We start from the raw sequence: 72,089 nt of genomic DNA, 5'->3' as shown, positions 1-72,089 counted from the left end.
CACCCCACCCCCTAGGGCCGTTCCATCTCTTCATCCGATACGCTGTGTCAGGACGTCAGGTAATCGCGCCCTCCTGCTCTCCTCCGCCCCCCCCCCCCCCTTCGCGTTTCGATGAGGTGTTGATTAGATTGCGATCAGTTCTGGCCAGCCGTCCTCCGGGAGAACACGGACTCGGGTTACCGTCAAAGTGGCCTTCTCACTTTTCACGTCATCCACCCTTTTCACTCGTCCTGTCCCGACCACCCTCCCCACCCCCCCACCCCCCCAGCCGTCCTCCATCCTACGGCTTTGTTCAGGTGACCCATCTTTGTGACCCAAGACAAGAGAGTCAGATTACCCTCGTTCCCTCCTCCTTCCCGTCATTCTCCGCATCGACTCTTTCGGGGGTTTTATTTCTTTCTTTATTTATTTATTTTTTACGGAAGCCCGCAAGGTGCCATTTCACACCCATCAAACCTACGAGGGTTTTAGGAGGTCCACAGGAAGAACCAACAAGCCTGGACCGAGTCCTGAATGGAGTGAGACGTGCTGAATGCAGTAGTTTGCGGTCTGCAGCGAAACCTTGAACCTTTTCTGTGTTAAAATCCCCTCAGATGTATGACCTCATTTATAAGAAACCCCCTCTCTCCTCTCCGAGATGATTCAGTAGTCAGCATGTAGAAAAGTGAAAGCTCCGCAGTAATACCACTTCCCCTTTTATGAGAAGCCGTCCCAGATAGGCAGCAGTTTATTTCCCAGGATATAAACGTATTCAATACAAAATATACTTTTCTGAGATATCGTGGCTCTCGTATGAACTTTTTATCTTCTATACCGTTCACAAACAGTAGGAAGGAGTTGAAAGCGGCTTACGTGAAGAATCTCAGTCTTCTTAAAATGTCCAGATTGACTTCGATTTTCATTCTTTGCGGACTTAAATAATCTCTTTTAAATAAAACATTAAATAAAAGTATCATTGCACTCATTTTTGCATCACTGCTATTATTATTATTATTATTATTATTATTATTATTATTATTGTTTAAATTCATCCCACGACTTAAAAATTAGCCCATGTATACTAGCAAATATTACAAGACCACATGTTTCTGAATGTAGATCATTTTTCTGTCAGGAGTTCCACAAAGTTATGAACCACAAACACGTTCGTTAAGGCGTTGTTCGTGGTCGTTCAAGTGTTAGTGGCGTGTTTACTTAAGTTAATTTTACGGTGTGTTGATGCAGAAGCCCACATAGGTTTGCTCACAAATATTGTCTTAAAGAAAAGATCTTATATATATATATATATATATAAAATATATATATATATATATGAGGAGATTGCAGACACATATACATGTACGTATATCCCTGATATCTTAGAATATTTATCATGATAATGATATTATATCATCATTGCGCACTAATCCCAATGAAATCCAGGTTATAAAACTATAACATATAGAAATTGTTCAGGGGGTGAGTCTATGTTTGGGGGCTTTTTCTTTCTTTCTTTCTTTCCCTTTTACCACGTTCTTTGATTTTGGGGTTGTGTTGTTGAGGCTAGAAGTGCAGGAAGCATCTGTACGTCTTTCTGTTGACGCTATTTTGTGCCACCACAAAATATTTTAATATAAGAAAACAAGAGCCGGGTGTAATTTCATAGGAAGCCACAGCATTGTTTTTCAGTTACTCAAACCCATACGTGTGTGTGTGTGTGTGTGTGTGTGTGTGTTAATCCTCTGTCAGGTGCTGCGTGACTTTATCTGATGTCCTACATACAGTGCAGCTAATCTGCAACATCTCTGCGTAATCTGTACTCAATTCTGCTTACTTAGACTTCAGCTGCCGCAGTTTCCACGTGCACCAGCGAGAACCAGCCGAAATACCCCGTGCGCTATTCTCCTGCAAGCGCACAGTGCGGTACTACGGCCAGGAGGCGGGATTACATTCCCACATCGGGATGTTTGAAGGCTTTACTACGGTGTATATACAGTACGGATCGTGATATCGATTATGTAGGTTTGGAAACGAACTGCAAGCAAAACAGACTTTCAACCCAACTTTGCTCAGGTTAACTATTCATGATTTATGTTGCGCCTGTAAACAAGAGGCTTGAGGTTTTTTTGCCGCATCGGACGTACCTCGGAATTAAAAAGCGTAACGAGTTTCAGTGTTCCAGCTTTAACCAGCGAATATGTCTGTGTTTATCGAGCTTACAGCTAATTTTTGTATATTCACTAGAACTCATTTTAAAGGTTAAAGAAGTGCCTCGGTGCTACGAGCGGCCATGTCGACTCGACATCATGTGCTGAACTCGGGGTCGAAGACACCCCACAAGGTTGGGGTTGGAGGTTGGGAATTTACAAGCGACGACCTCTAGTTCGAATACTAGAGGCATCTGACGCAGGGACAGGACAGTTAATGCGTCCGGAAAAAAATAAGTCGGCGATGAAAACAGTGTTTAAAGAAGCCGTGTTTGTCAGTTCACTGATCGGACCAGACGGGGTAAATAAAAGGAAAAACCCTCCCCTTTTTGAGCTGAAGTCTCAAGCCCCTAGCGCTAGTCTCTGGCCTGATGAGCTTCCTTACTAGCTAAATAATTTACACAAATGCTTGTGATTGGATAAACCACAACCGGAGTGGTGGGTTGTTTTTTTGTTTGTTTTTTTTTGGTTTACGTTTAGAAAGTATTGGAGTCGATAAACCACTCCTCTGAAATATTCTGCCGAGTCGTATATTTGAATGCATTTGAACCGTACGGACTCCCGCCTTAAACAGATTCTCTCAATTATACGTTTGTTTAATATCTACGGAAATAAATCCATACCTAAGCTACGAATTTACCTGAAAACAGTTGTCCATTTTACAGATTTGAAACTTCTAATGATCTGCTCTCAGCGATTGGGAGATTGGAATTGCTCTTTGGGAGAAAAAAAAAAAAAAAAGTTTTCAGAAACTCGTCTCGATGAAGTCTTTTACATAATCGTTCACAGCGGAAATGTTTCCAATACGAGTGTAATAATAACACATCTCGTCTGTGGGTAAAAACCCACATCCTGGCATCTAGAACACAAATGTTATACGATCACGCTGCTCCAACGATGATAAAGTGAGGCCTCGTGTCTGCTTTTGGTTTAACATAACAGCCAACTTATAGATATTTCCCAGCGTTCTTCTCTCTCTAGCACTTCTCAACGAATTTTAACGATCAGTGTCGCGAAGCAGCTTTACAGCTTTACATCTAGATCGATTCATTAACAAAAAGGTGCTTTAACAAGAGCGGGGGGGAACCGCGGACGTCATGAGACAAGTGATGGACGTAAGATGTAATAAAAGCGTCAGGGTCATACTGTTATAGGAAAATAATCAACGACAGAATGGAGCGATGAAGCACTATTACACACTGTTAAACACTATTACCCGCTCAAAGTTGATTATTTTCCTAAAACGGCAGATCCCAAAGGGTTTTATTTCTCTAACGCTACTGTAGTATGCAAACGGCTTGGCATGAGGCATTTGAGCGTTTCACTCCGAGGTTCACATTTATAGCAGTGGTGTCGCATGATCGTCAGCGTTGTGTGTTTCCTGTGACGGAATGGAATTCGTAATAATTTTCGTGAGTGTGAGGAGAGTGAGTATGAGGAGAGTGTGAGTGAGTGAGGAGATCGAGGGCGAGTGAGTGAGTGAGTGAGGGTGAGAATGGGTGAGAGAGTGAGGAGAGAGTTTGTGACTGAGTGAGGTGAGTGAGTAAGAGCAGCTGGAATGATATATATTAGTCCTGCTGGTGGAGCGAGAGGAAAATGAGGAGAGGTGTTTATCCGAGTGGATTATGGGTATACGACGAGGACAGAAATAACAGTGATGTGATACAGTACTAAAACATATAGCTGAATCTGTGCAGCGTCACAGTAGAGGCCTGCGTTCATCTGACCGAATGTGAAAGCAACAACATTTTCATCAAAACATCCAAAGAATGTCCTTTTTACTGAATACGTGCCCTCGAAGGTGTCAGACTTTTACATCAGGACGGGTTTTTTTTACTAAATTATCTCTCTATCCCTCCCTCCCTTCTCTCTCTCTCTATCTCTCTCTCTCTCTCACTCCCTCCCTTCTCTCTCTCTCACTCCCTCCCTTCTCTCTCTCTATCTCATTCTCTCTCCCTTCTATGTCTCTCTCTCTCTCTCTCTCTCTCTCTCTCTATCTCTCTCTCCCTCCCTTTTCTCTCTCTCTCTCTCTCCCTTCTCCCTCCCTTCTCTCTCTATCGCTCTTTCTCTCTCTCTCCCTTTCCCTCTCCCTCCCTCCCTTCTCTCTCTCTCTCGCAGGACGCTTGCTCGCTGAAACCTCACACCACAGTGGCAGCGTTGCACGCTCGCTGAAAAATTCATTCCCCCGGTCACCTCATCAGTCACTCCCGGCGCTTTAATTATTTAAGGAATGTCACTAATGTGAAATCAGCGATATTTAATTTACCACGCCGGCGTCAGGGACGGGCTCTGAGCCCCGCGGACTTATTATAGCAGCCTGTACAGGCGGGCAGCTGCCTGCTCCAATTAGATCGGTGTTCAGGGTGATAGCACTGTATTTCACTTTACCTCTGGTTTCTATCTTTGTCGTGGTTTCATAAACGTGGGGTGAACAGCTGCGCGCCCATCATCGAGCTCGTCCTGCCCCCGAGTAGCGCTCCATCTGAGCAGCAGCTATAAAAGCTATAAATGTCTTACATTGTACCAGTGTTTTCTATAAATGGCCAGGCCATGTGATGGGTGACATGTCACACAGTTTTATACACTTTACTGTTCCTTTCCAGGTCTCGGTAGTCGTATCTGAAATCCTCTCCTCTTCCCTTTCCCCCTACTGAGCGATTTCGTCCTCCTACAGGGCCCCAACTGCAAGGTTTCCCACCAGCACGACCTCTGACCCCTGCCGCCATTAATCTCTCCGCCTCTGATCGGCCAGTCCCTGTGGGAAAATCAAAGGGGCAGGGCATGACGGGACAGGGGTAGCCTGCAGCCAATTAGAGCAGTCTTCAGAGCAGCCGTGCACAGCCATTAGCAGAGGTAGAGTGTTAGTGCGATGCCTGGGGTCTCTCATGTCACGTGCATTTGCTGTGCATTCGTGTCGAAGCTTAGGCTTAAACCTTACCATTTGGTGACGGAATAAACGTGCAGCTCGGCGTGTCTCCATTACACTGCTCAGTTTATCTCGCGATGATATGATCGCAATATCATGATACATAATACCTCGGTCATTTCTCTGAGTGACTTCTGGTTAATTAACATGATATTTAATTATTTGACCTTATGGTTGTTGTTTTTTTGTTTTTTTTTAAACAATACGGCTTTTTTTTTCCTTTCTGGATTTGTTGGCGTGTAATAGCAAAATCCTGATAGATATCGTGCATCATGAAAGTGCCTTAAGATGATATTTTTTTTTACTCGATTCTGATTGGTCAGAAAGCGATGATTCGTTTTCTATAACAGCAGCTCTGGTTGTAGCGCAGCTGCAAAGCACAGGTTTATCGTCTAATACGTTACCGTTTCTACAGTAAGGAAACGAACGCAGGGACTTGTACGGCACAGCATCTTCAGGACACAAGATGAAGGTGTTTGTTTGTTTGTTTGTTTGTTTGTTTGTCATATTAAGGTCAAGAAAAAGAAAAAAGACAGGCTGATGAGGTGATAACAGAAACGATCTCATTCCGTGGACACGCCTTCAAACTGTCGACATTTTATGTAACATATGTGTGGAGAACAGGTTCATGGAGCTAAACGCTCGGGGTGGGGTTTATCTGTCAATAGTTTATAATAAAGATGATGATGATGTCCCTTTGTTCGTCCTCTGCCTTTGTGTGTCAAGCAAGGACGTGTGTGTGTGTGTGTGTGTGTGTGAAAACACAGTTTCCTGCTGACCCTCACTCTAATTTGATTGTCAATACCCCGTAGCTGACATCTGACCCCTTGTGCTTGATGTAGGGTCCATGGCTAGAACGTCATTAAAGATGTGTGTGTGAGAGAGAGAGAGAGAGAGAGAGAGAGAGAGAGAACAGCTGCTTCTGTGATGATGATGATGATGATGATGAGGGGAAATGCACACTGCACTACAGACACACACACTCACACCGCTCGACACCACACTTGTATTGTAAAAGGTTAGCGCTATGCTAATCCACCTCCACTGTATCTGTAGCTATGAACAAAACGTAGCATTAGGCACACGTGTGTTTATATGAACACACACACACACACACACACACACACACACGCACAGATGAGTGCTGTAGCGTTATAAGAGTAATTTTGCACATTTTCTTCCCTATTAAACCATTTTTTGACACGACCGTTCTTCAGAGGACGCAAAGACATGAATCTTACTACAAAGACTTCCCGGTCCTCTGAAGACATGCGGAGGAGGAGGCGGGGTTTAAAAATCAAATTGAGTCTATACAGATATCAATGGTATCAATAGAAAGGATTTTCAACATTGCAATATAGCATGTTTATTATTAATAAATGTAAGTGAAGTAAATAAACATGCGTTATATTACTAAATATGAGTAAATACTGCGTTTCAGCCGTACGTCTAAGAAAAGATCTGTTTAACAAAAGAAGAAAAAATAAAGTGATTTAGACCAGCCTACACACAATACTATTATGTGGCACATCGCTTCATGCTGATATGTTTAAAATTAAGATTTTCTTATTTATTTATTTATTTATTTATTTATTTATTTGCACCTTTTCGCATGTTCTGCAGGTGCATTGTCTGGATATTGTGATTCGTGGTGTCGTGTACCAGTTATACCAGATTTCTCCCTACTCTCTATAGTGCTATGTATAGAGCTTATTATGCCGGTGTATTTATGAGTACTTGTATAAGTCTAGTCTGGCAGAGACTGGTGTATCTGCTGCGTGAGGTAGTACGTGCTGTAGTGATGCTTAATTAGGACCGCTTTCCAGAGTGTTGCTTCTCACCGTCGGCACGTTGTTTGATGTTCGAGTTGTTTACCTTTTCACAGGACGTTCACAGGGACGTTTTTTCCCGTGTAGCTTGGTTGAGCATTTTGTCTAGACTGTGTGATGTGCCCTGTCTTGTATCTGATGACTCAGAATAGCAATATAGTATGAGGAAATATTAATAAACACGCACACACTTAAATAAAAGCCGTGAGTAAGTGAAGACGTTAGTCAGGTCGGCTCTAAGCTTCTCGGATGATCACGCTGCTGTTGGAGAGGCGTTAATGGCTCATCTGTGTAAGGGTGGGACGTACCCAAGGGCTGTGGGATTAGATTAGATTTAGTATTACACCACACACACACACACACACACACACACACACAAATGACCACACCTACATGCCTTAAAAAGACAGAGAGAGAGGGCGTGTGTGTGTGTGTGTGTGTGTGTATTTATTTATTTACCATTCACAATCCTTCAAATAATGCCCATTATAGCTCTCTGTCTCTCCATGTGTTGCCTCCCTGTGGCCCTGATATTAGTGGAGCTACTCACTTCTTGTTTATTCCGTGGCTCTGTGCATGTTTGTGGGGAAGGTGGGAGTGTGTGTGTGTGTGTGTGTGTGTGTGTGTGTGTGTGTGTGTTGCAGCTTCTACCTTTCACCTCCACTCCTACCCAACCCCCTCACCATGTGGCCTAGACAAGACCACTGTGTTGCTAGCAAAAGGCTAGCGTATGTTTGCGCTTGTGTTTGTGAAGGTCGTGTTTAAGGTCAGGCTGGCGTGGTTAAATATGTATCTTCTGCTCTTCGCCCTCTCAGAGCTTTAGAAATCCACTTAACAGGGGACATAGAGCACTAAAAGGCTTTACTCAACACACAAAACACACAGCTCATGTGTAGAGGAATTACGTGAAGTGTATGGAATGAGGACATGGAGTAGAAATAAGCTGATATGATATATTTATCTTTTCTAAACCTTTGTAGTTAATCAATACAGGAGACAAAATTCAGACAAATATACAAGACAAAATTCCGACAATACACGAGACAAAATTCCGACAATATACGAGACAAAATTCCGACAAAACACCAGACAGACTTCCGACAATATACCAGACAAAACACCAGACAAAATTCAGACAAAATACGAGACAAAATTCCATCAATACATGAGACACCATTCCAACAAAACACGAGATCACATTCCGACAATATACCAGACAAAATTCCGTCAATACTCGAGACAAAATTCCGACAATATACGAGACAAAATTCCAACAAAACACCAGACAGAGTTCCGACAATATACCAGACAAAACACCAGACAATATTCCGACAAAATACGAGACAAAATTCCATCAATACATGAGACACCATTCCAACAAAACACGAGATCACATTCCGACAATATACCAGACAACATTCCGTCAATACTCGAGACAAAATTTTGAAAAAACATGAGACGACATTCCGTCAAAACACGAGACAAAATTCCGACAGTATACGAGAAAAAATTCAAACAAAACGCGAGACAAAATTCAAACAAAACACGAGACAATATTCCGACAAAATACGAGACAAAGTTCCATTAATACATGAGACATTCCGACAAACCACGAGATCACATTCCGACAAAACACGAGATCACATTCCGACAATATACCAGACAACATTCCGTCAAAACAAGAGACGACATTCCATCAAAACACGAGACAAAATTCCATTAATACATGAGACAACATTCCGACAAAACACGAGATCACATTCCGACAATATACCAGACAAAATTCCGTCAATATTTGAGACAAAATTTCGACAAAACACGAGACAACATTTCAGGCACAAAACCAGAAGGAACTGTTGAGACTTGTCATGCTTTCCTTACGCTGCTTTCTAACGGAGACAGACTTCTCAGAAACCCGTTACTGAGATCTCACCGGACTTTATGATCTGTAACTGAGGAATGTTGAAGTGTGTGGTGTGGATGTGTGCAGGAACCCCGGTGAACCGGATCCCCATCATGGCCAAGCAGGTGCTGGACCTGTACATGCTCTACAAGCTGGTGACGGAGAAAGGAGGCCTGGTGGAGGTCATCAACAAGAAGATCTGGAGAGAGATCACCAAGGGCCTCAACTTACCCACCTCCATCACCAGCGCCGCCTTTACACTCCGTACACAGTGAGAACAAAACACACACACACACACACACACACACACACACGACAGCTTCAGATTGCCTCACCTTCTCTCACTCTCCTCTTTTCATTTCCCTCCAACAATGTCCTGCTATCGGAGCGCTGTTCTGACACGATGGATTTATTGATTTGATCAGGGTCAGAGTTCACATTGGACGTAGGATCGAAGTACTGATATATATATATATGTGTGTGTGTGTGTGTGTGTGTGTGTGTGTGTGTGTGTGTGTGTGTATTATAATGAGCCCAGTTCTGTTCAGATGAATTCAATTCTTAATTTGCATCTAAAGTGAAAAATTTTAATTTAAATTGAAGTCTGATCATCAAAAACTCCGGACACTGGACGGCATTAATATTACGCAACACTTAAACGGCGCACCTGATGCCCTCGTGTTCACGCTTCGCAGTGGACTCGTTTATTTCAGCTACACGCACTCTAGAAACGTCCCTGAGCATGTGTGTAAGACCTGCCACGTACAGTGCTCTGTTTTGTCTCGCACTAGACTCTGTCCTACATTTAACCTCTACATAACGCAAAACTCTTCAAAGCTCAGGAGCCTTCTTCACACCTACAAACCACGACTCTGATATCCACACACACACACACACACACACACACACCAGCACAGTTAGAGCTGCATCATTTATTCAGGTGGTCTGCAGCACTCTGTAATACAGCAGAATCAGGAAAAAAAGGAAAAGCACGTACAGGTGCATCTCAAAAAAATTGAGTATCGTGGAAAAGTTCTTTTTTTTCCCCATAATTTAATTCAAAAAGTGGAACTTTCATATATTCTAGATTCATTACATATAAAGTGAAATATTTCAAGCCTTTTTTTTGTTGTTGTTGTTTTAATCTCGATGATTACTGAATCACTGTGGCGTGGTATGGAGGCCATCAGTCTGTGACACTGCTGAGGTGTTCTGGAAGCCCAGGAGAGTGAGACAGGTTTGGTTGGAGAGTGAGATAGGCCAGTGAGTCGGGTCAGGTTGGAGAGTGAGACAGGTCAGTGAGTCGGGTCAGGTTGGAGAGTGAGACGGGTCAGTGAGTCGGGTCAGGTTGGAGAGTGAGACAGGTCTGTGAGTCTGGTCAGGTTGGAGAGTGAGACGGATCTGTGAGTCGGGTCAGGTTGGAGAGTGAGACGGGTCAGGTCGGAGAGTGAGTCGGGTCAGGTCGGAGAGTGAGACAGGTTAGTGAGACGGGTCAGGTTGGAGAGTGAATTGGGTCAGGTTGGAGAGCGAGACGGGTCAGTGAGTCGGGTCAGGTTGGAGAGTGAATCGGGTCAGGTTGGAGAGTGAGACGGGTCAGTGAGTCGGGTCAGGTTGGAGAGTGAGACGGGTCAGGTTGGAGAGTGAGACAGGTTAGTGAGACGGGTCAGGTTGGAGAGTGAATCGGGTCAGGTTGGAGAGTGGGACGGGTCAGGTTGGAGAGTGGGACGGGTCAGTGAGTCGGGTCAGGTTGGAGAGTGAGACAGGTCAGGTTGGAGAGTGAGACGGGTCAGTGAGTCGGGTCAGGTTGGAGAGTGAATCGGGTCAGGTTGGAGAGTGAGACCGGTCAGTGAGACGGGTCAGGTTGGAGAGTGAGACGGGTCAGTGAGTCGGGTCAGGTTGGAGAGTGAGACGGGCCAGGTTGGAGAGTGAGACAGGTCCGGGAGTAAAGTGGAGCTGCTGATTTGAATCATGGCAGTGATTTGATTGAGGCCAGTGAGTTAAGTTGAATTAGTGAGTTAGTAAAGTCAGTGAATCAAATTCAGTAGCTCAGTGAATCAGGCCACTGAGTCGAGTTCTCAAATTACAACTTGAACCCTGGATTTTAGAGTGAACTTAATGGCTCTGAAAATCATTCTGGCAATTTTACAAGTGACATTTAATCAATCACCAAACCATAAAATATCTCACCAATGAGTCCCTCATTCATCAGCTGTCCTAGGTAATGGATCTGTACAAACTCTGGTGTTTATTCAGTGCAGTGCTGAGCGATCGGCGTTGTAATGACCCTGTGTTTGTTTGCTTTATCTTTTATTAGGTATATGAAGTACCTGTACCCGTACGAGTGTGCACGCAAAAGCCTGAGCTCTCCCAGTGAGCTCCAGGCCGCCATCGACAGCAACCGGCGAGAAGGGCGTCGCCCCAGCTACAGCAGCAGTCTGTTCCGCTTTAGCTCTTCCCCTAGCTCCGCCCCTCACATTCTCTCTCCTCCCAAAATGCACCTGGCTGCTTTGGGTGCCGGAGCTGCAGCAGCACTGAACGGCCTGCAGGGGGCATCAGTAAACTCACTCAAGGCTCTGGGTAAGAGGACTGAGGAAAGACGGAAACACATTTAATAAGATCAGAGACCTAAAAAAAAAAAAAAAAAAAAAGGGCATGTGATATTATTTTTTATCATAATCACGTCTCTGTTTTTTTATCTCTCTCTCTTTTAGAAGACGCCGCCCCGTCTCTGCTGGCGGCTCGCGCCCCGGCCATGGCTCTGGCCCTGGGGCCACAGCAAGTGGCAGGACTGGCTCGGGCGGCCACACTGGAGCAGCTGAGGGAAAAGCTGGAGACCGGTACAGGACTCGGAGTCTCCGAGGGGCCGGAAAGGAAGATGGCGCGTCTAGCCGAGGAGCAGCAGAGACTCATGCAGCAGGCACTTCAACACAACCTGCTAGCCATGGCATCCAACATGCCCATGAACCTGCGCATGGGTCTGACACCAAGAGGTCAGTATTGTATTTCCTCAGCAGGATTATATCTTTATAAGGGGAAGGTTTTTAAAGGGAGTTATTAAGCAGGTATAACGCATGGAGAAGTACAGCAGCGTGAGGCGGTAGGAATAATGAACATTTGCGGTACTAAGTTACAGTGTAGGTAAAATACTTGCTATATGCTATATAGGCCAGTGCATACAGGGGTTACTTGTTCATATACACAAATAAATGGTGGTTAGTTCAAACCTTCAACATATAAATAAAGCTAATAAAATGATCTTCTTTCTGATTTAATTTTTTATGGGTAAATTGACAGAAAGCTCTCCGAAGTGTTATAATTATTACGGTAAATAATAAATAGATGCATAGTTGTTGTTGTTTTTTTTTTTTTTTGTACATCAAAGTTATGTTAAGAATTTCAATGACTATAATAGTTATAAATTGATGATGAAAAGTGATATCCCGAATGAAGTAATATTCTATGTTGAGGGGTTTCGGTGCTGTTTAAAATCTATGGAAACATTGCAGTACATATTTAACCCTCTACTGCATGAATTATTACATTTGCATTTAAAAAAAAAAAAATACAAGTTTTTATGGATTTTTTTATGATTTAAATTACTTCAGGAAAAACTATTAGTGTAAACTATTATTATTGTTGTTATGTCAGAGTTAAAGCGCACCTATTATGGATTTGTAACGTGCCTAATTTTGTTTTAACGGTCTCGTACAATAGATTTACACGCATCCGAGGACAAAAAACACTTTAACGTGCTCATAATTTAAACTGCAGTATTACCTTTTTCCCCCCGGTGTCACAAACGACTCGTTCAATGATCCGTTCTAAATGATTCGTTCTAAACTCCTCCTTTCAGAGAGCATACTCTGCTCTGATTGGTCAGACGTCCCAGTCTGTTCTGATTGGTCTACCGCTGTCAGCGTGTTTCAAAAAGGAAACGCCCACTACCGTAACGAGTTTCAGCTCCGTCTGTCAGCGAGCAGCCGATGAAGACCAGAGGCGGGGTTTATTGTTATAAACCTACGTAGGTTAGTACAGGAAGTAAAGTCTGGAATCGCTAACGACTCGATTCAGCTGTTCAGAATCGATTCCTTCTTTTAGGAGTCGATAACTCCGTTTGTCGTGCGCTTTGATTTTTGAAACTTTGCAGACGATTTACATTCACAAACGGCGACATATATAACACACTGCATGAAAGGGAATATTTGAAAATACACAATAGGTGCACTTTAAAGCTCCCTTTTTTAAGTTACATAGGAAAATTAGTTTAGTATTATTGCGTATAAAAAAAAAAAGGGAGGAAAAATTAATAATTGCCTTATGGCAAGACCATGCAGTAAAGGGTTAAATATAGTGTTAAAGACTGAAGCTCCCTCTAGGTGGCGGTAGAGTCCACAGTTAGGGGTTGTAATGTGTTGTGTTATATCGAACAGTCATGATTGAACACCCACTGCGAGTTTTCAGCAGCGGTTTCAGTTCTGCTGATTCAGGAGTACATAAAGCGTGAAACCGTGCAAACCTGGAGTTCAACCAGAACCAGAGTATCACCTAGAGCTGGGTTTGAGGATCCATTTCCTTGAAATGCCCAATTTCCTAATGACAGGTGGAGAAAGTGACTGACTGACTGAGCAAACGACATGAAGAGTAACGGTGTGGGTTTAAACAGCTTGTGTTTGTAATTCTGTTTCTGCAGAAGATAAGCACGACCTGGCCTTGAGCATTTCCTCCACAGGGTCCGCCAGCATCAGCGTATCTGTAGAGGTGAACGGCGTCGTCTACTCAGGTACACACAGCACACGTCTCTGCTTCTCATGACACACACACACACACACACACACACACACAGCCCTGAAGGTGTCCATTTATTTTGGTAATAATCCATTTTTTGATGACAACAATTGGTCCAGGCATATCTCTACACCTTTTACCGTAATAAAAAAGTATCCTCTAATAATACTGTAACAAAGAAATTATAATAAACCGCGTCAGACCGTGTTACAGTCATAACTGTTAAGCATATTTCATCACACAGTGACCTTGCAAGCACTGAGAAAAGTAAATTGAGGGGGGGGATACGACTTTTACGACAAATTGTGATCATGCTCTCAGGTATAACCGTCATAATATGAATCAGCAGAAGCTAAACACTGCCCTCTAGTGATGAAGCACAGTTATATGTGTGTATAGCACACACAGGGTCAGGCATCCAAGTTAATAACTTCAGTTTCAGTAGCCGTGTCCTCCACAACCCTACCCCACACACACACACACACACACACACACACGTCCTCTTCTTGAAACGCGCATCATCAACAAACGCGAAACTTGATAGTGCTTCTCATCTCCTGGTTTAATCCTCACTGTCTCTCCTTTCTCCCTGTCAGGAACTCTGTTTGCTCAGAAGCCTGCGTCGGTGGCTGCGTCTTCTGCAGCCAGCATGTCGTCCGTGACGCCCAGCACCACCTTCACCTTCCCCAGCCACAGCCCGTCCTCCTCCACCTCCTCTTCCTCTAAAGGTCCCAGCTCGGCCGAGCCGTCCACCAGCGGCTCACCGTAGCGGAGGACGAGGCCTCTGCCGCCCAGGCTTCAGCCTCTTCCTCCAGGCCTAGGCACGACCGCAACACGCCTCGCACGGATGTTTTAAAAAAATCAGACTGTTACACAACCAGTACCTCATTTACTTCCTGTCAGCCTTGGCTGTCTATACATGTTCAGACATATTTAATACACACACACACACACACACGTACATACACACAGACATGCACAAAATACTCATTCACAAACACTGTGCTAAATAAAACGCTAAACACAATCCGGGCATTCAGCCAAAAAATCAACTGACAGGTGTTCATTACAGAACTTGAAGATTTTTATTTAGGAGGGGGGAAAAAAATGCTATTTTGTTTGTCTTCTGATTTTTTTATTATTATTTTTTCAAATAGATTTTTTTCCTCGTCTTGTTTTTCCTCCCTCTTTTTACATATTTTTACACACCGAGCAATCTGCAACGGTTGAATATTACAATAATATCTTTTACCTCAGGAGCCGTAGGAAATACTCTAGCCGAGTGAATTTTATTCGATTTTTTTTTTTTTTTTTTAAAAGAGGGGATTTTCTCGCCCGGTCCTCGTCGTGTCTCTATACGATCACTCTCCTCTGAGCCTAAAACCTCATGACCAGCTGCCTCGTCGTTGGGCGTTAGACCCGGTTTTATACCTGAAGCGTAACTACGCGTGTGCTTGCGAAACACAGCAACGTGAGCGACGTTATTCGCACGCTCGCCTGCATACTTTATGTACTCGGGAACGATTCAAACTAACGTCCACTAGGGGGCGCGTCCCTGTCCGTCAAGTTTAAACGTGTCACGATTCCACAGCAACAGTTCTGGGACACGCGCTTCTGCATATCCTTACACTGACAAATATTTACTAATCTAATAAAAGAAAAAAATCCGTCAACCCGAATCCATTTTCAGTTCAAACAGTAACCTTAATTAAGGACTACATTTAGTGAACGCGATTAGAGAGACGGTTCTGGTTATTTGAAATCCCGTCACGTCACACTATACACACCCGCTTCTAAAACGGCGGCCGTTTTTGCACAATTTAAAAGCGCGTATAAACCCAAGGTTTGGGCTTGAGAAGACGACGACGACGACGTTGCGGTCACGGAGACGTTACGGCTTGCGAAACGAGCCGGAGCTTCGACTCGAACTTAAGACGCCCGTGAGCCGTGTGCCCACGGTGTGCGTTTACACTGACCAGCAACTCCGCTAGCAGAAAATACCTCGAACCAGTCGCTAAATATGAGGAGATGTACAGTAAACGTGCGGTGTTCTCAAGAATGAGTGCAGTATTTCTGTGTAATGCTACTCGTCATATCTCGTCCAGTCTGCGGCCTCGGGCGGGCTTTACCGCTTCGGACTGGGCCTTTAACCGTTCGTGAGCTTTTAGACGTGTCACGAACCTACCTCATCGTCATTCAGCTGTGGATTTCGGACTTCTTATTTGACTTTTGTTATGTTTTGTTTGGTAGGGCAGCACCCAGCATGACTGGTGCGAAGCTGTGATAGCTCTGAGCTCACGCATAGCTCTGATAGTCCGTACATAGCTCAGCTCGTGAATCACTCTGAAAGCTCTGATAGCTCTGAGCTCGTGCATAGCTCTGACAAATGGTCACTATATATGCTGTAGGACAATCACCGAAGATGGCGTCGGAGCGACGAGCGACCGAATCGCAGCCCAGAGCCAGACGCTCTCGAACCTGCACGCCGACGAGACGCTGGAATATATCAGAGTCCGGTTGAAATAGTGTCGAGAACCCGAGAGTCTACGTCTCGACCGTTTGTGTTTCTAGATTATTTTTTTTTTCTTGTGGTTTTCTTTCCTTGTGTGTGAAACGCTGTAAAATCAAACGCTGTCAAATATCGCATTGGTCTTTTGCCTCTCGTCGTGGGAAGGCAGCTTTCTCAGGAACTACTCTGACAGTCAGTGAAACACATCGTTCTTCTTCTTCTTTGAGAAATACCTCATGCTCTCTGATGGAGACACTAACTAACGGAGCACGGACCAGAATGCCATGAATTCCCGCCGCCCGTCTCCAAAATCGCCCAAATGTCCTCGGGGCTACCTCTCTCACGTCGTCTCGTCCTTAACGTTCTGCTTTCTCTGCATTCGTACAATCACGGTGGTGCATTCTGGATCGTTTGCACAGCTGGATACCAAAGAGCAGCTCGCTTTCTTTCTCTCTTTCTTTCTTTCCGTCTGTCTGACTGTAACCCCGAGGTACAGTACAGCGCGCCCGTTGCCTCGGTGGCTTTGACGCGCAGTGAAGTTTTCTCCAAAACTGAACTCTATGGATGCCATTTCGTACAATATCCGTAGAGGAGAGATTAATAACGGAGCCCCTCGTCTATCGACACGGTGCCGGTGCTGCTTTTTACGAGCTTTTTAAACCGGTTCGAAACCCGAACTGTAGTTAGTCTCTCGACTTCCTTAAAAGAAGGAAATCCACGTTTTAGTTCGGAAGAACGCAGGACGGCGCTCTAGCGTAGTTTTGTTCGCGCCGGCTGCAGATTCACGTCTGCGACGCTTAAACGTCCGGCGTCTTCTACCCGCTCGAGTTCTAACGTAAAGCTGTTCCTCGGAGAGCAGGATTCGACTTGTGAAGGCGCGTCGTGTAAGAAAGAAGTCGCCTCGTCTCTCGTGGGTGTGTAGCAACCACTACTTTGCGAAGCGACAGTAAGCGACACGCACATCCGACAACCCGCTGTACGACCACAGCTTCGTACTAGCGTCGTCGAGAGATTACCGAGCGAACCGCACGAGCCTCCTGACGCGTGGATGATCTCTGCTACTCGCTTTTGAAGCTTTGGTCAGAACAGTTCGACGGTACCGAGTCTAGAACCAGCACCAGGATCTTGTCGAGAGAGGAAAGGGGATGTTCGGAGCGGAGCGGAGCTGATCTGTTGGTTAATAATGCTCGGATTAAATAGTTTAGGAGATCGTTTAAGTCGAGGTCTGAAACGTATCGCTTTTATGAGGTGTGTGTGGGGTTTTTTTGTTTGTTTTGTTTTTTAAACATGAAAACACTGAAGGTGCCGAAAGATGTACACCACGTAGTGTTGTCTCACTCGCTCCGTCTGGCGAAACTCAGGAAGTACATTTTGCCAAACACCTCAAACCATCCTTCCTGAAAACTTCACCTTCCTTTAAATGCTCACCTGCTGCTTGTGAATGATCTGTGCTTCTCCATGCTGCTGATCTAAAGCATCAGATTTGTGAATCTAATATTTTGCTTCCCCCCCCCCCCCCACACACAGAGCAGTTTACAGCCGTGACGCTCGTCTCATGGGGTCCAGTGAGTCTTTTTTTTCTTCTTCTTCTTCTTCTTTTTCTTTATACAGTCAGGGAAAAGTTCGGCGCTCGAATGAACTGCTGCTGTTAGAGGACGCTGTAGTTGCCTTAATCGCTGGAGAGACCAGGACGGGTTTCAGGATTTCTCCAGAACAGAATGTCGAGGCTCTTTTCTTCAAGCTTTTGAAGAGAATCGTTTGTCGAGTCCAGCCGCACAAAATACAATCAGCGCCTCACACCGTGTCGGGCATATTTATATATTTTACATTTATGTGAACTGGTCTAACAGGTTATACATATTTGAGTAGATTTTAAAGACCTCCTGGTTTTGAGTGTGTGTGTGTGTGTGTGTGTGTGTGTGAGTGTGAGTGTGAGAGAGATCATTTGCACATTAGATGAACAGGTTATAATAGTTAAAACATTAGTCACTTTATCATCCACAATCCATCGCCGCCAGGTGTTCTGCTGATCACCAGCCTTTAGATGGTGCTCAAGTACAAGATGTATTCAGTTTACATTAAGGAAGTGTGTGTGTGTGTGTGTGAGTGTGAGAGAGAGAGAAGCTGCTCGACTGTTTTTAACACGCCCTCGTCTACTTCCACATTATGATCATATAAAAAAACAATGTCCCTAAAAGTACTTTAGTTCAATGAATCCTTTACCCAGAATGCACTGCAGTCTCAAACGTATAGGAACCGCAGTTTGACTCTTTGATACCGACGTCCTCACAGATCCCGAGCCAAATCTCTGCGAACGTCTACGTTAGCTACGGGAAATGTCCGAGGCGTGACCGTGTACTTCACGAGATGGCCGTCACGTGGTTTACGTCTCAAGACGTTTGGCTTTGGAAACAATCCGATACGTTTCGTCGATAAACGTGACCAAGAACCGAATATTTTTTTTTTTTACAGTCCGCAAACACATGACGTTAACTTCTTCACGAAACATGATTGTTTTTTTTTTTGTTGTTGCTGTTTTTGCGTCCAGTGCCTTTATCGTGATCGGAAACACTCGTCCGAGAGTTTTCTCACGTGAGAATCAGCTCGTGTCGGTGCAGAGAGCCAATCAGGTTGCAGCCTTTAAACATCGTGGAGCTTTTCGCCGCCGAGGAAAAGTGTACACGATATATATATAACAGGAACGGATCTTTACCCAGAAGGCGTCGCGGTCTCAAACGTATAGGGATGCACCAACGGACGTTTCGGCACATGAGATCGCAGAGAGCCAATCAGATTGCAGCGTCAAAGATTCTGAAGCTTGTGGCCAGAAGAGTGTACAAAAGATCTCCGAGTCTCTGTATGCAGTGACCTGAAATTTAACAGCGTACAATACTCGTACTGGTGCTCCGTACCGGATCGGCGCATCGCCGGATTCGAGATGCCGCCGATTTCCGTTTGAATCACTATAAATAAATCACAACTGCGAATCATCAAGATTTACGATGAGTCAATCTACAGTGTTGTTGCTGGCCCAGGGTTGAGTGTGTTCCTGTTGAGAAATCTTATTGCTCACTACACACACCTCGACGTTTCTGATCCATCACAGAGTCAGCGAGGGCGTGTTGAAAGCAGAAGCTACATCAGCAGCTGTGTCACCATTTCACCTCGACTCCACATCTGTCTGTGTATTATACATGCATATGCAACTGGTTTATGGAATACCTCATTTGTCTTCTTCGAGTTTCGTTTTTTTTTTCCAGGGGTTTTTTTTTTTGGTTTTTTTGCTTAAAGTTGTACAACGGTCGCTTCACAAAACTGAACAATGGTCCTTGTGCATATTTTTGTACTGTTGTTGTTGTTATGATATTATAATGCTGTTATTGATCTAATTATAATGATGATATTACTGATGTTAGGTTTTCTTCTTCCTTTTCTAATCACAACGAGATTTACGACAAGACTCACGTGAACGCTTGTAAAACTGATGTGTGCTGATTGTATTCAAAAGTGGAGCACTTTGTTCCCCCCCCCCCCCCCCCCCCAAAAAAAAAAAATTGATTTTTTTTATTTTATTTTATTTGAATAAATATTCAGGTTTGTTCACATCAGTAATATTGATATTAAATCTGTGGTTCTCAGGGCTTTCCACATCTACGATTATGATAAAGTTTTACATTATATCTTACTCTGGTGTGTGATGTGTGGGTTTTTTTTTTGTTGTTGTTGTTTGTTTTGTTTTTTTTTCTTTCATCCAGTAGAGGTGGAAGATATAGCAGAAGAAGAAAAAAAAATCACATTTTTTACCATTTATTTTAGAAATAAATGCCAGAGCAGTTGCTTTTTAAAAATTATTATTATTTAAAACGAATGAATTATTTAACTTTGGTAATGTATTACAGCAAGGTATGTATGTATTTATTTATTTGTATGTATTTATTGTATTGATTTTGTCTAGTCTTGTGGAAAGAGTGAACTCTTCCCACTTCCTGAGTGGTTTCCTTCCATAAGTGCAAGCCTGTGGTCATAGGATTGGGATCCAGGTCTTGTTTTCAGCTCTCTTCATTGTCCTAACACCACAAAATCCCACTCATGCCTCGTCACCCGGGCTAAAAAAACAGCCCCTGACCATCTTGAGCTTTAAATGTGGTGTGTATTTAATGGAAGTCTGTCTAGACAGAGAAGGAAATGATATCTGAAGGTGGGTGTGTTCTGCTATCACATCCAAATTTTCCCAACTTCAACATTGTAAACTACATGACTCTCGGTTCACAACACCCACTCGCGTATTATGTTTAATGTTTATTTCATGTGTAGTCACTCGGCAGATGGTTTTAGTCAGAAACTATTCCACGCCCAGAGCCGGGCTGTGAATTGAACCCTACCTTCCAGTCAATAGAAAGGAATGTCTGTCTCATAGACCCTTCTCATACTCTCCAGTTTTTCTAATCCATTTCATTTCAGAGTCAAATTTGCTCTACATTCATGCTAGCAAGCAACAGATGACTGTTCATTCTCTATATACAGTCCCCTACGAAACTATTGGAACGGCGAGGCCAGTTCATTTGTTTGTGCTTTACAGCAAGGACATTTGGGTTTGAAATCAGAAGACGGATATGAGACGAGAGTTTAGGATTTCAGATTTTATTTCCTGGTATTTACATCTAGACGTGTTAAACAACATAAATATAAAATCTTTTCGTATCAGACCACCCAGATTATAGGTGAGCAAAAGTATAGGAACAGATAAGTCTTGAAGTAAATGAGTTGCGTATCCGTTGCTTGCAATAGCTGCATCAAGCCTGCAACTCACTGATGCCATCAGACTGCTGCATTCTTCTTTTGTGATGCTTCTCCAGGTTTTTACCGTGGCCTGTTTCAGATTAGTTTTTTGGGGGGGGGTTCTCCATTCAGTCTCCTCTTCAGGAGGTGACATTGTGCTCAAATGGGTTAAGGTCTGGTGAAGGACTTGGCCAGTCTAAAACCTTCCACTTTTTCCCCCTGATAAAGTCCTTTGTTGAGTCTGAATTCATTCTGCTGCTATTATCATGAGTTAGATCATCAGTAAAGATTAGTGAGAATGTTCCAGAAGCAGCCATGTGAGCCCAACCCATGACGCTACCTCCAGCATGTTTCACTGATGAGCTTGTATGTTTTGGGTCATGAGCAGATCCTTTCTTTCTCCACACTTTGGTCTTTCTTTGGTAGAGGTTAACTGGTTCCAGAACTTTTGTGGCTCGTCTCTGTATTTCTTTGTGAATTCTAATCTGAATTCTTACTGCTGATGAGTGGTTTACATCTTGTGTTATGGCCTCTATATTTCTGCTCTCGAAGTCTTCTTCAAAACGGTGGATTGCGATACCTTCACCCCTGTCCTGTGGAGGTTGTTGGTGATCTCACTGCCTGTTGTTTTTGTGTTTTTCTTCACAGCTCTCACAATGTTTCTCTCACCAGCTATTGTTGTTTTCCTTGGCCGACCCTTTCGGTTTCTGTTGCTCAATACACCACTGACTTCTTTCTTTTGGCCATGCCCATTGCTTGTGCAATGCCTCGGATTGAGTTTCCCTCTTTTCTCCCATAGACAGCTCTCTGATCTTCATGTTGGTTTATCCTTTTTAACAACAAATACAGGTGAAACTCAACCCTAAAACCAAGAGTAGATGTTCAGAGATATTTATTGCTTAAATGGGTGGTCTGATATAAAAATGTGCTGTGTTCTATATCGTTGAAGACATTTACATATAAATACCAGGAAATAAAAGCTGAAATCCTAAACTCTCTTCTCATATTCATCTGTTGATCTCAAACCCAAATATCTTCAGTGTAAAGCAAAAACAATGAGCTGGCCTCGCCGTTCCAATAGTTTCAGGAGGGTCTGTCCACAGGCACAGCCACAATTTCGATAACAGAGCGATACACAGATTTTCTCAATTATCGCACCGTAAAGCAACAAACCCAAACGACTGACTCGAATGATTCATCGGACCAATCCTACAGCGTGTGCTCTCTGATGTTTCCTCACTTCCCCACTCGCAACTTCACTTCCTGTCTGCAGTCAGTTCCCAGAGAATCAGCTCTGTCAGACTGCAACATTCTGAAGCTTGTGGCCAGAAAAGTATACAAAAGGTATCAGATAGTGGGGTCATTAAGCATTATTCCTTAGATTTATATAGTGCTTTTCTAGGCACTCAAAGAGCTCTTCAACCACCACTAGTGTGTAGGACGCACCTGGATGATGCGACGGCAGCCATAGTGCGCCAGAACGCCCACAACACACCAGCTTTTAGTGAAGAGGAGAGAGTGATGTAGCCAATTCAGAGATCCTTTACAAGAAGTGTCCTGGGATTTTTAATGACCACAGAGAGTCAGGACCTCGCTTTAATGTCTCATTCGAAAGACGGTGCTGTTTTTACAGTATAGTGTCCCTGTCACTACACCGGCGCATTAGGCTTCACACAGACCACAGGGTGAGCGCCCCCTGCTGGCCTCACTAATACCACCTCCAGCAGCAACCTTACTTACTCTTCCCCAGGAGGTCTCCCATCCAGGTACTGACCAGGCTCAACCCTGCTTAGCTTCAGTGGGAAACCAGAGCGCTGCAGGGTGAACCCTTATGACATTGTCATTAAATGTGTATAGAGACATTACACCGACAAGTAAAGCTTGGAAGGAGGTAGCACCGATGGCTGCTAGCTCTAGTGAGCGAATCGCGTTAGAAGTGCACATCAGGACGGGAATTCTGTGTGACTCGACAAAACAGCGCAGGACCGGGTGATCTGAAGCCTGCTCGTGTCAAACGTTACGTCTTCTATTATTTCTACCTATTATTCTATTATTTATTTTTATTAAATACTCCACTGACAGATTACCTCAATTGTTCCTTAATAAATACTTACAATTAGAAACCCTATCTGCCAACGGAACAAGACTCAAGATCTCGAGCTTGAAACGGGGACAAATGTCTAGAAATAGGTTTCATAAACAGATAAACTTATATTTGCTTTACTGTAATTATAGAAAATAGAATAAACAATATTGTAAACGTAAGAAAATATACATTGCCTCTTAGTAAAATAGTGATTTTAATTGGTCTTAATATAAATTCTATTCTATACATGCAAACCAAAAGCGGGAAGTTAATATACGACAGGAACAAGAAGAAGGTAATAAATTACGTGACCCACGGGTGGAGAAAAAAGTGCAAATGCTCTTAATACTTCGGAGTAACTTACAACACTACAGTATGTTGCTCTGTGCATCTTAAGCATGGTTGTGTAAAACACGTCTGTCACAGTAAACATGGTTTCACACTTTGTGGTTGGGTAAAATGTGGAAACTCGTGGATGCTCGTCAGTCTCTGTGCTCGATAAACTTGAGTTCAACAAAGGCAGGATGATGTAGGATATGGGTGATGAAACGTCGGTAACTCCGGTGAACACAGGAAGATGAACAGCGGTGGGTGTGTTCTTGTCTTATTGTGTCTCTTCTGTTGTAACATTACTATTCATGGTTTGTGTGTGTGTGTTATTGCATTTAGAAAACTTTGAGAAAGGGTTCAGTTCGCTACAAAAGTCGAGGCGGTGTCTGCGTCATCTATTAGCGGGTCCGTGAGCACTGGTTTAATTCCCTCATATCAACATCTAACCAGTATTTGCTTTGTTCTATCACTATCGATATCAACCTTCGTTCTGAGAAAGGCACGACGTGAATTCAACATCCAGACAGCGCTAGCAGATCACAGAGATCAGGAACAGAAGGCACGCTAACGCTGACGTGACGCGAGTCGTTCTGGTCTCCGAGGCGGAGTTCATCAGCAGCTCCTGACGGACGATCGTCCTGTCGTAGCCGTTCTCTGAGGAGACGCATTCATAAACGCCCTCGTCCTTTTCGCTCATGCTGTCGATCATCAAAAGGCAGTCCTGTTCAGTTGAGACACACTCCCTTCTCCTGCCCTGGTGGTCCCAAACATATGATGCATGCTGGGATTCCATGGGACAACTAAGGTAGAACTTAGAGTCTCGAGGGACGCTGCTAGGAAGGTCTCTCTTGCTATTTGTCCGAGACTCACTGATTTTGGGGACATCTGCAAAGATAACAGTTGGAGGTCACGAGTTAGAAATGAGCACAAAGGTCAATATTAGAGACAAGTCTAAGCTAAAATGACAATAACTGCAACCATAGAGTAAAATGATATATTAAGTTCCTCCATAGATACGACTGAGACGTCATATGACCGAGTGTAGGACCAAAACAATCTGATGTCGGTCATCACATGATCAATCCGTCACATGACCTGACCGTCTAGTCTCCTCCAATACACTCGAGGTTAATATAATACAACCCTTATGACAGGACCGGGATTGTCAGGTCTTGGCAAAATTTCCATCCCAACTACATCCCAAAAATTTCAGCGTCGCAACACGGTGACAAACTTTCCTCTTTTCCTCAGTCTTGGTGTGGGAAACAAGTTCACCATGGTGTGCACGCATTTTTATTTGCAACACACCTTTATTGATATATATAGATTGCCATGCTTGACGACTAAAATGACTAAGCGTGAACATTATTTCATATTCGTTTCAGTTGACAGCTCATGGCTACACGGCTCATTATGGCGTTTTGTTTTTAAGTAAGACTTGAAAATAAAAAGACAGCGTATTAATCACATTTTATTGACTCTAGGCTTTGTTGACTCTAGGCTTTATTGACACGAGGCACATGATATTTGTTGAAGTCGTTTGCACAGCACATCAACAACGCCAGTGGTAAGGACTGTGTGAGCCTGCTTTATCACGAAACCTTCACTGGTTAAAAAAAAAAAAAACCACAGAAAAAAACCACATAGCCATTAATGTAGAAAGAGATACACTGCGTATATGCTAAGCTCTAGTATGGTTATAGTACATCCCCATAGAGTCTGTTTGTGTTAGGTATGGACTAAGCGGTCTGATCCAAAAGCCTATAGATTAGACCTGGGATTGACTGATGAATACAATGAGTCTTTATTGGTCACTTATACAGTAGAGCACAGTGAAATTGTTTTCTTCGCATACTCCAGCCTGTCAGGAAGTTGGGGTCAGAGATGATACAGCGCTCCCTGGAGCAGAGAGGGTTAAGGGCCTTGCTCAAGGGCCCAACAGTGGCAGCTTGGCAGCGCTGGGGCTAGAACCACCGACCTTCTGATCAATAACCCAGAGCCTCAACCGCTAGTCCACCACTGCCCTCATGTCTAAATAGGTGAATGCGCTGAAATAAATAAATAAATAAAAACCTGTGCTGAATTCTCAGAGATGCCAAATGATATTTTGCATTTAAGCTGCATCTCTAATTCCAGTTTTTATTCAAATACATTCATTAAAGGCACATAAGAGTGTTTCAGGGTGTTTTCAGACTCGGCTTGAACACTCATATCTATCACCAGGGGCGATTCTGGGCTTGTTGCTACGTTTTAATTGTGCAATTTTATGCATCACTTCTGCTGTGAGCACAATTTTTGTAAAGTAGGTACAGAACGTCCGTTTATTTCATGAGGTAAGCATGAAGCCACACACACACACACACACACACACACACACACACACATAGAGACCTACCATTTTCACATACAGAGTGATTTCCATGGGTCACATCTTGAAAGGATCTATGGAATAAGATCACAAATAATTAGTTCAGGAAAGTTCTGACTGTAGATGACGGGAAACATTTCAGCGTGTAGAACAGGACCCGAAAGTATGAATCCTCCATCATCAATGATGAAGATTAGATTTCTCAAACCTTCTACAATCTCTCTTCATTTTTCACGACACAACTCAAAACTGTATAGGGTCAGTTTCAGGATTTTATTATTATTATTATTATTATTATTATTATTATTATCATCATTATTATTATTATTACAGCACAGCGCTGTTGAATTCTCAAATCTGATTGGTCAGAAGGAACAGCAGTTCAGGCTACGAGGCAAATCTCAGGTTTATATTTACGCGCTCGTTGTAATACGTTACTGTTTCCATAGTAACGGCTCGTTCAGAGACACTTGCATGACGGAGGTAATCTAAGACTGCTAATAAACAGATTTAAAAAAAAAAAAACGTGTTATTTGCATGCATAATCGTTGGTATGAAGTTTTCTCTAAGGGGACATTTATTGAAGGCCATGGAAGGAGTCTCCAGTGTCAGTACTTTGGAACAGTCAGTAACATTTCCAGGAGTTTTTGCACTTTGCGGTTTCTCTGTAACTTGACAAGCTGCATTTATTTATTTGTGTGTGTCTTATTAAGAGAGAGAGAAAAGAGAGGCTGGTGAGGGAACGACTGCTATGACGTAAGCGAGGACAGGAACTCGTTTCATGGACATAACACATCTTTAAGTGTAACTGGAAATGGATAAAAAAAAGTATGATGTGTCATTCTTGTATCAATAAGTTTGTGTAAAATAATCAGCCTTGGGGTTGGTGACAGTAACGCCGTTGAAGTGATACTCTGAGTTATTCTAGTATAACCACAAACCACATCTAGTTTAGACAGAATTAAGCACATGAACACAGGTATGCGTATATATGTGGGCAGGTCTTATAAGTAAATATAGCCTGAGCCCATTACATTTAGGAGCATGGGTGGGTTGCAAGTGTCTGTGTGTGTGTGTGTGTGTGAGAGTGTCATGGGACATAACGACTAAGTAAGTGTGTGTGTAAGTGTGAATTCTGCACAGAGTGCAAAAGGTGTTGCATTTCACTCCGATGCGAAAGCAAAGCAATAATGAATACGTTTGTACCACCATTACTACATCTCCCACTAATCTTTCATGCCATTCTTTCCCAACATAACTTTATATAGAGGATTAAATGTATTTATTCTTTTCAAATGAATGTGACATTTAATCTCCAACGTATGAAATAAATCAGTGCTGATGTATGAATAAAAGAAGGACCCAGGGAACACGGTGATCTATGAAACACCGAAAGCGTGAGGTTAAACTGTTTACAGAGTTATTCGCTGGCCGTGTTATCTTTCACTCGCTAGGTAATCTTTTAATAATTCATTAAATTTTTTTTAATCTCGTTATGTTATCCTTCCGGGCGCACGGTCGCCTCACACCTCCAGGGTTGGGGATTCGATACCCGCCTCTGCCCTGTGTGTACGAAGTTTCCATGTTCCTCCGGTTTCCTCCCCCGGTCCAAAGACATGCATGGTAGGCTGATTGGCGTTTCCAAAGTGTCCGTAGTGTATGAATGGGTGTGTGAGTGTGTGTGTGAGTGTGCCCTGCGATGGTCTGGGGTGTACCCCACCTTATATCCCATGCTCCAAGTTCCCCGTGACCCTGTATTATAAGCGGTATAGAAAATGGATGGATGGAGGTTACCTTTCACTGACTGGGTTATCTTTCTTTCATTAGATTATCTTTCATCATTAGGTTATCTTCCATTTTTTTTCAACTTGAAAAGACGTTTACGCATGTTTAACATGCTGATTGAATGCATTTGATAAAAGCTATAGTGGACCTATGAGCCCCATCAACCTTGTGAAGCTTCCTCAAACTTTACCCGAGATTAGCCCCTCCTACTTTACACTGACAGGAAAGAAATGAAGTCCTCCAAAAATGACCTGTATTTTGTAGTTGGAAAGCACATTGTGGACCAGAAGACCAACATCAGACCACATCAGAAAGCAGGCGTTTATGCTTAAAGGGAAATTACGAGATGTACTGGGACGGTCATTTTCACACATATGAACTTTTTATTATCATATAAACTTATTCTTCGCTGAAGGAGGAGTTTTCTGAGAAGGACACGACTGTATCATCATGAGTGTCTGAGTGATGTTTGTGGTATTTCTGCGAAGTAGCATCTACATCTAGTTGTTTAACCAGCACTGGTCTGCGTGTGGTTAACGCAAGTCTTGCAATTTAAACCCAAACCTCCTCAAGCCTGCGAAGCATCCTCAGGACGTTCCGTGAACAAAGTTAAGGTTAGTTTATAGCGTCTCTTTTGACTTTATTTAAATGACATGCAATGAAATCGCTCTCGTTGGTTGGAATTCTTGCATATTTTTGCACGACATCAGGTTGCACAAGAGCACAGAGCAAACGAAGAGTAAAGAAGAGTAAACAATGAGGTCAACTTGTTCTGCTCTGTCGCCTCGAGTTCACACCTGCATCAGTGCAATATTCTCTTGTGAAACAGGAAGACGAACCACGAGATGCACAGCACTGCACTGCAAATGGTATGCAGTGGGCTCACACAAATCCCTGAAGACTAGACCCCACAATGCTGCATGCTTCCTGCACTGTGTTGCTTCTATTTGCTTAGTGTAATCTACATTTTAGCCTTGAAATCAAATTTCCAGAGCGTGAAGAAATGAATTATGTGAGTTTCAGCACGTACCCAAGTTGAGCTGAACATATCGCCAAGGACCAGCTGCAGTACGGGTCTCGGGCCATCACACAGGTCTCGCAGTGTTTCCCGTACACGCTGCAGTCCTGCAGGTCGATCCGGATCACCTCGCTGTTGGAGCTCACGTACAGCTTTTTCTGCAGGATGAACAAAAACATACCGCAGACACAGCTGAAGAAACAGTTCTGCTTTAACAGGAATACTCCGCCCGCCTTGCAGTAGGGAAAGATCGAACGCTTGAAATACATGCAATCTATTTCAAAATAATTTCGAATAAATCCCTAAAGAGAGTTTTCATTTCGTCGAACACGTTTCGTCTTTAATGAAATAATGTGCTGCATTATCGATGAAGCCGAGTCTTGGCTCGTCTAGCCTAGTCTATGGCTTCTGAATAAGACATTCCTATTGGCTATGATACTGTACGACCTACCAAAGTCAAAAGGTGTATGAGATGTCTAAATCACTCTTGACGATCTACTGTACATAAAATGCCAGAGTGAGAGTTTATCGTTTCATAGTTCCTGTAGTGCTGAGAGATGTTTCTCGGTCAGGTTAATAACAGAGTCACTTACTGTTGTACTGTCGAGCAGCATGCTGGAGATGTGTGTCCTGGTTTTAAAGGGCTCGTACTCGGCGATGATGAAGGGGTCACCATCCTGCTCCAGGACTTTATGGACCTTGCCATTGTCTAAGGAGAGAAAACAAACCAAACAAATATATATATATATATATATATATATTATTATTATATATGTATTATATATATTATTATATATAATATTATATATATATATATATATATATATATATATATATATATATAATATATATAATATTATATATATATATATATATATATATATATTATGACATACTATGACATGTTAGTACTGTTATTTTATTATAGGGCTGGACATTATGACTCTGCAGTATAATAATATCATAATACACTTTGAACTGTAAAATGTAACAGATTATTAAAAAGAAATCTGTTTAATTTTCTCTCTTCTTCCACGAGAAATGCTTCCTTTTTATTATTATTATTTTTTTTTATTTTTTTTTATAAACGCCGATCAAAAATCTCTGAATCTGTAGTCAGCCATATTGGTGATTTATTAGCAAACCCTCAGCACAACTGACACGATAAATACACGATATGTGTCACGATAGACATTTTTATTCGTACAATGGAATCAAAAATAAATATCATATTTTCAAAAGGAAAGGACGAAAATGCGGGGTGGAAAATGCAAAAAAAAAAAAAAAAGAAGCAAAGATTTACGTTTAAATAAAGTAATGATAAAGTAAATCAGCTGCCCATATCGCCCATCGTGAAGCCGTCTTCAACAGAGAGAGAGAGAAGAGAAGCTGGTGAGTGAACAATGGTTTTTACAGTTATGTAAGTGAGAACAGGAACTAATGTTTCATGATGTCACTAACGTCACTACATTACATTACTATGAATGGAAAATATTATTTCAGTGTCAGTCTAATGGATAAAAACTCGTTAGCACTGACACAAGAGGAATGAAACACTTCTGAACGTTGTCATTGGAAATGTAACAGAAACTCCAGTGGGCCACATCACACCACCCTGTAGAAAGTACTTTTTTACCCACACAGGTACTCTACGCCTACATGTGTTTTGTATTCCCCCGTCTTTGGAAATTCTGATGATTTACATCTAGTCATAAAGTGGTATTTTATTATTCAATCAGAGGTTTGAGAAGAGGCAGAGGGGGAAAAAAAACTAAAACTCCCCTCTTTGGGGGGTCTCCCGAAACCAGACTAGAGAACCAGGTGATACATGTCTAACCAACCATGGGTGTGTTAAAGGTTTCATCTGGATAAAGAACACTAATGGTCTCTTCTCTTTACCTTACACATTTCTTACATAACTCCATTCGACTACACTAGGCAGGAATCATATTCCTTGAAAGGCATGCTTTAGTATTTATCTTCATCTCTCATTAATTAGGAAACCACTGGAGTACCACTCATGGTTCATTGATTGCATGATAAGGAACATTAAAAATGGACCTGTAGAGACATCAACAAGCTTCGATTGCCTCGTAAACGAAAGAACCGAAGACGTTCGGTGTCCATAAATCCATAAACAGTACTGTTTCTGAAATAATACTATACCAGATGGGAAGGGAATTTCTCTACTCTGATTGGTCAGAAAATGTTCATTTATTTTTCGTAACAGGAGCTCTGATGGAATCACAGATTTATATTAATGTATTCGGTATCCATGATCTATTATGCGTTTATGGCAGATCAAGTGTTCTTAACAAGCATTTCTTTGTTATTGAACAAAGAAAAACGTATAATTGGATATGTATATGTCACGATCTTGCCGGCAGATGGCGCTGCGGCGGCGATGTGCACGGAGAGCCGGAGGGTGCACGCGTGCACGAACCAGAGCGAGCACATGCTCGCGAGTTACGTATGAACTATGGAGACTTTGTTTACAACGGACATGTGCGTTTGTTTCTGTTTTGTCTTCTCCTTGTTTAGTCATTGGTTGTTTTTCGAGGGTGTGTATTGACTGTTACCAGCTGTCGGTGTTTAAGGTAAATGACATCTGTTATTTAAACCCCTCGCGTTGCTGCGCACTTCACGCAGTATTAAATGGGTAAATGGGTAATGGTGCTACGCGGTAGCGTTTCCATGCCCTGCTCTGGTTTCATGTTTCATGCCTCGGTTCTAGTTAAATGTGTAAATGTGTAATTGTGTTAAGCGGTAGCGTTTCCATGTCTCGATCAAGTTTCGTGTTTCATGCCTTAGTTCTAGTTAAATGATAAACAAGTCTACGGTTATGTTAGTGCTAACTACCGTGATGCTAAGCGGTAGTGTCTTCGTGTCATGTGTTTGTTCCATGCTTTAAATCTAGTTTCATGTTTAAGACCTCGAGTATATCCCTTCCAGTTTAGACCGCGATTTCTGTTTGTTGAGCTCTGGTGTGTAAATAAAGACTTTCATCTGCAATTGCTTCCGTTTAGAGTCCGTTCGTAACAGTATATGTGGGGTTTTCTGTAAGGAGGTGTTTAACATTTATGGAAGGAGTCTCCAGTGTCAGTGCTCTGTAACAGTCAGGGGTAAAGCTGTATCTTTGCGTTTTCCACCCCAGGCTTTAAGCATTTTATTCCTTAGAAATTTCATAACAAAGTAATTAACTAGCAAAGCTTGTTCAATGACATATAACACGATATCTTGGAAATTAGTCGAGTCATACAGTCTATAACGCAAATCCATGATCTTTCATACTGCTGGTCTGTAAAGGAAAAGGTCTGACGGCACAGCAGATTCACTGGGCGATGGCGTCAGTATTAGCGTCGGCGGCATTTGTGTGGCACAACGACAAACGTATGCTTAACAACTGGATCTAAGAATGCTGGGATGTGTAATGAACGAGGACGAGAAAAATGAACTAAACACGAAGTTTTCATCCAGTAAAAAACAAACACAAGCCAATAGTTTGCGTGAGGCCGAAGAGCGGTGCTTGGAGGGTTCTTGCGGTGAGCCAGTCTGTATATCGAATTTTGAAATATTCAAATTTCGAAGATGCAAAACTGTTCTTTTGGAGAAAACGACTAAGTCCGGAGGCATCAACATTGCTTCATTTGACTGTTAAAATGAAGAGAGAACATGCAAAGATCGCCTTGCGCTTCTCATAGCTGTGTTTTTAATAATGAAATATGCTAGTTAGTTACTGGGGCCTCACAGTGCGTGACTGGATAAAACTGATCTAATGTGCTGTAGGGTTGAAATGTAATAAACAAACTGCTGGCCGCTGTCAGCGCTGTATAAACTGCATTCTTTCGCAAATATTACCTTGCAAACTAAAAGTACCTTTATTTTGTAGCTGGGTTGGTGAAGAATAGCTATGGCTTTTCATTATAGCTCTTCTTACTGTTCATATTAACAGCATGGTACGGTATGATATGTCATTTTCAGACTTACTGGACAGTCCCTCCAGGTTTTTGCAATTTCGTGATTGCAGAAATAAACGCGAAATCAACGAAACTCCGCCAGTTTCTCAGGAGCTGGCCCATTTTTTCGAAATGACCGCAGATTTTCCGCAGATTTTCCGCAGATTTCGGCCCGGACGTTTTGTGTGACGTCATCACAACGCGCATTCAGCCAAAGCCCTCTTCGGTTTATGCGCATCGAACATGAGTACAGTATTTACCGACAAAATATCACCGCGAAAGGCAATTTTTGTGCGGTTGAAAGTTCACCAGTTCAAGTAGTTTTCTGCAGAAACGCACAAAAAAAGGCGCAAATTGCAGCGCAAATTTTGGAGAGAAAAAAAATCCACAGCTCAATCAAGCATTCCTGGTCGCAACAATCACAAAAAACATTGCTGTGAAATCCTGTATGGACCGGCTGGAGCATGATAATCACTTCTCAAGGTTCATGTGATAATGAAAACTTGGTCACAGAGCAGCTATTGTGAACAAGAATGTTTTTTTTCGAAGGCCTAGGAGACAGGTTTATCTGTTGGTTGACCTTGGAGGAGCAGCTGGGGTAAAATATTCTAATAATGGGCTTCTGTATGTGTGATGTTTTGAAGCACGGGCTTCTGTATTTAGGGAGGTGAGCTGAGAACTGAACACTGACAGGATAACACCTGAATTCGTACATGTAGTTTCGATAGAACTGTTCCTCTTCTCCGAGTTTTGTGCCTGCTTGCATCTTTGTGAAGAAGAAAACCGAAAATGACTTCACAGTTCAACAGTTGGTACCATGAAGGGAACGTCTTTTGTATCTTTAGTGTGTATATTCTACCTAAAAAAATCTTTACAGGAAGTTAAGGTACATTAAAGAATATTAGTCTGAAGGCTAATGAAAGGCACACTTTTCGAGTACGTGTGTCGAGCCACACATGATTTTATGGAGACGCCAGTGATCCTGACCCTTTCTGCTCTCCGGACCTGCCCGATCCATCCTGATGCCCTACCTCTGGATGGAGCTCTCATCAACTGGAGGCTACATTCTGCCACTGCGGATGACTCCAAGAAGTGCAGCCTGGAGATTGTGAGGATGGTGCTGCTTGAAGTACCACGGAAATGGTTTTGGACCTCAATTCCACATGGACGTTCTCGCTGTGGTTGCTGGGACTACGGTTGCCGCGATGGCCTTGGGACTGCAATTACCACATGCAGTTTTACACTCGGGTCTCCTTTAGTGAACAGTGGACTAGTCCAACAAACAGACTTTATATAAAAAACATAACGAACTTCCCTTTACGTTCACACTATCCGTCATTACCCAGAAGAGGACGGGTTCTCTTCTGAGTCTGGTTCCTCTCAAGGTTTCTTCCTCATATCATCTAAGGGAGTTTTTCCTCGCCACCGTCACCACTGGCTCGCTCAATAGGGATAAATTCACACGCTTAAAATCTCTATCCTGTGTTTATATGTTTCTGTAAAGCTGCTTTGAGACAATGTCCATTGTAAAAAGCGCTTCAATTCAAATAAAATTGAATTGAATTGTACTAAACTTTTCCTTTCCCATGAAAAAATACACATTACAAAGAATGTACCCTTGATGGTACTGACTTATTGACAAGAAAAGGTTTCTGAAACTATTCTAAAAGTATACTAAAATAACTTGTACAAAAGAAACCACTTTCAGTAATTGCCTTACACTGGTCAGGGTGGTGGGTAATGCAGAGGAACACTGCATGTGAGGGATGCATGGGTTTCCTCTAGGATCTCCTGTTTCCTCCCAAGAACATCCCAGTTGGTGAACTGCCTACACTACATTGCTCCTAGTGAGTGTGTGACCGTGTGTGGTGTCCAATTCTGGGTGTTTTCCAATCTCACACCCAGTGTTCCTCTGACGGTCTCCAGGTCCATAGGCAAGACAGTCCAGCAGAGTCTCGACTTTCTGCGAAGGCTGAGAAAAGGCCATCTCCCCCTCCCCACCCTCACTACATTCTACAGAGGTACAATCGCGAGCACTGTGAGCCGCTGCATCGCTGAGTGTACTGTACCAGCAGTATATGGCTGAAATGACGATAAATTCACTTGGATTACTGATTCTGAATGAATGATTGTTTGAAACATCAGGAGCAATGAAAATCACACTTCATAGGAAAAAAATCTTTCGAGTCTGAGTTTTAATTTCCATTTATAGATTGTGACATTTGCTCTGTAAAAGGCACAGAACTAAAATAGAGCATGGCGGGTGTGAAGGTCTCCACAGCAGGTTTCCGGCAGATCAGTTACATATTTCTGCCTCAAACCAAATGTGGTATACACAGACCCTAACCCTAACCCTATTCTGCAGAATAATATGCAAGCGAAAGGACTTTAATCTTTGTGTAGACCCAAACACACCGTATAGAACAGTTTTACAATTGTAGATACCTCCAAAAAATGCATCTGAATAAATGGCGTGCTTGCTACATATTTGGGTCAATTCAATGGAAAACTACATTTCACATAATCCTTTGTTTTAGGGCGAGTTGTAATTTGTTTTCAGTGGAGCAGTCTAAGCCAATATGTTTCCTGGTTAATTACACTCGTAGCCAATCAGAGATCACCTTTTTTGGGGAGTTGCGAAAGGATTGGGAGGAGAGGTGAAGCGGACTTGGAGGGAAGGACACGCGAGAGACAGCCGGAAAAGAAAATGAAGATTTAACGCCGAGGTGACGATGTTTGTAGACTAAAGTACTGTTACAGTAGTGGCGCAAATATCATTTTGTTCAGCTAAGTAAATTCATACAGTTTGAGTTTTTTTTTTTTAGTTAAAGAATATAGGGAAAATAAATTAATTTTTTTGTTATACATATATAATGTGTTTAAATAACTTCTGGAGGAAAGGGTTAAAGTTTTCCGCATGATATTTGTGTCATGCACTGTCTGTATCAGTGTATCGTCCGTATCAACAGATAACCTACATTTCCCCCGGACGCTAAATGTGATAAAAGGCGCAGAGAACGGAATTGAAAGAAGAAGTTGCCACGCCACTACTTTTCTCAGAACTCTATTTGAATTATGGGACGTGTGTAACTCAGAACATCCTCTTCCTCTTTTTGTGAAGAAGGAAACGTGTTTTTGTATGTAAATATTTGCTGAACCTCTGTTTTAAAAGTCAGCCCATGCCTGATTTATGGTGTAAAAAAAACAACGCTACCCTAAGACATACTGCCCTCTATCAACACACAAGATGAGTAAGAGGCTAAAATTGACACTTAACGAATTCAGGATACTAGTATGAACAGTCCTATAGGCATTCCAAAACATTTGCAGCCTCTCAGTCAGAACCGAAATGGTACTATTAGTCAGTACTGCAATTGCTAAGAACAATTCGCCCCCAAGTCTCCATCATCAGGCAGATAAGAACGTCAGTTTGATACAATCGACTTTACGTTATAACTATAATGAATTCAGAAACTGATGCTCTTACTCATACGTTTCTTACTCTTACTTATGAGCTCCTACTAATACTCTTACTCATAAGTTTGTTTACACAGTTGTCATTTTTGACTATATAGTATACGGTTCCCTTCTGATGGATTGGCACGCCGTCCAGGGTGTACCCCGCCTTGTGCCCCATGTCTCCTGAGATAGGCTCCAGGTTCCCCGCGACCCTGAAGGATAAGCGGTATAGAAGATGGATGGATGGATAGTATACAGTTATAGAAGGTTAATGATTTATAATCTGGTGTCACCCAGGTGAACACGATTTCCGTTTTGGTTCCTCTTAAGGTTTCCTCCTCATGTCGTCTGAGGGAGTTTTTCCTTGCCACCTTCGATTCTGGCTTGCTCATTAGAGATAAATTGACCAACCTTGACCTTAGCGGTTCTACAAAGCGCTTTACACTGATTTTCATTCACCCATTCACACACACACTCACACACCAATGGTAACAGAGCTACCATGCAAGGGCTAACTTGCCATCAGGGGCAACTCGGGGTTCAGCGCCTTGCCCAAGGACACTTCGGCATGTGGAATCAAGTGGGCCGGGAACCCACAGCCACAAACAGTGAGTAATCATCTGTACCTGTTTTTCGTACTGTATGATAGGTTATCTGTGTGTCACCTTGTCTGACCTCCAGTATACATTTGAATTGTGATTTTTGGATGCACCCTAATTGATTTCACACCAATCAGCTGGCTATATTTTGTTAAGTAGATACCAGTGATATCAGATGTTAATGCAGCTTAGGCACCTTTGACTAGTAGACTAATAGGAGAGCTTTAATATAGCTGAGCCAGACAGGACAGCTTAGAACAGATCACAAGTGATAAAGCGTGTCGTGTGAGCAGCACGGCAATTCTGAGCTTGTAAAAGTACTGTATTGTCCACTTGGCATAAGAAATGCCAGTCAGTTGGTCCTGCAGTGTTAAGTCTGAAACTTAATGCACTTAACTAAGTTATCTTAACATTCTGAAACCTTAGTTAAAGTCACTCACTCTTTGGTTCTTAATCCTTTCTTACACCAGTGTCCCATAATGCTCTTCTTCTGCAGAAGCCTAATCTACCTCTGTTCTTAGATTGTATCGACTCATATTACGTGAGTCGTACATTTCTTGTTTACAGTCATGTTTCTGTAAGACTACTGCTTTACTGGTAAACAGAAAACTGCTCACCTAGACTCATGAGGAGGACATTATGATGACTGTTTTCTGATCTCTTGCTCTTCACTCTGTCCACCTGCAGGAGTGTGTAGTGATGGTGGTCGAACAACAGAGGGTCCCGTGCAGGCTTAATCCACTGCTTCAACTCCGGACGACGTGTCATAAACTTCAGAAAACTTGGTGATAACGTACGACTGTCTTCTACACACTGTAAAACACAGTTATAACTAATTTAAGAAGGGCGGAGAGATAAAGTTGTGGTTTATTTCTGTTTTACTGAATGGTAGTGTACCTCTCCAGGACGTGGTGAAGAAAACCTCTCAGATTCATCTTTGAATGTGTTGCTCGTGAAGACCCGAATGATGTCGGACATTTTGTAAACACACACGGCTCTCAAGTCGCTATGGGAGAGAAACAGAGGCACAAAGGTCAGCTTTATAGCCTTCACACAAACACACACAAACACACACGGTGTTTCGACCTCCATTAAATGAAGACTACAGACTGTGAGTGTCTAAGGGAACAGAAACAGCTGACGGAAACACAAGGTTCCTGACATCAGAAAGCACTTTTAACTTCCACATGAGTAGTAAATGGAAATATGCCCGAATTAGCACTAAACCCAAATAAGACACTTCTGACCAATTCCTCATACAGAAATTACTAGCGGTTAATTATTAGCGTCATCACAAAGCATGTCATGGAATAATAGCTGGAGTAGCTTGAATAACTGATGTAAAAAATAAACCAGACACTGTGGTAAAAAATAAACCAGACACTGTGTGCTGTTGACTCAACTCCTACACATGACATGTCTATTCATAATTCAATGTGTGCATAGTGTGTAACTTTGCCAAAGTTTATAACTATTTATCATCTGTCTGTCACTGACTGAAACTGGTAGTGTAGGGTTTGGTTTGAGCAAACAATCAATCAATCAATCAATCAATCAATATTACACATTTACAAAACATATCAAAATCTGTAAGGTCTGTCCTCCATCTTGAACATTAATCATTGTCTATATATGCGCAGGAATTTTCACCAATATTATTAGTGTACATAAGCTAACGTGGCAGGATTTCTGTGAGGATTTTTTAATTGTATCCATAAGTGTTAATGGATAATGCTAGCTAGGTAACACGAGACAACTTAACGCTAGCGAAAACCAGCTAACGTCAGCTAACATGCAACTAGCTATAGCGGAGTCGTCATGAGTTATCATAACACTAGCTATAGCTGCCTTATTAGCTCACAGCTAACAGTAACTAGCTAGCTACCATGAGCTAACTCAACAGGCGTTTGACGAGTGATATTCATAAGTGCTAACACTAGCTATACATAGCTATCAGGAGATGACCCGAGAGGAACTGGTAATGTCATCTTTTGCTCACAAAATCTCATTTACAACGACAAAAATTCTGCAATTTAGACCTCGTCGAAAGCTGTAAGACAGCAGAGCGCAAACAGCACTAATATTCTACCATCTCTGAGGATATAAATGGTATTAGATGTTCACTGCTAGCGCTACCTAGCTACTTATTACGAGCTAAATCAAAAGGCTTTAAAGAGGATTGCTAAGTGATATACATAACGCTAACCTGAGAGGATTTTTAAGTCATATGTTGAGCTAGCTAAGCTTGTTAACTAAGTAGTGTTTAACTACCTCATTTAACTCATATTTAATACCTTATTTCTTATTATATTTATTTTATAGAGCGATAGCAGGTAACTAGGAAACTAGCTAGCTATTTAACTGGTTATGTTTAGCTACTCAAATGACACTCTCTTTATGTAACCAAATATGTAATGCTATTCAGATTTATTTCATTCCAGCCCCCCCCCAATTAGCTAGCTAGCTATGCTCTCATACTAGCTAGCTTCAAGGTAATGCTAAGTTAATGCTAAGCAAACAGGTTACTTTTTTCATGTTTTCAAGATATTTTGTAGCTTATGTTAATCTGCCACAGGAATATGGCCGTACTGTTTTGGTGTAATAAACACAGTGAACCCTGTGAGTGATAGCAGCTGCTGGATCAGTATTTATCATATCAGGTGAACATTCAGCACCACATATAATGGCCATGTCATTGAGTTCACATCTTCCCAGGGCAGTGTGCAGACAGACTGTCCTCATCAGGAAGTATACTGCAGATATACATGAAACAAATAACGCTGAACACCTGGTCAGGTGCTCGCTACAATGCATCATCTTACTAGGCATTTTTGAAGAGGGCGTAAATTGCGGTGTTTTTCCAGTCTGTAGCTTCCAGCACAGCAACGTCCAGCAGCTCGGTATACGAGATCCGCTTCTTCTCATCGCCGCAAAACAGGCGTGCGGTCAACATGGATGTCCAGCGGTACTGCAGAACTGATTTACTGCCACCCCGATCCGCCTGAGTACAGAAGGAGGAAATGGTCAGTTTAGTCTGGGCAGAGGTTCTCTAAGGTGTCCTCTGCATTCCTATGGCCTTGAGCTGTGCTGATTCAGCTCGTTAAAAATAATATAAACAACCTCAGGTTAAATTATGAGCTGAATTGGGAGTACTGTACTGTCTTTTTTGCGCTCTTTCAGAGCCACCGTGCTGGGTGTAGGAGCCTGCTTGTAAAACCATTGTGTTTAATGTCATGAAAATGAAAAGAGAAGAACTGATGTGTCACAAGAACTGAAATTTCTCCATCGTCATTTGTTCCTTATTACTGTCATTTAGAAATTCCTTCCCTAACTACAGAAAGTGCAGATGACACTGATTAGTAAATGTTCTTCGGGGGAAAAAAAAAAAAAAACAATAAGAAGAACAACACTATTTCTTCATGTTACAAATTACACAAACAAGTTTTGGGGAAAGAATGTTATTTTGAAACGTCACAGTATGGTTGGAAAAGTAGGAGTGTTACTGTGACTGCAGCTATTGAGTGGCATTATTGAGTGGCATTATTGAGTGGCATTACCATGCAGATCTGAGAAACTCGCGGTATCCAGAGGGTCATGTCCGAGTCCAGATCCTGGTTCTGGTTCTGCTCGATGAAGAAGGAGTACACTTTTCCATCCAGTGACCCATTGCCTTCATTTGCTAAAATTTTTACATTCCTCTGCTCTGAAACCAGAGAAAAACAAGTGATCAGGCTTAGATATTTGAAAAGTTAAGTTTAGCCACACTGCTAGAATGACCAGCTTGCATAATTTTAGATTTAGTGGATAAAGACTACCCATTAGTATAATCTTGTCACAATACCCCAGGACAGTGCCTCTCCCTGCTAGTAGAGGTCAGTGTCCCCAGAAGTCTAGCCATCTTCCCATTTCCCAGTCACTCTAGTATTTTGCGATTTTGCGATCGAAGAAACTAGCACAACTCAAATAAAAAAAAATCTCCACAATATTCACAGGAGCTTGCGGTTTTTCAAAATTACTGCAGATTTTCCGCAGATTTGGGCCAAGAAGCGTCATGCGACGTCATCACAGTGTGCGTTCAGCCAAAGCTCCCTTCGATTCACGTGCGTCAAACATGGGTACAGCTAAAAGGTCTTATTTGCCAACAAACATCACTGTGAAAGAATTCTATCAACTGCAATTTCGCCAATTCAAGTAGTTTTCCAAAAAAAGCACAAAAAACTCCATAAATTGCACCGAAAATTTTGAAAAAAATCCACAGCTAAATCAAGCATTGTCGGGCGCAACTATCACAAAAAACTGAGGTCCTGTTTGCTGTCTACTTCCTGGTTTGCTCACTATATAAGTACATGGTTCATGTTACTAATTGTGAAGTCTTGCCCTTTATTGTAATTATAACAGTTCTGAGCGGTCTTTTCCCTGACTGCTATTTCTGCTGTTGCTATTTTGAGCTGCCTGATTGCTATTTCTGTTCCTTTTCCATTTTGCTACTCTGTGTTTGACTATTCTTTGGATTTCGCTTGTGTTTCAATGTTTATCGATGCCAATACTCTGTTTGACCACTGCTTACTTAACCACTACGATATCTGGACTGTGATTCAGCAGCTGGATGCAGCATGTCTCTCTCACCGGTTTGTCTCGACTGTGTCCAGGTGATTCCGTCAGCGGTCCATCTGTAAAGGCCTTCGCTAGTTTGTTCACTCTTCCCACTCGAGACTGTGTAATATAGCGAGTCACCTGGGATACACACAACAAACACACATCAGGCACGGGGTATGATACACATTCAGAATTCACCAGCTGGGTTCGTTTTGCTTAGACAAAATATTGGCAAAGAATTGTTTTTGATAACATTGTAGTTGTTTGTTGCAAATTGTATCATACGAGCAGATTATATTTGCTCACTAACGAGGCTAGTTTTTTTCACCAGCACATTCCGACATGGGCAGTGAAAGTTCAGTGGTTAAGAGGTTGAACTACTGAGTGGAAGGTTGTGAGTTCAAACCCCAGCACGGCCAAGCAAAGTCCTTAACCCTCAACTCTCAGATAGATAAACATAAGTCACTCTGGATAAGGTCCTCTGTTAAACACCATAAATGTTTATTCTGTTTCACTTGTCCTCTGTGTGACCTGATTGGTTGGGAGATGGAAAAAAAAAAAGTTCTTATCACTTTTTTTTTTAACTTTTGAGGCTTCGCTGTGGCCGACAAAACTTCAGCAACAGCACTTTTTAAAAAGTGGATGTATTCCAATGGCCTTGCAGCTGTTAAAGCATGTGTAGGTGGCTGAATAAAAAAAAAAATGTTAAAGCACACCTATTATAATAATATATAACACACTACATGACAGGTAATATTTGAAAAGCCATAATAGGTGCACTTTAAAGCAGCCTAATGACAGATATTTTGTCTTCTGGACAAATATGAAGGACTGCTGCATACATCCTTCTCGGGCAGCACGATCCCATTCCGTGCTTCCAGCAGAACTGTTACTGCTACAAGACTGCGAGAATAAACTGTGATGAAAGCTTACGCAAACAGCGCTATGAAAATAACGTCAGTTACTAATCTATAACTAATCTGTTCCCACACAAATGCAAATGACATCTGGCCTGTGCGTTAAACATTAATTCCAATAAAGAAACTGCTCAGATAACATGCACATCGCCTTAAACCTTTCTCTCAAACTCTCACAAGATGCTGGTCACTGTATTAGCTTTGGCATCTTTAGTGAATGTGCTTTAGTTCTTTGCTAAATGCCTCTCTTTCCTCCCTGCACTTCCTTTTCCTGCAATTCACCTCTACAATTCTTCAGAAAGTTTCAGATTAGCTTCCAAAAATTGTTTACTGCCTAATCGAAACAGAAACTGTGTGACTGTGTGAACTGGGCATCTATTCTAACTGTCAACAGCTCATGTTTGGATACACTGAAGTGTACTCTGAAACTAGTGCAGAATATAAAGTGAGCTCCATTATTAATGGCACCCTGAGTACAAAATGTGGTTAATTAGCATAGATTGATAATTGAAAATACTTGTTTTTCAACGAACTCATCATAGTTAGGGATGCATCAGTAGCTACACCGGTATCGGTACAAGTCCGATAGCAGGCTCATTTGCTCTGCACGGAGTCTTCTTCTGTAAGGTATGCGCAAGGAATCTGAGAGCATTCCTCAATACAGAATCTCTCCACATGGACATGGATTTAGGTCAGGGGACTACGATACCAAGGGTGCCAATAATTCTGATCTAGACTGTACGTTTGGTATTCAATACAGTAGGTTACAGTGATACTTTGTCTCCCAAGAGTGAATGAAAGAAGTATTAGCAGCTTGATCTGTGAAGAAACGCAGGTCTGAACGCGTTCTTACCAACGTGCAAAGACGGGTCATCGATTTGTGTTGGATGCATCAGTATGGAGCAGTTCACGGGAATGTTCTCTGAGCTCTGGCATGAAATATAAAGACAGCTTTTAGAATATTATTCACAATCCAATACGTTTCCTGTCATGTTTAAAATGAAATTACATGCAGTAAGTCCTGCCAAGTGTAAGGACCGGCATACAAGTGCATAATCACATCCACACGGCAGACTTGTGTTTGAAGAGCATTTGAAGCAAAAAAAACCCCATAAACATACCACATCACAGCACTTTGTATTCCCTTTTCTGGATCCACACATGAACAGTGGATTTCCATTCCTCCCCTCTTTCAGCAGAGTGATTTTGTATTCACAATCCTGAAAATCAATACAGACATTTCCACAACTGACAAATAATAACTTATTTTGTTCTCTTTTGACTCCCAACACACCCAAAGCCTGAGAACTAAAGACTGTATAATTGAGACCGGATGTCCGTCATTTTCACAGAGGAAGACCGTCCCGTCACGGTTTATAATCAAAGTGTTCTATCTCTGATCAAAAGCGTAAATGTTTCTGTCTACACATAGCGTAACCTGGTACAGTGCGCACTGAGGACCACCTGCTAGGAAACGGAGGAGTTTGTTTAAGAAAAGCTTGCTCAATAGTTTAGACCAAGCAAAACAGAACCACTCCCAACACCAAAGTCAACACGTATGCAAAAAAATACGTCTACGAGTCATATTTGCAACAAGTATGCAGATTTCAGATGGGTTTAAGACTTCTTTTTTCTTTCTTCTTTTTATAAATAAGCTAACCAGCTCTTTATATAATAATCATCCATCTGTTGTTCAACAAGACATGATCAATTCTATAACATATACTGTAGAGAACAACAGTTATAGATAAAGATATATAAACAGCAGCTCTGAGAACAGTTCCAGCTGCATATTTAGATCACAGCCCTCAATCTAATTAACACTATCATTTTTATAATTTCTATAGTAACAACCACACGAACGGGTTATAAATATATTGTTGTTATTTAATAAAGAAAACATCTACTCAATGATACATGGATTGATTGTTGGAAGGAGTCTCCAGTGTTGTGTTACTTTTGTTACTTCGGAGCGGTACGCGTAACTGTGCTTTGCCCCAGGCAGTACGTATTGTAGAATTATAATCATTATTCGTGTATTTACATTGTATTACATTACAGAAAATAACTTGGGTGTGTTTGGAACAGGAACAAAACTACACTATGACCCGTTTACACACTTTACGGCATTAAAGTAAAATTAAAATCTAATGAGCAGTGCATTTCACAAGCATAAATCATCATATAGTATGTGTGGAACTTACAGTAGGATTGCTCTTGCATTCCCGTTCAAATATTGGCACATGCACCTGTCCACAAAGTAAAACACTTGAGTTAATATCATCAGTAAATAAAGCTGTAGTAAGACAGTTCATCATTCTGTAAGTCAAGAGGTTCTAGAGATAGTCTTTTTTTATCTCTAAGGGTGCTGCTGGTTTCCTGTGTAGCTTCACTACTATCATAATATCTAAACACGAAGAAACACAACAGCTAGAGTAAGTTAAAATGAAGCTCAAAGGGTTTCTGGAACTTTCCTCAGGCAGGTCAGGAGTCTACGCTGCTTATGAGGAAATCTGTACAAACGCTGTCCTTCTGTCCTTTTTTCAAAATCCTGGTCTACCTCAGATTGTGTAGCATTTTTAATGCATCTATTCTTCTTCTTCTTATTATTATTACTATTATTATGTTTATGATAATATAGAGTATGATAGTATATGTTGCATGATATCAAGTGAGATATGGAAAGAGATGCTGGGATTACAGTTTACCTGCTTCACTGCTGGATGTTCTCCTGGATTTAACATGTACAGGCCCTGAGGACTTCCTGCATAGATGTTTACACTGTGGGGATCACGGATCAGCTTCAGGTTATCAATCATGTGTCCACTTGATGTATTAAAACTGAGAAATTCTGCATCTGAGAGAGAGAGAGAGAGAGAGAGAGAGAGAGAGAGAGAGAGCGACAGATCGTGTTATTCATGTAACTTTATATGAATAAGAGAACTGTTTCTCTGCTGCATGTGATTTGATTCTTTCATGTTTTTGGAGCAAAGGTCAGAGCAAAGGTCTATGGGAAGGGAAATTCATGCCACCATGAAACGATTCCAGTGGAAAACACAAAATCGGATGCGTTCGTTAGTTCTTATCTTCAGTAAGCGCTTTATCCTGGTCAGGGTCAAAGTGGATCCATCTTGGAAAAACTGAATGCAAGTCTGAAACAGGGATGTCAGTCCATCACGGGGTTCAAAGGTCACAGAACCCCACACAGTGAACATATATTTGCATTGATCCACATGATGTTTAGATTTGAGCTTCAGTTCATTCCCTGCAGTACCTTGCACTTTATTTCTAGCACATCATGTTTCTCTACTAAATTTATACTTCGTACGGTATTGAATTGCAACTTTTGTCCCTCAGTGAAATTCAAGACACAGCAGTTCACATTTCTTCAGCTGCACTGAACACGCTGCATTTCAGAATAACATGAATTCCTTTCCCCATAGAAACAACCCCGCTTGGTAATCGCAGTAAATTCTCTTCGGCAGCTGTTAATCAGAGACACAACAGGCCAGATCTGTTCACTGACACAAGGCAGAAGTGTTGAATGGCTTCCAAACAGCTGAGTATTTGTTATATATTATGTAAGGAATAAAACATGTCAGGTTGCAAAGTTATGCAAAAACAACCAACGAAGCGGTGGTGTGATGCGACCGGTAATGAAGCGGAATTACTCTTACCACCCCAAAGAATATTGTTTTAAAAATTTACTGTTTTATTCCTTCTATATCATACCAAGTTATCATTTCTTATATAACACTAATTACATTTAATGTTAAGGGATGTCCAGGAAAAAAGAGTTAGTTCCAGTTATTGCTTATGTTAAAGCAGCTAACGGTCATTCCATCACCAGCCTCTCTTTTTATTCTCCATCAACGTTAATTTAAAAAAAAAAAACATAAAAACAGTTGGTCATGTTACAAAGAAACCACAAAGCGTAAACCGCTGACCTGAAAACTGGTGGAAAACTTAATATTACAGCTTTAGCTTTGACACTGGACACTCCTTCCATGAATAATAATAATAATAATAATAATAAAAAACTTCACCACAGGAAACTTCACCATATCAAATCTATTCATGTGGACTGTTCATCATACAACCCCCTGTGGATGGTCTGTTACTACAGAAACTATAACGTATTACAACAACCATTGTGTTAATTAAGCTGCAACTATTGTCTGAGAAAATTAATGACCATCTTCTGACCAATCAGAATGGAAAATTCAACAGCGCTGTAGTGTAATACTAGTGCCAGACAAAACAAAAAAGAATAGGAGGGCAGTCGGATCAGAAAAATATCCATTTTAATATTAATATTAAAGTGTTGCACCAAAAATCCAGCTTTACATGATGCACTTGGAGCGTAAATCAGTTACGCTTATGTATGAACAGTGTATAAATGCGCTAGTGTCAATTAGTACTCAAATATATATTTGTACTCGGAGTGCCTAATTACAAATGTCCTAATCCAATTTGATCTAGATTTGTTTTCACTGTTTCACTTATACACTTCTCAGTCATTTTCAGTGCTTTATCCAGACCAGAATCCCAGTGGATCCCAGAAACACGGGGTGGGAGTCGATAACACAACCTGGACAGGAAGCCAGGTGTGTGTATGGTGTGAGGAAACTGGAGAACCCCGAGGGAACCCACACGGACACGGGGAGAACATGCAAAAGCTTGTCACAGACAATCAGCGGACACCGGGATGGAACCCGGGACCCTGGAGCTTGAAGGCAGCGACGCTACCCTCTTAAATCAAACTCAACAGATATTTAGAGAAGTTCCAAAACTAATCTACAGAACTAAAAAATAAATAAATAAATGAATAAATAAAATATGGCATGTTCAAAAAGTTACAGTAATCAGCAGAAAAACAAGATAAAACCTTGCAACAAGACAAAGAAAAAGGAGGGCGTAAATAGACAAACTGACCAGAAATATACTAAATAGGTTAGAACAATCAACATACAATAGGGCAATAAACTAGTGTCAGGGCAGGGGCAAAGACATGACTACAAATGAATAAATTACATGAATACATGACTAGAATCAAAAGAAAAAGAGGGAATTACATGGCAGGGTCACAGTGGATCCAGAGCCCAACCCAGGAAAATTAGGTGTGAGCCAATAATAGATCCTGGACAGGAAGCCATGTGTGTGTGTGTGTGTGTGTGTGCGTGTGTTATTTTAGCCAAATATTTGGACCCCGAGGGAACCCACACGGACACAGGGAGAACATGCTATACTTCTCACAGACAATCAGCGGACACCAGGATGGAACCCGGGACCCTGGAGCTTGAAGGCAGCGACGCTACCCTCTTAAATCAAACTCAACAGATATTTAGAGAAGTTCCAAAACTAATCTACAGAACTAAAATAAATAAAGAAATACAAAACTAAAATATCTCATGTTCAAAAAGCTGCACTTGACAGTGTAGTCTATGTGCACCTGAAGGTTTGTATTTAGACAAAATGTATCCAGTCATACAGAACACTCCTGAACTGACACATCTCACCTACAAAGCTACACACTGTCTGATAACAGAGCACTGATCCAGACTGAAACCAGTAAAGACATTAAGAATAAAAAGATTGTAGGAAGTAATATGGTGTTAGATTAATGAGAGATAGTAAATAGACAGATGGAGTTAGAGTCATGTCTCTTACTTTCACTCTTCACTCGGATCCTCGCCTTATGCAGATGAATCCCGAGTGTGGAGCTGGAAAATGTAGTCCAGAGTAAAGCTAAAAGCAGTGTGTGTACTCCTCTGGGGGCCATCATCAGTCTAAACTGCGGCGAAACGCCCCATGCGGACTCATTTATACTTCAGCAAATTCGATGCCTATGAAACGAGTCGACTCTTTGAGCCGACTCTTTGAGCCTGTCTAAAGAGCTGTAATAACTCCTTTTACTGATTAATTTATGAATAAACATCTGAACTATTTGGCATATAATAATAATAATAATAATAATAATAATAATAATAATAATAATAATAATAACAATCATCATCATCATCATCATCATCATTATTATTATTATTTCAAAAATCTATTTTAAAAAATCTACCTATTCTTCGCATTTGTTGTGTCAGTTGTGACGTTAAATAAAGCTCTAGGGGAGAGGGTGTGTGTGTGGGGGGTTTGATTATAACCCGTGACGGGACGGTCTTCCTCTGTGAAAATGAAGGACATCCAGTCTCAATTATAGTCTTTAGTTCTCAGGCTTTGGGAGTGTTGGGAGTAAAAAGAGACCAAAATAAGTTATTTTTGTCAGTTGTTGAAAAAAAAAAAAAAACACCTTTTACTCCTCTGTTTTCATGCGAATTTAAATGTAATTTCTCACGATCACGAGATACTAAGTCGAGGTCGTGCTTTATATTTTGGGGGGTTTGGTTACCTTGTTGTTTGTGCCTTAAATGTGCATGTGCTTTGCGGACACTTGTTAGGACAAAGTCAGACACACAATGTATGAAATCTGTTTTTTAATGATGTAAACTAGTCACGTTAAACAAAGGCTTTCTGTAATCCCGATCCTGAACCTGAAGGCGCAAAGACACAATGCTAGCATTCAGAGGAACAAAGAAATATATAGACACTGCAGGAGGAAGAGAGAAAGACAAAGAGACTGTTCTTTGGCGTGGCAAGGAATGGTCAAAAATTTAATTTGCAGCAGCATAATTAAGATCCACAACTCAAACAAAACTCACTCTCATAACTTCATCTTTTAAACAGACTAATAGTGCTTTCTCTATAAATTTGTCAAAATCATTAAGACCAATAATGAAGACCTAAAATGAATTCATTTCATCCTTGTAAAGCAAAATGCTCTCTCTCTCTCTCTCTGTCTGTCTCTCTCTCTCTCTCTCTCTCTCAGATGGCTCTTCTCCAAGCTCATGTGTATAAAATTTGTTGTTCAAATGATTATTATTATTACTATTATTAGCTGTGATCCTTGTGATAGTGCAGTTTTGCAGCATTGTCACCTCACAGCTCCAGGGTCCCAGCTTCAATCCTGAGTTCAGGTTACTGTCTGTGTGGAGTTTTACATGTTCTCCTCATGTCCGTGTGGCTTTCCTCTGGTTTCCTCCCACCTCTCAAAAACACGCCATAGGTATGAACGAGTGTGTGAAAGTGTGTGTATGGTGACCTGTGATAGTCTGGCATCCTATCCAGGGTGTATTCCCACATCATGCCCAGTGTTGACCGGGACAGGCTCTGAATCCACGATGACCCAGACCAGGATAAAGTACTTGCTTACTTGCGAGTGAGTTCTCCATGTGTGTTTCTTTATCATTCTGTCAGATTGCCTCCTGTGCGTAGTCACTTATAATTCATGTTATCTGTCATAACATGTCGTTCAGTGTCTACACATGTTGTAGGGATGAAGCTGATAGGGCCAGCTGAGCTTAAACAATATTATACTTCACCCCTGTGAATCTGTGTAACGACAAAAGTTGTGTTTAACTAAAAATGTACTGCAAAGAACCATACAATAACAAATGACAGTTTGGTCAGACGTCCACTAGAGGGAGCTGTGCAACAATAAAGGACTTACCGGTAATATGAAATGTGAAAGGCAGTAAAACAGTTTAAAAATAGACAATAATCAGTTTAAACAAATGTCCAGCAGATAAAAAAAAAAAAAATCACTATTGCTTTCTTTAAAAACTACAAAGCTTTATGTGAAATATTTGTTAATAGAAGCACTTCATGGTTAAGTCACATGAACAGTTAAGTCACTTGTCATAAGATAATTAAGATAAGATAATTAATTAAGATTAATAAGATTTTTTTTTTTTTTTTTGCCAGAAAGGTTCACTAGAGGTATCTATGCTATTCTACATAGACTTGAGCATGAGCATTGTCCATGTTATGTGTTATCATCTGTTATCATAAAAATAAATAAATAAATAAATAAATAAATACATCAGGGCTTTAACACAGTGGATGTATGGGACATGCAAAATAACTGGTAGTGTGTACAATGCGAGCTAAAAGATGCATGCACCCATATGATCTAGCATTTATTATACAAATGCTTCCTTTGTGTAGAATGCTATGTCGACGAGGAGTAGTGTCTAGGCATCACACAGACCTCTCCTTAAGACTGCTCTCCCTCTGAGCGGCGGGACAGGAAGTCAGCAGTCACGGTACTGCTTCAAGTCCTGTATTTGACAGAGAACCTAAATGGTGGGATTGACAAATAACAGTGGGTAATTCTTGCATTACTGTTTTTTATCATCTAGTGCAGCCATTGCAAGGCCCCATGGTCAGTCTTCAGTATACAGTACACTCTTTGGCCACTGGATAGTATTTCAGTACCAAACACTCTTTCTCAATAGTAGAGAATTTTGTCTCATGGAGGAACAACTTCCTACTTTTGTACTGTACTTATGTGGCTTATGATCATTCCCCTTGTCCTGCAGTAACACTGCCCTCAGACTCACTTCAGACGCATTCTTTTATACCATAAAAGGCTAATCAGTCTTTGTTCTCTGCGATACTAATGTATTGCACATGCTGTCTTTTAAGTCCTGGAATGCTTGGCCTCAGACTTCATTACACAGCACATTGGGTGCGGACTAGCGGGCGAGGCCTGTCAAGGCCACAGCTTGTACAGCAACGTCTGGAATAAACCAACACTAACACCCTACCGTTCACATGTGGCTTTATAACTGTGGATTTATAAACACTCTCACTCTCCTGTCCAGCTGAGACACATTCATTTCATCTGCCCTGCTGGTCCCAAGCATATGAGGCATGCTTGGATTCCACGGGGCATTTAAGGTAGAATTTAGAGTCTTGAGGGATGCAGTTTGAAGAGTCCCTGTTGCTAGTCATCCTAGACTCGCTGATTTTGGGGACACCTGCAAAGATAAAAGCAGCACAACGGACCATACTAGAGATTAGACAATTTTACAGAAGTAATAGTGAAGCATTGATGATCTCTGTTTCTTCCTTTTGAGCTTTATTTCTCTTCGTAATGTACAGTATCTATACACATTTAAGATCATAAGATAAAGCTATGATTATTTAGAAGTTTTCCTTCCAGTTTTGCATCTCAAACAGTAAGTGGAAACTAATTGCAGGTAGAAAACAGATGGTGGAAAAGCACTGATGGTGCTGTTGGTAATGACTCCAGAACCAGGACCGGCATCTTGTCGAGGGAGAAAAGGGGCGGACCGGACTGTTTGGAGAGGACCCGAACTGATGTGTTGGTTAATAATACTTTTATGAAATAGTTTGTGAGATCATTTGGTCATGAGGTCTGAGATGTATCGCTCTGGAGAGTAGATGTGAGGCGTTTTTGAGTAAAGAGTCAAAGTTACCTTAGTCACTCTGTCATCCACGATCTGTCGTGCTGATCACCTGCCTCTAGATGGCGCTCAAATACAAGATGTATTCAGTTTACACAGTTTTCAGAAAAGATGTTCCAGTACTTTAGCTCAGTAAAGACCACCTGGGTGGTCAAGTCAGCATCAGTGTAGAATTCAGGAACAGAACTTTACCCAGAAAGCATTGCAGTCTCAAACGTATAGGGATGCACCAACTGCAGTATGAATACGGAGCTGTGACATCAACATTCTTGAGCAATGACGTTATTTCATTTACTCAGCACTAACCGGTTCAAACAGAACCCTGTACCTTGTAAAGATGGGATGCCATGAGGGTTTTTTTTTGTTGTTGTTGTTGTTTTTTAGTCCAGTGACTATATCGTGCTCATTGTGTCATGTTCAGGTTTAGTTTCCTGCTGAAAACCAGCACATGAGAGTGCAGAGAGCCAATCAGATTGCACCGTCGAACATTCTGAAACTTGTGGCCAGAAGAGTGTACAAAATATTGATATTGATCATCTGATAATTTTACTATTTTGAAAAGATCTAGCGGTTTTTATCGCGTTATGTATTCGTACGATAAATCACAACCGCAAATCATCAAGATTTACGATGAGTCAATCTACAGTGTTGTTGCTGGCCCAGGGTTGAGTGTGTTCCTGTTGAGAAATCTTATTGCTCACTACACACACCTCGACATTTCTGCATCATCACGGAGTCAGTGATGGCGTGTTGAAAGCCGAAGCTACATCAGCAGCTGTGTCACCATTTCACCTCGACTCCACATCTGTCTGTGTATTATACATGCATATGCAACCGGTTTATGGAATACCTCATTTGTCTTCGAGTTTCGTTTTTGTTTTTCCAGGGGTTTTTTTTTTTTTTTTTTGCTTATAGTTGTACAACGGTCGCTTCAGAAAACTGAACAATGGTCCTTGTGCATATTTTTGTACTGCTGTTGTTATGATATTATAATGCTGTTATTGATCTAATTATAATGATGATCTTACCGATGATGTTTCTAATTAAAACGAGATTTAAGACAAGACTCCTGTGAACACTTATAAAACTTGTGTATGCTGATTGTATTCAAAAGTGGAGCACTTTGGGTTTTTTTTTTGTTTTGTTTTTTTTGAAATTCAGGTTTGTTCACATCAGTAATATTATTATTAAATCTGTGGTTCTCAGGGCTTTCCACACCACATTATTATGATAAAGTTTTACATTATATCTTAGTCTGGTGTGTGATGTGTGTATTGTAGGTTTTTTCTCACGTTTTATAGTTTGCTCAACATCCACTGCAGGTGGAAGATACAGCAAAGCAAACTAAAGCAGTTGTGGCACTCTGAAAAAAATTTAATAATTAAAAAAAAAAATGAATGCATTATTTAACTTTGGTAATGTATTACAACAAGACATGGACTTATTTTCTGCATTTATTTCGTCTAGTCGTGTGGAAAGAGTGAACACTTCCCCATGCCACAGTCTGTGAAAGCGGATGTTTCCTCCCACAAGTGACTGTACAAGCCTGATTTCGTGCGATTGAGATTCGTGAGTTCCCCTTAACCTTCTGAGCTTTAAATGTTTATAATTATCGGAAGTTCGGCAAGACAGTGAAGGAAAAAGATATCTGAAGGCGGGAATGTTCCAGAAGCACCTGTGCAAGCCCAAGCCATGACACTACCTCCACCATGTTTCACAGATGAGTTTCTATGTTTTGGATCATGAGCAGATCCTTTCTTTCTCCACACTTTGGCCTTTCCATCACTTTGGTAGAGGTTCATCTTGTTTCTAGAACTTTTGTGGTTCGTCTCTGTATTTCTTTGTGAATTCCATTCTGGCTTTCTGATTCTTACTGCTGATGAGTGGTTTACATCTTGTGGTATGGCCTCTATATTTCTGCTCTTCTTCAAATGGTGGATTGCGATACCTTCACCCCTGCCCTGTAGAGGTTGTTGTTGATATCACTGACTGTTGTTTTTCTTCACAGTTCTCACAGTGTTGCTGTCATCAACTGTTGTTTTCCATTGGCTGATCTATTCCATGTCTGGTTGTTCGTACACCAGGTGGTGGTGGTTTCTTTCTTCTGCAGGACATTTCAAATTGTTCTATTGGCTATACCAAATGGTTGAGTAGTGGCTCTGATTGATTTCCCCTCTTTTCTCATGTTCAAAATGGCTTACTTTCCTCCCATAAACAACTCATGTTGGTTTATCCTTTTTACCAACAAATGCAGCCACATGTCCAGGACCAGGGTTGGGAACCTGCTGTTTAAATTCCATCATGGCAACATCTGCTAACCGGTATTTGCTTTATTTCATCACTATTTTTTTTTTTTTTTGGCTGTGCGTGTGCTTCTTTCCCCAAAAATTCAACATCAGCCTTCATTATGAGAAATAATAATTATAATGATTATTTTTTATAGCACTTTTCTCAGACCCAAGGTCACTTATATACACACTATACATACTCATATACAAAAACATCCATGCAAGTAAGCGTATATACACAAGTAAACATACTTACATAACATATATATTTGTTACTTAATGGAGGCTGAGACGGAAGCAAGTGCAGGTAAGGCAGTTTAAAAAGAAGACAACTCCACAGGGTTAGATAGAAATCAATAACCGTAGACAGGCGAGGGTCAAGCGATCATGCAAACAATCCAAACTAGGCAAGACAAAGAATCAAAGTTGAGGGAATAACAAAATAAAAATAAATAAATCTAAAAAAAAAACAGTGCAATGACGAAAGGTAAAGGCTTGGTAAACAACAGCGACAAGTCAACTGAGCATATACTTCACAAAGACATTGTGTATGAGAGTCTCTTAAGTAGTCTGGTGTGATTGAGAACAGGTGTGTGTGATTAGTCCTCAGGAGAAGGTGACAGGTCTGTGTGTTCCATTGGGAGTTGTAGTTGTCTGCCATGTTTGTAGTTCATGCTGCATTCTGGGAAATGGGAGTTGCTGGTTAGCCGTGACATGATATATATACACACATGCATACATGTGTACACATAGAAACAGATAAATACATACATACATAAACATATAACAGAGTAGAACAGGGAATTACTGAGAGCTGGCAGTGTAGTGTGAATAGGTGCATGTTAAGTTTAGATTTAAACAATGAAAGGGTTGAGCATTCAAGGAGGTATTGAGGCAAGGTGTTCCAGAGCTTGGGAGCAGCAGGACTAAGTTTGTGATCAGAGATACCTAAAAGAGTGCCACAGAGCTGAGAGATGTCTAAGTCAGCAGTGCAAACAGTATTTAAAACATGACTCTTACTGTGAGTAGGGAGTCTACATGTTGCCTAAATTCAATGCAATGAAGGACAGACAAAACTACAGAGGTCAAAGATGAATCTAAACGAATGTTAATCTCTCCCACAAGGAGAATTTCAGAGCAAACAGAGGATGCAACAGTGAGCAGTTCATTAACCTCAGACAGAAACTGTGGTGCAGGCTTAGGTGGTCGGCAAATCAAAATCATAAGTATAGGGACAATATTCAAATATGTTAAGGCTAGAAATTCAAATGATGTAGCTTCAATGAGATCCACGATTTTAACAGGCAGTCAGTTCTTTGAAAGCAGAAAGATACTACATAAATTCAACATCCAGACAGCGCTAGAAGATCACAGAGATCAGGAACAGAAGGCACGCTAAAGCTACGCGAGTCATTCTGGTCTCTGAGGCGGCGTTCATCTGCAGCTCCTGACGGACGATCGTCCTGTCGTAGCCGTTCTCTGAGGAGACGCATTCATAAACGCCCTCGTCCTTTTCGCTCATGCTGTCGATCAGCAAAAGGCAGTCCTGTTCAGTTAAGACACACTCTCTTATCCTGCCCCGGTGGTCCCAAACATATGAGGCATACTGGGATTCCATGGGGCAACTAAGGTAGAACTTAGAGTCTCGAGGGACGCTGCTAGGAGAGTTGCTATTTGTCCGGGACTCATTGATTTTGAGGACACCTGCAAAGATAACAGCAGGACAAAGGACAATATTAGAGATCAGACAATATTACACAAGTGTTCAATATTCCTAGTCAATGCAAGTCAAATTTTATTGTCATCCCATCAATATATGTAATATATAAGATAATAACTCCATCCATACTGTGGAATAATATATAAAGTTCCTCAGTTGACATGACATGAGTGTAGGACAAAATCAACTCGCACAATCAACTGTTTGCTACTGAAAATGGATTGTGACATGGACTCTATTAAGTACCATCATGTGAGCAGCTTATAAAAACCAATCCTGACCTGACAGTCTACTCTCCTCACAACAGACTCATGGTTAAAGAATAAAACTCTGCCTCCCTTCTGTTTTAAGATATAAGAGTAATACGTGTACATCTTAAAACAGAAATGTTTCTGTACAACATAAACACACTGTCTGCTCTTACACTTTCTCTTTGTTCGCCGAAGCCTATATTTGCAGAAACTGATTCGATTTAATTCAGATTATTTGCTTTAAAACAATATCTTGGGGGCCACTGACAGTTTCTAAACTAACATTCAGAAACCAGGTGGAAAAAAACAATTACACTCTACAATTCAGTAACATTTTGGGGAAATTTTGTACCACTCTTCTTTACAACATTGCTTCAGTTCATTGATGTTTGCAGGCACGGCTTTCTTAAGATCCACAGCATCTCAGTGGGGTTGAGGTCTGGACTTTGACTTGGCCATTCCAACACCTATATATTTTTTTCTTCTTTAACCATTCAGATGTTGATTTGCTGGTGTCCTCGGGATCATTGACCAATTTCGGCCCAGCTTAAATTGCTGGACAGATGGCCTCACATTTATCTCTAGAATATTCTGATATAATGTGGAGTTCATTCTTGTCTGAATGACTGCAAGTTTCCCAGGTCCCACGGCTGCAAAACAAGCCCAAATTATCACCGCTCCGCCCACCATGCTCCATATTCTTTTTGGAGAGAAAACTTTTTCTAATCCACACTTTTTCTTCTCACTGTACAATGGTGAATTTCAAATCGTATGGAGATGGCCTTATAACCCTTAACAGCTGCTTTTCTGAGGTCATGGCCGATGTCCTTTATTCTTGGCATGATGTTGACACAAATGAATCGAGATCACACACTTGTTTATAGAAGTTGGTGGACTTGTATTTGTGTTGATAAATAAAAACAGAATTGAAGGAAAAAGTACTTTATTTTTCCCCATGAATGATAATAAATGATAAATAAAAATGCAAATGCCAAATACAACCTATAAGCTTGTATATGGACCTGGGATTGACTGAAGAATATATTTAAGTAGGCAAATGTGCTAGAAAAAATGTCCTGGATTCAGAGATACAAAATTATATCAGTATAATTTAATATAATCGTATAATAATATCAGTCTGGCTTGTATAGGTTTTTTTCAGCTAATAAGAGTTCATAAAGTTTATGGTGGAAGCCAGTGCTTTATTTATTATTGCAATTATAGCTTCATGCATTTAGGGTGCATCTGAAATTCTAGTTTGGAGTAAAAAGCATCCATTAAAGGTTTGACACTCGGCTTGAACGCTTAAATCTTTCTCCAGCAGCAATGCTCCATGGCTTGTTTTTACACATTCTTACTAAACTGCATATTGATTTCTGCTGACTTCTGCTGTGAGCACAATTTTTCTAAAGTGAAATGTAATGTCTAATTAAATAATGCATTACTTTAGTACTTCTACTCTTTTACCAGACACTGATTAATGGCCATAATGGTACTTTTCCAAACCTGCTAGCTTTATATATCTGAAATAATTCAGCAAATGGTCTCAAGTCTGAAAAAACACCACCACCACTCTGGTGTGAACACACCCTGAATTAACAACAGTGTAATTTAGAAAGAATGAGGTAAGCATGTAGCCTCTCACTCATGCTCTCTCTCTCTCTCTCTCTCTCTCTCTCTCTCTCTCTCTCTCTCTCTCTCTCTCTCACACACACACACACACACACCCCTACCATTTTCACATAGAGAGTAGTTTCCATGGGTCACATCTTGTAAGGCTCTATGAGGAAAAATTGCACAAATAATTAGGTTTTAGATAAAAAAATAAAAGTTCTGACTGTGAATTATGATGAACATTTCAGCATGTAGAGCAGGACCAACAAGTATGAGCTGTCTGTTTCATCAATTATGAAGAGCTTATTTCTCAAATGTTCTACAATCTTTCTTCACTTTCACTTTCAGGATTTAATTATTATTTTACCACACTGCTGTTGAGTTCTCAAATATGATATGATTGAAATATGATTAATTGTCTACAACAGCAGCTCTGACAGCAGTTTTGTTTTGTTTATAGAAGTTCGTGAGGACCACACAATTGTTATTCAGGCCCTGATCAATAAAAACATAGAGTTGAAGGAGGGTGAACTTTCTTTTCCCCCCATGACTGTAACTTGTCTCAAGGACGTTCCACAACATTAAATGTAACTATAAACGGATAAAAAGTAGGACACGTTCTTTAATCAATAATAAAATGTAACCGTGGTCAAATTGCTGTGGTGTGAGAGGAATAAACACTTCAGGACATGCCGGTATTGTAAAATAATCAACTTCGGGGTGGAAACAGTAACTCTGCTTCACATTGTGTTGCATCTCACCACCCCGTAACGGATTATTTTCCTATAACAGCATGACAAAGAGTGATTTATTCCTAACCTAAGTATAGTATTATTATGGTGGACCATGCTATAATTCCCATTGATGCAGACAGAGAGTTCCATTCTTTCTCAACATAACTTTGTATGGAATAATAAATAAATAACTAAATCAATAAATATAATGTACACATGCACACACACAATAATACAGAACTAACCCACTAGGTTAGCTTCGACTCATTAGCTTATCTTTCCCTAAATAGGTTAGCTTTCAAGTTTTTTAACTTGAAAAGAGTTTTAAGCCTGAGTGCATGGTTTTAAAACCTACTGTATGTTGGATGTACAGCACTAGACCCATCATCCTTGTGAATAATGGCACTGCACTGCATGTCCTGCATTTAGTGTGTTCAAGGGCTCGAACAAACACATAAACACTAGACACCACAATGATGCAGTGCTACTTGACCATGTATTCAAACCAATTGAAATGTCTAGAGAAAATAATTTGAGTGAGTTTCAGCACGTACCCAGTGTTAGCTGAACACGTCTCCAAGTCCAAGTCCCAGCCGCAGTACGGGTCTCGGGCCATCACACACGAGGCGCAGTGTTTCCCGTACACACTGCAGTCCTGCAGGTCGATCTGGATCACCTCACTGATGGAGCTCACATAGAGCTTTTTCTGCAGGATGAAATAATAAATTACTATACTGTACTAAAATATACTATAGGCACAGGATTTACACGTCTGAAGAAACACAGTTCCGCTTTAATAGTAACAGATTCAGTGTTATATATATACATATGTATAAATATAGTATACATACGTATACGTTCTTAAGGAGTGTTATTTTGTTGTTTTGTGACATTCTTAGTTTGTCCCAGTAACATGTCCTGCATTATCAGCATAGGTGAGTCCATTTATGACAGGTTTGCCATGTCTCACTAATCAAGATTTGGAACTCATTCTTGTCCCTACTACCCTTCAAAATAAAGATTTGGTCTCCCAAGTGGTGCAACTGAAAAATTCCTATTGTCTGGAGATTGCAAAGTCAAATCCTGATGAAGCCACAGTAATGTGTGGCCAGGAGTCCAACAGGGTCCTATCAATCACAGCAACAATAACCAATCATACAGCAGCAGGGGGTGGATAGCGCTTTCCTCTGTGTTGCGCTGCCCTGTAATGTAGCATGTGCAGCTGTACAAAAAATTGAGCTTGGCTGCCTTCACGTGTCTCAGGGGAAGCACATGTTAGCCTTTACCCTCCCTGGTTGGTATTGGAATTGGCCACAATTAAAATAGGAAGGAAAAATGCTTACTGTTGTACTGTCGAGCAGCATGCTGGAGATGTGTGTCCTGGTTTTAAAGGGCTCGTACTCTGCAATGATGAAGGGGTCACCATCCTGCTCCAGGACTTTATGGACGTTGCCATTGTCTAAGGAAAGAAAACAAACCAATCATTGTCATATCACAGCAAACCAATGACTACATTTCCCATCCTGCACTGCGGCCTACAAACATGGCCGCCATGGACTACACTTCCACATACACACACACACACACACACACACACATACACGGTCACCTTCTCCGGAATTCTAATCACACACACCTGTTGCCAATCTCACACTCACTCACTCCACGCTATATAAGAGACTATTTGAACACCTTGACTTTGCCTAGTATTGAGTGTTCTCACCTTACCAAGCGTTGTACCCGTTTCCTCATTTTGTTTTACGTTCATTGATATTGCTTCTTGTTCCTCGTTGATGATTCTTGCCTTGCCTAGTTTATGCCTGTTTGCCAATCGCCTGACCCTTTGCCTGTTATTTTGACCACGCTATTGTCTCGTGATTCGGATTTGTCTGCCTGTCTCTTTCTAAATAAACTCTTATCTGCATTTGCATGCATCCTAACCTTCTTTACGTGGATTTAGTGACTTTAATTTATTCTCATGAAAATTTTTACATACCCCAAAATAAACACACCCTGACCTCTAATTACCCAAAACCCAAATATCGCCCATATATCTGCCAAATGCTCCAAACCCCAACTATAAATACACCCTTATTATTAATTTTACCAAAAACCCAAATATAAATACCCCTGATTGTTAATTTCCCCAGTAACCAAAATATATAGCCCCTTGAATGCCAAATGCCCCAACCCCAAAAATAAATATCACCCTGCGAAATTTCTAACTGCCTCAAACCCAAATATAAATATGACCCTGCCTGCTAATTGCCCTAAACCCCCCAAACTATCCTCATAAAATTCTAATTTCCCCCAAACCCCAAAATGAATACCTTTTGACCTCTAATCGTCTCAAACCTAAAAGTTAAATACCCTGTAATCTGTGACTGTCCAAAACCCAAATGTAAATACCACTCTGTCTGTTAATTTCCCCAAAACCCCCAAATAAACACCCTGTGACTGCCAAATGCCCTTATCATAAAACACCACCTCTGACTGCTAAATGCATCCAAACCCATAAATTTCTCCCCAACTGCTAAATGCCACATATCCAACAGCGCCTTTTTTTAGATCAGTAAAACTCACAGCCTTATGTATGCTGTACACCATTTTGCACTAGTTTATCATTTCATAGCATGTAGCATTACTGGCATCCTAAAAGTTAGTATCCATCCATCCATCCATCCATCTTCTATACCACTTATCCTTTTCAGGATCAGGGGGAACCAGGAAGCCTGGGATATGCTTCCTATCCCAGGAAGCATCTGGGACAAGGCGGGGTATACCCTGGACAGGGCACAATCACATACACACTCATTCATACGGACATGCCAATCAGCCTACCATGCATGTCTTTGGACTGGGGGAGGAAACCAGAGTACCCGGAAGAAACCCCCGCAGCACGGGTAGAACATGCAAACTCCACACACAGGGCCACAGTGGGAATCAAACCCCCAACCCAGGAGGTGTGAGGCAAACATGCTAGCCACTAAGCCACCGTGCACCCTGCAGTTAGTATATTCTGGTTAAATAAGAAGTTGTGTCCAATCCAGGTTCTCCAGATCAAGCTCTAATGGAATGCATAACACTGCAACCCAGTGATGGAAGAAATGATCATCAGAGGCTGAATGTACTTAACTACGATGTCATGTTTCTGTAAGACTACTGCTTTACAGGTAAACAGAAAACTGCTCACTTAGACTCATGAGGAGGACATTATGATGACTGTTTTCTGATCTCTTGCTCTTCACTCTGTCCACCTGCAGGAGTGTGTAGTGATGGTGGTTGAACAACAGAGGGTCCCGTGCAGGCTTAATCCACTGCTTCAACTCCGGATGACGTGTCATAAACTTCAGAAAACTTGGTGATAACGTACGACTGTCTTCTACACACTGTAAAACACAGTTATAACTAATTTAAGAAGGGCGGAGAGATAAAGTTGTGGTTTATTTCTGTTTTACTGAATGGTAGTGTACCTCTCCAGGACGTGGTGAAGAAAACCTCTCAGATTCATCTTTGAATGTGTTGCTCGTGAAGACCCGAATGATGTCGGACATTTTGTAAACACACACGGCTCTCGTGTTGCTATGGGAGAGAAACAGAGGCACAAAGGTCAGCTTTATAGCCTTCACACAAACACACACAAACACACACGGTGTTTCGACCTCCATTAAATGAAGACTACAGACTGTGAGTGTCTAAGGGAACAGAAACAGCTGACAGAAACACAAGGTTCCTGAAATGAGGAAGCACTTTTAACTTCCACGTGAGCAGTAAATGGAAATATTCCTGAATATCAACCTCCATTAAATGAAGACCACAGACTGTGAGTGTCTAAAGGAACAGAAACAGCTGACAGAAACACAAGGTTCCTGAAATGAGGAAGCACTTTTAACTTCCACGTGAACAGTAAATGGAAATATTCCTGAATGAGCACTTCTGGTCACTTCCCAATACAGAAATACAAAGTGCTGTGTGGAGGTAGATGTACATCATGCGAATAACACTGAACACCTGGTCAGGTGCTCGCTACGATGCATCATCTTACTAGGCATTTTTGAAGAGGGCATAAATTGTGGTGTTTTTCCAGTCCGCATCTTCCAGCACAGCAACGTCCAGCAGCTCGGTATACGAGATCCGCTTCTTCTCATCACCACAAAACATGCGTGCGGTCAGCATGGACGTCCAGCGGTACTGCAGAATTGATTTACTGCCACCCCGATCCGCCTGAGTACAGAAGGAGGAAATGGTCAGTTTAGTCTGGGCAGAGCAGGAGCTGATTCAAGAGCTGAACTGGGAGCATGAGCGATGGGCAGCTGTAGGCGGAATCTATACTGTTAGGCAAATGTTCTTGAATGTGTGGAGGTTTTAAGGCTTTATTACAGTTTAAAATCAAGTATATATCATATGTATAACATCACTATCTCACAACGATGACTACGTTTACATGGACAGCAGTAATCTAATTATTGACCTTATTCCGAATGACAATATTCTGATTAAGGTGTTTACATGAGTCGCTTTTAGAATATTCCTTTCATGTTCCTGTTTTACATGTTATAGAACATAGATCGATTAACAGTACAGGTCATTACGTCCCCACGCCACACCGTCCGACGTTCCCTCTAGAATTTCACGTATCGACATACAGTTGGTCTTCGTTATGGGACCGTTTACAGTTTTGGGTGTTTCATTTTTAATTTTATGAAAGCTCCAAGTGCAGTTAATTATTTATCATGCTATACGTGCTAATAGACGACTGCTTGAAGCCGTGGGCTGCGTCCCAAACCGCGTACTTGCCTACTATATAGTGGGTAAATAAATGCATGTATCTCACCTACTAGTAGGTAAGTACGTGGTTTCGGACACAGCCGTGCTCTCCTGTTTCCTGTTAAACGGTTGAGCACTGCCGTGTGTGTACGTGTCCTGTCACAAAATGTGTTGAAATCTCCCACATGACGTTAATAGTGTGATTAAGGTGTGTACATGTCTGTGACGCACGTCGATAATGCGACTAAAACAGGAATACTCCACACGTCTTAATTCCATTTGTGTTTACTTTGAGTATTACTTTAGTCAGATTAAGGTCATCAATAATCTCTGTTTACATGCTAGTTTCTTAATCAGGGTATCGTCTTAATCGGGTTCATATCGGATTATTGTTGTCCATGTAAACGTACTGACTGGCTCTATTATAAGATGTTTATATAAAAAGCTCATGGCCTTGTTGTTGTTCTGTAAAAGCAGAACTCGAATAAAAACATAAACGCAGAAATATTATTTCAGGCAAAACACAACGTCACGCATTTTACCATGCAGATCTGAGAAACTCGGGGTATCCAGAGGGTCATGTCCGAATCCGGGTCCTGGTTCTGCTCGATGAAGAAGGAGTACACTTTTCCATCAAGTGACCCATTGCCTTCATTTGCTAAAATTTTTACATACCTGTGCTCTGAAAACAAAACAAAACAAAACAAATTTATTTAAAGGTTAGTATAATCTTATCACAACACTCCAGGAGTGTATCCCTTTCCTTCAGCAGAGGTAAATGCCATCGGAAGACTAGTCAGTTGCTTATTTTCCGTTTCATGTCTACTTCCTGGTTCGGTCACGTATATGCAACATATATGCACATGGTTTTCTGCTACTTATTGCACATTCATTTGAGTTGTGAAAGTCATGAGCTATGTTTTCCTTGATTGTTACCCTGTGGTCGACCATTCTTTAAACCCGATAAACTCTGCACATGGATCCTAACCCCTCTCTGCGTGGATCCTGACTCGTCTGCACGCAGATCATAACTCCTCTGCTGAGTCTGGTTCTTTACAAATCTGTAGTAATGTGAACTGTTTACTGCACAACAGCTGGATGTCTCTCTCACCGGTTTGTCTCAGATATGTCCAGGTGATTCCGTCAGTGGTCCATCTGTAAAGGCCTTTGCTACTTTTACCATCGCTCCCATCCGAGACTGTGTAATATAGCGAGTCACCTGGGATACACACAACAAACGCACATCAGACACGGGGTATGATACACATTCAGAATTCACCAGCTGTACCAGCCATGTTCCAGTGGTCAGATAGGCAACATAAATGCAACATAAATCTGTGATGAAAGGTTAGGCAGCAGATATGAAAAGAACATGTCATGTACTAATCACTCACTAATCTACAGTCATGTAAAAAATTAAGTACACCCCATGGAAATTGTTGGCATTTTTGACATATTTGGACAAGCAAACATTTGATCCTCTTTGAAACAGTGCCTCTTAATAAAAGCAATACACTCTATCAAATGACATAAAATGACATTTTGTAGTAATTTTAACAATTTAAATTAACAAAAAAACAGCTCAGTCACATGGAAAAAGTAAGTACATCCCTACATTTATCACACCTATCCATTAAAATTAGAATCAGGTGTTGAAGATTGGGTGTAAGTTATATAATCTACAAATGGCACAGATTTCGAACAACTGCCAGTTGGTCCATGACTGGCCGTCCCAACAAATTCAGCCCTTGAGCAGACCATCTGATGCAAAAAAGAAGTCTCCAAGAACCCCAAAATTTAATCACAGGATTTGCTAGTAAGTCTCGCAACGGTTAGTGTCAAAGTGCATGCTTCTACAATCAGAAAGAGATTGCACAAATTTGACCTGCATGGGAGGCATGCCAGGAAAAAAGCCTTTGCAGGACTACAGATTGCCAATGAGCATATAGGCAAAGACCAGGCCTTTTAGAATAATGTGCTCTAGAGAGATGAATCAACGATAGAGTGGTTTGGCCACAGTAATAGCAGACATGTTTAGCGCAGATCAAAGACAACTTTTCAGGAGAAGCACCTCATACCAACTGTGAAGCACGGTGGTGGAAATGTTATGGTTTGGGGTTGCTTCACTGTCTCAGGTACTGGACAGCTTGCATTCATTGATTCAACTATGAATTCTGCATCATATCAAAGAGTGCATGAAGATAATGTTAGGCCATCTGTCCAAAAGTTGAAGTTGAACTGAAAGTGGACTTTTCAACAGGATAATGATCCTAATCACACGAGAAAATCCACCAAGGAATGGCTCAAAAAGATAAAACGGAGGGATATGGTATGGCTTCGTCAAAGCCCGGATTGGAATCCTTTTGAAATGTTGTGGAGGGATTTGAAACGGGCAGAACATGAATGAAAACCCTCAAATATCTTGCAACTGAAAGAATATTGCATGGAAGAGCGGTCAAATCTTCCAGCAGACTGTCAGAGACTGGTGGACAATTATGCAAAACACCTACAAGAAGTCATTTCTGCTAAAGGGGGCAATAGTAGCTTCTGAGGCCATGGGTGTACTTAGGTTTTCCACAGAAGATGATCACATCTATTGATATTCCTGTTGAATAAATGATTGAAAAAGCTCATTTTCCTTGTGGTTCTGTTCAAGTATATCAACTTTATCAACAGGCGCTGTTTCAAAGATGATCAAATGTTTGCTTGTCCAAATATGTTAAAAAAAGCCAATAATTTCCATGGGGTGTACTTATTTTTCCACATGACTGTGTAACTAATCTATTCCCACACAAATGCAAATGGGATCTGGCCTGTGCGTTAAACATCAATTCCAATGAAACTGCTCAGATAACATGCACATCTCACAAGATGCTGGTCACCATATTAAGTTTGGAATCTTTAATGAATGTGCTTTAGTTCTTTGGTAAATGCCACTCTTTCCTCCATCCACTTCCTTTTCCTACAATTTACCTCTAAAACTCTCCAGAAAGTTTCAGATTAGCTTCCACAAATTGTTTACTGCCTAATCAAACAGGATGTTAACTGCCCTCATGTGCGAGTGTTACGAAACTGTGTGACTCGGACATGCGAATTGGACATGTGTCTAACTGCCCACAGCTCATGTTTGGATACACAGGTGTACTCTGAAATTAGTGCAGTATATAAAGTGAGCTTCATAATTAATGGTAAAAAAAAAATATATATATATATATATTAATTAGCTTAAATTGATCAATATGAGAGAAATCTAACCTTTATTTGAAAATAATTTATTCCAAGAAAACTCATCAACAAAACCACGTGTCACAGGTAGGGATGCAACAATAATGAAATTGGCATTTATTTATTTATTTATTTATTTGTAAAAATGCTCTGCACTGAGTCTTCTCCTATATTGTTTGAGTGAGGAATCTGAAAGTGTTCCTCAATACAGAATCTCTCATGGCTTTAGGTCAGGGGACTATTATATCAAAGGTGCCAATAATTTTGAAGCTGACTGTTTGGTATTCAAGAATGAACGAAAGAAAAATTATCAGCTTGATCTGTGAAGAAACGCAGGTCTGAACGCGTTCTTACCAACGTGCAAAGATGGGTCATCGATTTGTGCTGGATGCCACAGTATGGAGCAGTTCACAGGAAGGTGCTCTGAGCTCTGGCATGAAAGAAAAAGAAAATTATTTTGGAATAATATTCAGTCCATCCAGGATTTTGCGATTGCCGAAATGAACACAAGATCAAGCAAACTCTGCAATATTCGGAGAAGCTTACGATTTTTGTAAATTACTGCAAATTTTCACCGCAGATTTGGGCCAAGACGCACCATGTGACGTCATCACGACACACATTCAGCCAAAGCCCACTTCGAGTCACGTGTGTCGAACGTGAGTGCAGCAAAAAGGTCTCATTTACCAACAAACGTCACTGCGAAAGACCGCGCAAAACAACTTTGTGCGAATATGGTCGTTTTCCTAAGCAAACTGCACAGCAAATTTAGAAAAGAAAAAAAAAACGCCATCACAAACAAAAAACCTCCTCGAAATCCAGTACGGACCGAATATTTTACCACAATCTAATATGTTTGCTCTTGTGTTTAAAACTGAACTTTACACACAAGAAGTCTTGCTAAGTGTAAGGACCAGCATACTAGCATTTGAAGCAAAAAACCCCATAAACATACCACATCACAGCACTCTGTATCCTCTCTTCTGGATCCACACATGAACAGTGGATTTCCATTCCTCCCCTCTTTCAGCAGAGTGATTTTGTATTCACAATCCTGAAAATCAATACAGACATTTCCACAACTGACAAATAATAACTTATTTTGTTCTCTTTTGACTCCCAACACACCCAAAGCCTGAGAACTAAAGACTGTATAATTGAGACCGTATGTCCGTCATTTTCACAGAGGAAGACAAGAACAAAACTACACTATGACCCGTTTACACACTTTACGGCATTATTTAAAATCCTAATGAGCAGTGCATTTCACAAGCATAAATCATCATATAGTATGTGTGGAACTTACAGTAGGATTGCTCTTGCATTCCGGTTCAAATATTGGCACATGCACCTGTCCACAAACCAAAACACTTGATTTAATATCATCAGTAAATAAAGCTGTAGTAATACATCATACAGTTGAGGTCATAAGTTTACATCCGCTTTACAGAATCTGAAAAATGTTCATAAAAAATAATAACAAGAGCAATGGTAAAAATTGTATTTAGTTGTTTATTTAGTTCATCCCTGTAGAAGTTATTTCACATAACAGATGTTAACATTTAGTCCACAAAACACATTAATAACTCAATTTACACAAATGAATCAGTTCAAAAGTTTACACACGCGTATGGAAAAACAAAATGCGGTTTTTATGATCCCTCGTATTTTTTTTAAATGGTTAACATTTTGCGGATTCTTGCAGTATGAGCTCGACTGTGTGTCACGAGAGACTAGAGATTAAAGATCTGAGTGAGTGCTGCCGGTTTCCTGTGTAGCTTCACTGCTATCATAATATCTAAACACAAAGAAACACCACAGCTAGAGTAAGTTAAAATGAAGCTCAAAGGGTTTCTGGAACTTTCCTCAGGCAGGTCAGGAGTCTACGATTCTTATGAGGAAATCCGTACAAACGCTGTCCTTCTGTCCTTTTTTCAAAATCCTGGTCTACCTCAGATTGTGTAGCATTTTTAATGCAATTAATCTTTTTTCTTCTTATTATTACTATTATTATGTTTATGATAATATAGAGTATGATAGTATATGTTACATGATATCAAGTGAGATATGGAAAGAGATGCTGGGATTACAGTTTACCTGCTTCACTGCTGGATGTTCTCCTGGATTTAACATGTACAGGCCCTGAGGACTTCCTGCATAGATGTTTACACTGTGGGGATCACGGATCAGCTTCAGGTTATCAATCATGTGTCCACTTGATGTATTAAAACTGAGAAATTCTGCATCTGAGAGAGAGAGAGAGAGAGAGAGAGACAGAGAGAGAGAGATGTATGATGTTTTTGGAGGAAAGGCCTGAGGAAAGGTCTGTGTGAAGGGAAATTCATGCCACAGTGAAATTACTCTAGTGGAAAACACAAAATCGAATGCATTCATTTCCTGTTTTTTGATCTGTGCTTCATCTAGGAATATGGAGCGCTTTCATGTGATCTTGTGCAATCACATGATGGTTCCCATCACAGGACACCATGCACACACACATTAACATCTAGGGGTAATTTAGAGTCGCCGGTCTGTCTACCAGCATGTTTACAAATGCACTAGTGTCAGTTATTACTGCAACATATATTTATGCTAGAAGGGCCTAATTACAAATGTCCTTGTCCATTTGATCTAAATGTGTTTTCACTCGCGATCACATGAGATCAGCGTGGCCTTTATTGAGGAAAGTCCCAACGTCCTCATCAAAAATTATAGCAGGGGCAAGAGAACAAGCAGTTTAAACAAAAATCATATCCATATTCCTAGTTGAGGCACAGGCACAGATCAAAAAACAGGAAACGGTCAGAAACAGAAACACAGAACTGGCAACCAGGAACACGAGAAAAACACAGCTTGTCACTTACAGTAATCAGCAGAAAAACAAGATAAAACCTTGCAACAAGACAAAGAAAAAGGAGGGCCTAAATAGACAAAGTGACCAGAAATATACTAAATAGGTTAGAACAATCAACATACAATAGGGCAATAAACCAGTGTCAGGGCAGGGGCAAAGACATGACTACAAATTAATAAATTACATGAATACATGACTAGAATCAAAAGAAAAAGAGGGAATTACATGGCAGGGTCACAGTGGATCCAGAGCCCAACCCAGGAACATTATAGATCCTGGACAGGAAGCCAGATGTGTGTGTGTGTGTGTGTGTGTGTGTGTGTGCGTGTGTTATTTTAGCCAAATATTTGGACCCCGAGGGAACCCACACGGACACGGGGAGAACATGCTAAACTTCTCACAGACAATCAGCGGACACCATGATGGAACCCGGGACCCTGGAGCTTGAAGGCAGCGACGCTACCCTCTTAAATCAAACTCAACAGATATTTAGAGAAGTTCCAAAACTAATCTACAGAACTAAAATAAATAAAGAAATACAAAACTAAAATATCTCATGTTCAAAAAGCTGCACTTGACAGTGTAGTCTATGTGCACCTGAAGGTTTGTATTTAGACTAAATGTATCCAGTCATACAGAACACTCCTGAACTGACACATCTCACCTACAAAGCTACACACTGTCTGATAACAGAGCACTGATCCAGACTGAAACCAGTAAAGACATTAAGAATAAAAAGATTGTAGGAAGTAATATGGTGTTAGATTAATGAGAGATAGTAAATAGACAGATGGAGCTAGAGTCATGTCTCTTACTTTCACTCTTCACTCGGATCCTCGCCTTATGCAGATGAATCCCGAGTGTGGAGCTGGAAAATGTAGTCCAGAGTAAAGCTAAAAGCAGTGTGTGTACTCCTCTGGGGGCCATCATCAGTCTAAATACTGTATATTTAGAGGTATATTGAAGTGCGTGTGGATTCATTCACTGGGCGGGTCTTTGGGAGGGTTTGGAAAGTTTCGGTTTATGTTACTGAGCTGTTTAAAAAAATGACTATAATATTTGCTCTGTTTCGTGCGAACGATTTAATTACGAGATACTATCTCGAGGCTACACACAATATGAGCATTATTCTAAAAACAGAGAAACAAAAGAAAAAACAAACAACAAACAGATGTAGAGTACTGCAGAAGGGGGAGAGAACGACAAAGAGACGGTTACTTGGCGTCGGACGGAATTTTCAAAGGCTCGGGGGCGAAAACTTTTGCGTCATCATAATTCAGTTCATAATTCAGATCTACAACTCAAACAAAAGCCACTCTCATAAATTCTTCTTTTAGATAGGCTAATGGGAAGGGAGGTTTTTTTTCCTCTACAAATGTGTCAGAAATCATTAATCATGATGAATATCTCAAACGAATGCAAACTGTTATCCTTAAAAAACAATACAAAATATTCTCTCTCTCTCTCTCTCTTACTCTCTCTCTCTCTCTCTGTGTGTGTGTCGCTCTCTCTCTCTCTCTTACTCACTCTCTCTCTCTCTCTGTGTTGCAGTCTCTCTCTCTCTCTCTGTGTGTGTGTGTCGCTCTCTCTCTCTCTCTTACTCACTCTCTCTCTCTCTGTGTGTGTCGCTCTCTCTCTCTCTCTCTCTGTGTGTGTCGCTCTCTCTCTCTCTCTCTCTGTGTGTCGCTCTCTCTCTCTCTCTTACTCACTCTCTCTCTCTCTGTGTGTGTCGCTCTCTCTCTCTCTTACTCACTCTCTCTCTCTCTGTGTGTGTCGCTCTCTCTCTCTCTCTCTCTCACTCACTCTCTCTCTCTCTGTGTTGCAGTCTCTCTCTCTCTCTCTCTGTGTGTCGCTCTCTCTCTCTCTCTTACTCACTCTCTCTCTCTGTGTGTGTGTCGCTCTCTCTCTCTCTCTCTCTCACTCACTCTCTCTCACTCTCTCTCTCTGTGTGTGTCGCTCTCTCTCTCTCTCTCTCTCACTCACTCTCTCTCTCTCTCTGTGTTGCAGTCTCTCTCTCTCTCTCTCTGTGTGTGTCGCTCTCTCTCTCTCTCTTACTCACTCTCTCTCTCTCTGTGTGTGTCGCTCTCTCTCCCTCTCTCTCTCACTCACTCTCTCTCACTCTCTCTCTCTCTGTGTGTGTCGCTCTCTCTCTCTCTCTCTCTCACTCACTCTCTCTCTCTCTCTCTCTCGAATTTTGGGAAGTATGGGTAGTTGGGGAGGTTTTATGCTCTGTAGGTGCAGGAGTTTTGTGAAATAGGAAATAAGGAGTGGGATGTGAAATAGTTTTCTTTTTTACCTTGTTATATTGTCATTTTTTTAAAAAAAAAATATTTTTACGTTTTTTCTACACTTTTATATTTTATTTATTGATTTGTTAATGGAATTTTTTTCATTATCTACCATGTCTCAAAAATTTGGAGGATTGTAAATGACTAAATAAAAGGACAATTTAAAAGTCTCACTCACTCTCTCTCTCTCTGTGTGTGTCTCTCTCACCCACTCTCTCTCTCTCTCACTCACTCTCTCTTTCTCTGTCTCTCTCACTCACTCTCTCTCACTCTCTCTGTGTGTGTCTCTCTCACCCACTCTCTCTCTCTCTCACTCACTCTCTCTTTCTCTGTCTCTCTCTCTGTCTCTCTCACTCACTCTCTCTCACTCTCTCTCTCTCTGTGTGTCTCTCTCACCCACTCTCTCTCTCTCTCACTCACTCTCTCTTTCTCTGTCTCTCTCTCTGTCTCTCTCACTCACTCTCTCTCTCCCTCTCTCTCTCTCTGTGTGTGTGTCTCTCTCACTCTGTCTCTCTTTCTGTCTCTCTCTCTGTCTCTCTCTCTCTTTCTGTCTCTCTCTGTCCCTCTCTCTCTGTGTCTCTCTCTCACTCTCTCTGTGTGTGTGTGTGTGTCTCTCTCTCACTCTCTCTCTCTTTCTCTCTCTCTCTATGTGTCTCTCTCTCACTCACTCTCTATCTCTCTCTCTCGCTGTCTCTCCCTCTCACTTTCGCTCTCTCTCTCTCTCTCTCTCTCTCTCTCTCTCAGTTTTCAGTTTTCATGTGCTTTATTGGCATGACAAATAACTGTACATTTGTATTGCCAGAGCAAGTACAAAGGAAAGATATTGTAAAAACAAGAGAAAAAAGACTAAAAAGAATACATTGTAATAAAATACTAATAGATTATTATTTTTTTTTTAAATAGTGCAAACAATGTACATAAAAGCACAGATTAATGACAATATTAAGTCACTATATACAGAATAATTAGGGGGAAGGGGGAGCATAAAATGTGT

The 72,089-nt window shown here is 41.2% G+C and overlaps 3 protein-coding genes across 4 annotated transcripts in view; 1 reads left to right on the top strand and 2 right to left on the bottom strand.

Moving 5' to 3' along the window:
• The window catches only part of LOC128607023 (AT-rich interactive domain-containing protein 3B-like), a 69,676-nt gene extending 50,017 nt beyond the window's left edge, over nucleotides 1–19,659 (top strand). For both annotated transcript variants that reach the window (XM_053623636.1, XM_053623637.1), the window contains exons 5-9: nucleotides 8,932–9,115; nucleotides 11,159–11,421; nucleotides 11,556–11,834; nucleotides 13,535–13,624; nucleotides 14,226–19,659. In XM_053623636.1, coding sequence (XP_053479611.1) covers nucleotides 8,932–9,115; nucleotides 11,159–11,421; nucleotides 11,556–11,834; nucleotides 13,535–13,624; nucleotides 14,226–14,398 — 989 coding nt within the window. In that variant the 3' untranslated portion in view covers nucleotides 14,399–19,659. The remainder of the gene's footprint in view (nucleotides 1–8,931; nucleotides 9,116–11,158; nucleotides 11,422–11,555; nucleotides 11,835–13,534; nucleotides 13,625–14,225) is intronic.
• A 3,539-nt stretch (nucleotides 19,660–23,198) lies between these two features.
• Nucleotides 23,199–47,920, bottom strand: LOC128607021 (semaphorin-7A-like). The gene is made up of 14 exons (XM_053623635.1): nucleotides 47,702–47,920; nucleotides 44,740–44,888; nucleotides 44,236–44,280; nucleotides 43,153–43,251; nucleotides 42,885–42,960; nucleotides 41,145–41,252; nucleotides 40,076–40,221; nucleotides 39,341–39,519; nucleotides 37,416–37,524; nucleotides 37,136–37,331; nucleotides 29,098–29,213; nucleotides 28,517–28,662; nucleotides 25,729–25,775; nucleotides 23,199–24,218 (listed from the first exon to the last, which is right to left on the bottom strand). Exons 1-14 carry the CDS (start codon nucleotides 47,814–47,816, stop codon nucleotides 23,863–23,865), a joined length of 1,887 nt encoding a protein of 628 aa, XP_053479610.1. The 5' UTR covers nucleotides 47,817–47,920; the 3' UTR covers nucleotides 23,199–23,862.
• Nucleotides 47,921–53,366: 5,446 nt separating this feature from the next.
• On the bottom strand, nucleotides 53,367–70,112 carry LOC128607020 (semaphorin-7A-like). Its single transcript, XM_053623634.1, has 14 exons — nucleotides 69,623–70,112; nucleotides 68,051–68,199; nucleotides 67,260–67,304; nucleotides 66,909–67,007; nucleotides 66,308–66,383; nucleotides 63,840–63,947; nucleotides 63,271–63,410; nucleotides 62,007–62,185; nucleotides 61,435–61,543; nucleotides 61,155–61,350; nucleotides 59,305–59,420; nucleotides 58,516–58,667; nucleotides 57,347–57,393; nucleotides 53,367–55,346 (listed from the first exon to the last, which is right to left on the bottom strand). The coding sequence occupies exons 1-14, from the start codon at nucleotides 69,786–69,788 to the stop codon at nucleotides 55,003–55,005; spliced, it is 1,926 nt and encodes a 641-aa protein (XP_053479609.1). The 5' UTR covers nucleotides 69,789–70,112; the 3' UTR covers nucleotides 53,367–55,002.
• Nucleotides 70,113–72,089: the final 1,977 nt, after the last annotated feature.

Source organism: Ictalurus furcatus, chromosome 4 (assembly GCF_023375685.1).
Source record: "Ictalurus furcatus strain D&B chromosome 4, Billie_1.0, whole genome shotgun sequence".
NCBI lineage: Eukaryota > Metazoa > Chordata > Actinopteri > Siluriformes > Ictaluridae > Ictalurus > Ictalurus furcatus.
Note: the sequence above shows the minus strand (reverse complement) of the source record. Positions and strands in the feature narration are given on the sequence as shown.

Excerpts from the sequence above, each read along its gene's own strand:
- LOC128607020 (XM_053623634.1), bottom strand. The coding sequence starts at position 69,788 with ATGAATCCACACGCACTTCAATATACCTCTAAATATACAGTATTTAGA. Across the intron at positions 61,544-62,006 it reads GCCCTCTTCAAAAATGCCTA|CAACACGAGAGCCGTGTGTG; the intron begins GTAAGATGATGC and ends TCTCTCCCATAG. Across the intron at positions 55,347-57,346 it reads CTACTCTCTATGTGAAAATG|GTGTCCTCAAAATCAATGAG; the intron begins GTAGGGGTGTGT and ends TTATCTTTGCAG.
- LOC128607021 (XM_053623635.1), bottom strand. The coding sequence starts at position 47,816 with ATGATGGCCCCCAGAGGAGTACACACACTGCTTTTAGCTTTACTCTGG. Across the intron at positions 37,525-39,340 it reads GCCCTCTTCAAAAATGCCTA|CGACTTGAGAGCCGTGTGTG; the intron begins GTAAGATGATGC and ends TCTCTCCCATAG. Across the intron at positions 24,219-25,728 it reads TCACTCTGTATGTGAAAATG|ATGTCCCCAAAATCAGTGAG; the intron begins GTAGGTCTCTAT and ends TTATCTTTGCAG.